Source organism: Trifolium pratense, linkage group LG5 (genome assembly GCF_020283565.1).
Source record: "Trifolium pratense cultivar HEN17-A07 linkage group LG5, ARS_RC_1.1, whole genome shotgun sequence".
NCBI classification, from domain to species: Eukaryota; Viridiplantae; Streptophyta; class Magnoliopsida; order Fabales; family Fabaceae; genus Trifolium; species Trifolium pratense.
The window spans coordinates 48,689,603-48,741,729 of NC_060063.1; the positions used below are offsets into that span (position 1 = coordinate 48,689,603).

Consider the following 52,127-nt stretch of genomic DNA (forward strand, 5'->3'; position numbering starts at 1 on the left):
GCATGTCGACACAATCAAGTCAAGTTGACACATTAGGACTTCGCAATTTCTTTTAAACATATTTTGTATGGCTTTTGATGTAATAGTCATGTAGAACTTTTGCTTTTGATACACTGTGATCTAGTTTGAGAGTTGGTTTTAGTGTAGCTTTGGATTTTGAGAGAGGTTGGTGTATCTTCTCTTTTGGCAATGTTGACATTTTTGCTGTTATTTTATAATGCGGAATTTTGTTTATGCAGATGAATATTTTGATGTAGATTTTTGTTATTGGATTTTTTAATGGAGAGTTTTGTTTATGTGCTATACTTTGATGTGAAAATTCTAATTATATTAATCAACTACACTTATATATCAGTAATGATTAGGAACAATTCATCATATCAAAAAAGTGATATCCTCAATTACAGCATAAAATTCATAGTATAATAACAACGGCGAATCCTCAATTTTAATCAAGTGAGACACCGCGGCAGCAGCGGCGAGTCGGTGAGGAAGAAGACGTCTTGTTGGCGACCGCTAGTGAGAAACAATGAAAATGAAACTAGAAAAACCATTACAGCATAAAATTCATAGTATAATAACAACAATAATACCTTGAAAAGTAATAATAACAACAATAATACTCATTCCCAACTTTGAAAAGTAATAATGACGACGACGAAGGTTGAACGGATAGAGAAGGGTGATAGCAACGTGAGCAACTGTGTTAGTACTAACAATGAGATGGGACGGCGACCAACTGTGTTAGTACTAACAATGAGATGGGACGGCGACGGCGTTTGGACAGAGAGAGATTTGTGTGAGGAGACGACAGCGGTAACAAGGAAGAAGATGCAGAGTATTGCAAGAAAGAGGGAAAAATTTACTTGTTTGTGTTTTTTTTACTTTTCCTTACATTTTTAAATCTAGACCATTGATAAATTTTTATCCACGTGTCACGATCTTAGCAAGGTAATGGAAGCTAATGGAGGATAAGCTAATGAAGCATATCTGAACTATCATTGCACACCACAATCGTTAAATTCATTTATTATAATCATACTTCAAAAACAAGTTTCTCCCTTTTTCTATAACTTATTGTTTTGTAATTATGTTTATTTGTTAAATTCATTCCTTGAATTCATTTTTCTATAATTTATGGTTTCGTACTTTATATTGTTAAAAAACTGATTTCATTCATATAATAATTTTATGTTTCTCTGATATTTGCTTTACCGGGCATATTAATATTGTTATGCTTTTGAATCTTCTCATGCATTATTTGATGTTTGGGTTTATATTAATATATTTAATCGTAAAACTTTTGCTCTAATATATATGGTTTAGAATCCACTTTTGGCCTGATATATGGTTTATTTACAAGAAGCCTAATTATGTATGTGTTTAATAATGTGTGTTCAAACCCACTTGGGTTGGTGCATTGGTATTGGCAAATCTTTATCTAGGTAGACCAAGCCTATTCTTAGTAAGCTTATTTCGAATACAAATAGGAGGCAAAGTCCACCAAGTGAAGTCATTCACAGACAAACCTAAATAAGCAAGCTTGTCCGCGCAGTGATTACCCTCCCTATAAACATGAGATATCATAAAATTCATCCGACTAGCTTTAGCCAAACAGTTCTTCCATCTGATCTTTAACTTCCAAGGCACAACACTAGGTGACTTAACCGCCAAGGAAACTAACATAAAGTCTGTAACAGTCCAGGCCCCACCACCTTAGGTGGTTCCGACACTGCCACCTCACGATTTTCTCCACCCCCTCTCTAGTGGAGTTTTTGCCTTCAGTGGGAATCGAACCACGTACCATGGGGTTCAAGTACGTGTTCAATCCATTCCCACTACCAATTGGGCTGTTATAGAGTCGATCTCAATCAAAAACTGATTCCACTGCTTATCAAAAGCAGACTCAATAGCAAGAATGACTCCCATTAGTTCAGCATAAAGGGTATTTTCAGTACCTAAATTCAAAGCAAATGAACCAAGAGATTCTCCTCTAGCGTTTCTAAAGATTCCTGCACAAGAAGCTTGGCCAGGATTCCCTAGAGAAGCTCCATTAGTATTGCATTTTAACCAACCCTGCTGTGGAGGATTCGAAAAAACTATAGACCAAATAATTAGTTATTCAATGAAAGAAAAGAATTTGCATATTCAACGAGAAGTAATTCAGCCATCTATTGCGAATGTCCCAAGGCACAATACTGTGATCTTTAGAAGCTTGAACGGCGATCTGTGAAGCACTCTCGATCCAAACATGGAACCATCCCCTTTGATGAGCTTGTTCAATTGCTATAATAATAGCTAAAAGCTCGGTATGCAAAACCGAAGAGACGTGGAGTCGTCAAGAGAAACCACCCAAGAAACCTCCTGTGTAGTCCCGAAATATCCCACCACAGGCAGCCACACTGTCTCGTCGTCGGGGCTTTCCAAGATACCGGAACATAGGCAGAAGGCCTAACAGGACGCTGCTCAACTTGCAGCCTGTTCAACGCGCGAGCAGCAACAGTTCCTCTAATGTTCCAAAAAAGGATCATCATAAGGAGTGGGTTGGAAGGGAACCCTTTGAACGGGTATTATAGTTTGCAGTGCTCCGAGCAAGCCGTAGTTGTTGCTTGTTCTGTTGTTGTTGTTGTTGTTGTTGTTGTTTCTTGGTCCTTTTTGAAACCACCGGCGTGAACTCACCATCACCATCCGTCTCTCATTGCTCCCAAGCATGTTTAATTTTTTCCATATCATCCAAGACTACCTGCTGTATAGGAGCTGTAACATCATATGTACCATCATGAACAATAGCAAGAATTGCTTCAGCCGTGTTTTCTTGATATGCAGTGTCAGTAACAGTGGAATTTGTAACAATTGGCTCCACAACGATCTCCGCCGCACCTTCAATATCATCATCAATATTATTATTATTATTATTATTATTATTATTATTATTATTATTATTATTATTATGCAGGTCTTGGGCATCATGAGTTGCTTCTGCCATTTCTTGTTGTGCAGTTTCGGTAACAATGAAATTTATAACAATTGGCTCCACAATGCTCACCGCCGCACCCTCAATATCAGCATCAATATTATTATTATTATGCAGGTCCTGGGCATCATGAATTGCTTCAGCTGTTTCTTGTTGTGCAGTTACAGTAACAATGAAATTTGCAACCATTGGCTCCACAACGATCTCAGCCTCAATATCAGCATCAACATTATTATTATGCAGGTCCTGGGCATCGTGATTTGCTTCAGCTGTTTCTTGTTTTGCAGGTTCCGTAACTTTCTCAGGAGAAGTTGTAACAATTGGCTCAGCTACAATCTCTATCTCTTCATCCCAAGAATCGCTATCAAAGACAACAATCAGGGAAGCATTATCTTTATTATTATCAATCAAGGCTGCATCAGTATGTTGATGCATAACCTACCTCTGCCTCTTTAGTATCAGGTTTGAACTTGGAGGGGTCATGTTGCTTATGCTCCCAAACATTCGTGTCTGACTGTCTGGCCTTTGCAACATATTCTTTTTTTATAGCCTTTGCCACCTGAATCGCTTTCGTAGTGGGCTACGGTTCCATGTTATGCGTTGGTTGTAACCACTTACATGTGCGAATATTGTGACCAATGGTAAAATAGAGGATTTATTAAATTTCCTTTAAAAATTAAAAATGATAAGTTTTTCCTCTTTCATACGGACACTTCACCAAAAAATATTCAATGTTATGTTTATGTTTTACATTCATTCCCTATTCACACCTTTCTCTAATGCCCCTCTTGCACTAAATTCTGTTGGAGATGATTTTGTGAGTTTGGAATTGTGGAATCAAGAGAAGGAAGATAGAAGAAAGAATAGTAATTGCATTGAATGTAAATTCTGTTTGTACAAGCTTGTACAGTGATTGCTTGGATCACAAGTAACTGTAGTAAACTAAACTAACTCCGGTAAACACTTGTAACAAACTCAACTAATCAAAGTAACTAACTCAAAACTAACCACTACTAGAAAACAGGTTTTTAGAGTCTGATTTTAGCGTCGGCCCCCGACACCGACGCTAATAGAGTCGGATTAGAGTCGGATTTGACCTGCGCTAGTAAAAACCATTTTTTAAATTAATTTTGTTAATATATTAGCGTCAGCCTGGCCGACTCTAAGGTATAAAATGGCTCACGCTACACATTAACTGGGGCCATCCGACTCTATTATTTTTTTACTCAATTATTTATTTATGTTTGTTGTGAAATTTTTACCCAATGATTCTTCCCTCACTTTTTTCCCTCTTATATATTTTTTTTTTTGTTGAAATTTTTACCCAATAATTTTTCCCTCTTATTTTTTGGGACATAATCCCAATTGTCAACCCTTCTTCTCTTAGTCAAACAAAACAAGTTAATTTCTATTATCAAAAAAAAAAAAAAGTTAATTTCTATCTTTTATTTCCTTTCACTTGACAAAAAAAAATATCTCAGACCAATGAATGAATAAACTCTTATTCAAAATCCCTAATCCCTAAATGACCAAAGAAAAACTCAGTCACAAACTCACAAAACCCACACTCAATTCACAAACTCTCAAAATTCCTAAATGTAACCCAACTCTCACTCAATGATTACTCACCAAAATCCCTAAACTAACTCACGAATGAGGAACAAATCACTCATGAACTCACCGAAATCCACCGAAACCCATCACTGTTGACTGAATCACTCACCACTCACCTTCTCCTTACCTCACCGGAGATCTCAAACGTCACCAGAGATCTCGAATGTCACCGGTCTCTTCTTCAACGACAGTCTCTCACTTGCGTTGTCATTCACAGGTTTGTGTTATATTGTGTTGATTTATGAAATTTTGTTGATTTGAATTTTTTGAATCTATTTTCAAAGTTGTGTTATGTTGATTTTTTATGGTTTTTATTTATTTATTTCATTTTTCGGATTTTATGCAAAGATTCACTACTAATTGTTTGATTATTGTTGTTTTTTCATTATACATAACAATTAATTAAATAAATGAATCTTTGGTTTAATGGTTAGTGTTGGAAGATGATGAGCTCAACGCTAAAAGCTCCTTAGAAAGGTTGCTGGAAAAAAATTAAGGATTGGTCTTTTGTAGATATGTTTTGTAGTGTTCTAACTTTAAAAGTGTTGTTGTGTGACTTAAGAAGTAAATTTGGAGATTGGACTGATTTTTTGAATATTTCAGCTCAATCTTCTTGAAATTCAATGTTTTTTTTTCTTTGAGACTTGATATATACTTGGAAATTTAGCTACAATATTGTGTATTAGTGTGTGTTGTGGACGGATTTATAATTGGTTTGGTTTTGGGACTGTGTATGGAGAAAAAGGTTCATACTTCATACTGTGGAAACAATTGAATGTGTGGAGTTGTTTTTGTTTTTTGTAGTTTAGTATGTAGAATGATTTTTATCTAAGTATGAGAGAGTAAGTGGAAAGGCTTATGTATCTTATAAGGGCTGGGGAATGATGATTTACAGCAAGATGGAAAGATACAGTTGACGGGTGGTATATAAATTTTGTTAAGAGATTTGATGAGGTAAATATTGTTGGATATTTTCATATATAATTTATTTTAAAGTTAATTATTATATTATTAATTTATCATTGAATTAGTCATCAAATATTGTTGGTCCATTCCTATTGAAAAGGGTTTAACTTTGTAACGTTTTATGTTAATTACAATCATAATCCTAATAACTAGACTTTTATGGTTAATAATTTTTCAAGAGTATCCAAGGACTTTGTGGTTATAAGAAAGGTACCAAGAAGAAGAAAGAAATACATGAGTTTGAGAATGTGAGGAAAAGATAGAGTGTGAAGAAGAGAGATGACAAACTCATATATAGAATATAATATAATACTAAGTTCCCATGAGCATCCAAAAGTAGTTCTATGAGACCTTGCTAATTCACGTGCAGTGCTAGCAATAAGTGACTGTTGTATCCTGGAGGGTATTAGCTATGAGACCAACTGCACCGGGTAATTTACCTGTGGTGGCGAAATACTCTTAAGCCCAGTGCATTGCACGCCTCAGTCATCAAATCGATAAGTTCTTCTTGTTCTATATTTTTATTATATTATGTATCATATATATTTGTGCCAATATTTCTTTGATTTATTGTAATGAAATAATTCTATGTCAGATATTTTTCCAACAAATATATCATGCTTCTTAACTTTTGATTTTATGTGACTAATTGTATTGTGCAAGTTGTGTTTGTTTTGTTTTTATCTACTTTCTTTTTTCACCTTATGGCTAGTTAGATATATATAGAGTGTACAATTCAATTGCTCAATAGCCAAATGACTTATAATTCTTCAGCCACGTTTTCATTTCTGTGCAATTTACATTATAGTATTTGTTGGTTAATTAATGAATTTTTTTATCTTATTTTTTACCGGTTATCAAGTTGAAAAGCAATAGGAAAAGGAAGCCAATTTCATTATAGCATTTGCAAAAAAGTGAGCAGGAGATACTATAGTTGAAGGTAGGTAGTATTATAATTCTACTCTTCTTTCTCCCCCCTTGTTTGTTTTTTTTTTCTCTCCAATTATTGGGTCTGAATTCTGTGCTGTTGATGAATTCATATGACCATGAGATGAATTCTTCCGTTGATTGACACCAATGATTATTGGTTTTAGCTATAAGATTTGTTTTTACTTAATTTTGGCACTGTTTGTTTTGTGATTTGGTCCTCATTAGATTAAGGGGTTATATTTTCGCAAATATGTATTAAATTATTGCAGCATGGTTAAGTTGTATAATATGTATTTTTTTTTGTGGTTGCTTTTTTATTCTTATGTCAAACTATCTAATCACATATAGTGACTAAAAAACCCTACAAAGACATAATAACTTTTGAGTGATTTGTACTTTTTCTTAATTATTTAGTGTGTGTCGTATAGAAAATGGATTGTACTTGGATGTACAATAGGGTAGCTGCTAATAGGAACAGATTGGAAGAAGAGTTCATTCGCGGTGTTAAACGATTTGTGAAGAGGGCTTTGAAACAACCCATTTGTATATCCCAGGGAGGGGTAAGGTGTCCGTGTATAAATTGCAAGTGTATGAAGATATCTACAGCAGTTAATGTTAGACTTCACTTGTACAAGAATGGATTTCAACCAAACTATTGGATTTGGACTGAACACGGAGAAGTGAGGCCTAGTGTTGATACAATGGGTGGTTTGAATAGTATTGGGCACATGCATCATGAAAACCAATTTGTTACAATGAATCAAATGGTGTATGATGCTCTTAGACCTTATGGAGAGGTCCCCACTGTGAATGCTAATACGGGAAATGAGACATTGGTTGAGGATGAGTTGCCTAACGACCTTATGGAGAGGTCCCCCTGTGAATGTCAAATTATCATTGTGTACAAGTTCTGGCGTAAGTTGTTTACAATTTGGTTATAAGTTTTTATACTTTGATTTGTTTCTTAAGTTCTTATATTTTTGTTCTAACCTTTTATATTTTATGACAACAGATGACTAACAAAGGTGGCAGTATCAAAGGAAAGCCTCATTCTACTAGGGGAAAACAAAAGGTATTACCACCGGGAAAACTTAATGATCAGCGGAATCTCATTCGTCATAAGAAGTGTACCACCGAGTCATTTGTTCATATTGCAGCACCGGCTCAGCCGGAAGCACCAGCTCAGCCGGAAGCACCAGCTCAGCCTGCATCACCAGCTAAGTCTGCCGCACCGGCTCCGCCTGTAGCACCGGCTCAGCCTTCAGCATCGGCTCAGCCTGCAGCATCGGCTAAGTCTGCAACACCGGCTCAGCCTGCAGCACCGGCTCATGGCTCTACTCCTGAAGTATTCATGTTTATGCCAACTCCAGGAATGGGCATTCAAACAATGGTTGGCTCTTCACAACATGCCTCACGTGAGGCTCCGATTGAGGAGAATGATGTGCAACAAATATCCGATGAGGAGGAAAATGGGGTTGAGGATGACGAGGTGGTGGGTCAAGGGAATGTTCCTCGTCTTGCGCATAAGAGAGATGAAAATGGGAAGATCATTATACGACCTGTGGGTAAAGGGTAAGTTACATATATGATTAGATATCTAGTGTTACTACATGATGTATTTTTATTTTTAAGTGTGCAATTATTTCATGACTGATTGATAAATCTGATTCTTTCAATACTTTGCAGGCTCGCTCCTACTGATGAAGTGGCAAATGCCATAAATTACGCAATACGAAAGCAGTTTTATACGCCTATCTATAATTGGAGTGTATTCAACAAAAACGAAGACACTAAAAAAATTAAAGCAGAATGGTTTAAATCTTTTGGGGTAAGTATTTGCCAAATAGAAATTATTTGTAGGAAGTACATTGGTCTGCATGTCTATCTATCAAATTCAAGCAAGGTTTGGTTGTTAGTTTTATTAGGCATCTTTGATTGTAGGACGAAGCTTTTGCTTTTATATATATGATAATTGTAGTGGTGTAGTTTCTTTGATTATTTTCTTTGCTTCATTCCCGAATAACTTCACCCTTCTTCTACTTTGTGTACTCATTCTTTTATGGATTTTTCTTTTCAATTATTTTTAGGAGAAGTTATCATGGGATCCTCGTGATCACGATATTGTCTATCATGTATTTGAACAAAAGGGAGCAAAACGACTATCAGACATGCTTACGAAGGCGAGGAAAAAAGAGATCAAACCTGCATGGATAGGTGATCTAGCTTGGACAGGTCTTAAAGACTACTGGAAAAGCGAGGATTTCCTTAAAATCTCCAATCAAAATAAGATCAATCGATCTTCAAAAAGAGGCGGAGCGCTCCACACCTCTGGTCGCAAGTCTCATCTGGATGTGGCACTTGAGCTCGTACGTATTAAATTCACATTTGTACAACTTATTACTAATTTATTCATAGTTGTTTATGTTTTGCTTGATTTAGATCTGTGTAGTGGCAGTGCAGTTTTTTTAAGAAATTAATTATTGATATGCTAATTTTTTCAATCATTTATTATTTGCAGTCCAATAATTTTGAAAAGGATATGTTCCCTGATGAGTTGTTTTTGAAAACACATAAGAGGAAATCTGGAGCTTGGGTTGATGGTCGATCAGAAGCTACCTATGTAAGTTATTGCTGCCACTAGATTTTTTCTGTTGATTTTTGCTCAGTTGTAACTACTGTGATCTGGTTTCTCAGTTGTAAATTAAAGGAATTTATATGTAGTATTAAATTATGAGTTTCTTTTTAAACCGGAAGTTAATTATGAGTATCTTTATAAATAAATTGGACATTTATGAGTTGCCTACATATGATATTGCTTCTTATTTTTTACTTATGCAAATAGTACAATTCTCTTCTATGTTGTCTGGCGTTAATTTCCTTATAATGCATGGTTTTTCCTATTGAATAGGGTGCATATAAAAAGAAATTGGCTACAACAGAAACACATATTGACAAAACAGGTGGAGATAGTGTTCAACAGGTGGATGGAGGGACAAAGCTTAAGTTGTGGAAAGAGTCGGTAGGGGGTCATACCCGTGGCCGGGTTTATGGCACGGCAGACTTTTCTGTCAACCTCCGGCGTGGGTGTACGTCCTTTACTCAACAGTCCTATCATCCTCATGGTTCAATGTCTGGTATGTCTTTGGAAGTGGAGAGGGCAGCTAGACTTAGAGCTGAACAGGTGGCTGAGAATGCATTAACTCAAGCTCAAGAAGCTAAAGAGAATTATCATAAGTTACAAAATGAAGTGAATGCAATAAAGGCACTTCTTATGGAGCGCGACCTTGGCGAGAAAGATCAACCTTCAACTGGTGGATCGTGCAATGCCCCCCATCCTCCTTCACATCCTGATTATGATGACGCTTTGGATGAAGAGTCATTAGATGAACAGTCCTCGGATGGTGATGCTTGACATGTAGTGGTAACTCTTATTTTGTAGTTCGACTAATTAGTATTGGAACAACTTTGTTACTTGAAACATGTTTATGCTTTTTATGACTTTTTGATAATGCCTGATTATGATAACCACTTTTTGCGGCATATGATCTTGTAGTCCTAACTTTGACATTGAAATGCCTAATTAGTTTGTATAGTTTGAGACTAATTTGTACTTTGAGTGTTTATGTTAACTCAATATAATATTTTTGTGGCAGATTTGATGTTATTTTGCTTAGTATTAAAGTATTAACTGCAAAATCAAGAAACCAAATGAATTTCAGGAAAAAAAAACCAGTATAGCGTCGGCCAAGCTGACGCATGATTATTTTGTTGACTTTTCAACGTGACTTTAGCGTCGGCACATCGAACTCTACAAAGTTAGTTGACTTATAAAAGTTGACTTTAGCGTCAGGGGGCCGCTGCTAAATATTTTTGTTGGTTTTCCAAGCGTTGACTAATGTAGCATCGGACGACATTTTAGAGTCCGACTTTAAGTCGGTTGGCCGATGCTAATATTAGAGTCGGATGCTTGTAGCCGACTCTACCTGTTAGCTTCAAGCGTTTTAGCTTCGTGCCCGACACCGACGCTAATCCGACTCTAAACAAGCCTTAGCGTCGGTTTTTTGCTTGTTAGAGTCGGCTTTGGTCCGACTCTAAAAACCTGTTTTCTAGTAGTGAACCAACTAACCAGCATAACTAGCATTTGGATTACAAACATAACAAATTCTTCCATAATCCCTTGCATGATCCAATGCTCTTCAAAAAGGAAAAAAAAAATCTTACATGACAAGCTTTCAAAGACTAAATGCGAGTTTGATTGATTATGACGTGTTGAATTGCATATTATTCAGAAATTAGTAATTGCATATCCACGATACAGGGTTGGAGGGAGCAATAGTAATTTTGTAATTTCAACATAACTTTACCAATGTTTATTGATTTTAAATATAATATACTGAATTTACCTCTGAGTAATAAAGAGATGTATTACATTAGTGTAAATTATATATTACATTGGTGTAAAATATATATTCATTCATGTTAAAAGTTCGTTAATGGCTTATATAATGTGAGTTGAGGTGTAACTTTTAAAATTGGCACGTGACTTGAGCGGCAATGATTCAATGCAAATAAGATGATAAGAAAGCACAACAAACAATAATCGAACACGTGTATGTATATATTTTGTTTTTTTGTTGAGTACTTTTGTTTTTTTGTTTTTAATTAAAATTTAAATCTAAATCTTATCTTTACGTAAAACTCTATTGAATCTAAATCTTATCTTATCTAAAGCTCAATTGAATTATGCAACCACCAAACTATCTTCGTCGCATGAATGAGACCGATAGTTACAAACACGCCAAAATAATAGCTTCTATGTAAAAGGGTATACGTTTTTAGGTATGATTTTCGTGTTAAATCAAAATTAAAATTATTGAGTAAAATCGAAAGTAAAAAAGAGTTTACATGATTTAACTCTATAAAATAATATCACTTAAACTCGAATTTTTTCACCTAACCATTCAAAACTCTTTTTTTAGTCAATTCAAAGTTCAATTTTATCATAGTAATAAATACAATATCATCTATAGAGAGACATTTTTTTTAATAGTAGTATATATATTAATGATTATAGAAATAACAATTATTTACCCTTATTATTATTTTTTATAATAGTATATCCTCTTTGTTCATTTTTTATAAGCAAAATATTCTTGATTGAATAATTGATTATCTGATTCTAAAAAGAGAATTTTGCTTATAAAAGGGGACGGAGAAACTGAGGAGTGGAGATCGATAGATAATAATACTTAGTATTCGAGTATTCCCAACCATGTCTCTTATTTTTACGCATATCTGCGGGAAAAAATACAAAAAGAATAGATGAAAACAAGTGAGAAATAAAACAAATAATTAATTATATTTTGTGATAAAATAATATAATATTGCAAAATTTTATATGATTATTTAAATATAATAAATTATCTTTGGTAGATAGGCAAAATAATGTTCAACCTAGCAATTTCGACATTTTTATTAGTTAAGCTAAAATTTGTAGACATTTAAATATAATAAATTATTTGATAAATAATAGATACATATTGTAAAAAAAGATAAATAATATAATAAAACAGGTTAAACAATCACTTTATATTTCACTCATATATAATATTTAATTCACATGACATGCATGATTCAAAGATTCACATTTAGTACATGAAAAAATGAGAAAAATATTATTTCTTTTTTTTTTTTGAAAACTTGGTATCCGGCCTTAGGACCGACTAATCCAAGGGGACTAATCCCACCGCCCACTTGCGGGGGCCCCATTTAAAGCCAGAGTTTTTTTTTGCTCTGTATGGACTTAGCCCACCGAAATTAACACCAGTAGGAATCGAACCTGAGACCTTGAGAGGAGCATACTCCAAGGGCCCAAGCCAACACCACCGAAAATATTATTTCTTTATAAGATATATTGATAAGCATATAGTTGTTGTGTTATTTGTTATTGAAATACATGATTTTATTTGGCAAATAATCGAATTGACGTAAAAACTAGATTATTATGACAACATTGGTCACAATTCAAGGGAATAAAAAAAATATACCACATCCAAGTAAAAGCTAAAAACCTAGGTGAAACTTCAAATGCGATAATTTAGCTTCTAGTTCTTGGAGGTAACAAACTTTGAACAGTATTAACAATCCTGAACAAGATCTACATGTTTGACTACAGTGTAGGATAACCCCAACAAGATCCAGGGGCCCTTTGGATTAGCTTATTTTTGAACTTATGCAAACAGCTTATGCAATATAAATTAGATTTTATGCTATTTTATAAGTTCACACTAGTGAAAATTGTATTTTTATAAGTTATTTTATCATATATTACATTGACAAATTTATAATAATACATAAAAATTGCATAAAATAAGTTTATCCAAACAGACCACTATACTTTCAATTCAACAGTGCCACATTTAAAATCTCCACCGGTCAAACCTCAGAATGGGGAACTGAGCAAGACATACACCCATTAATTATGTTTGAAGATCAATTTCAAAATATCGATCAAACTCAGGACCAAAGTGGTTCAACCATCAAAAAATAAAATCACTAAGTTGCGTACGTTTGCCTTCATAGCCATTGCTTTTTACAATAGACGCACTTTCTTCCACACCTGCATTCAAACAATTCATCCTGTGCCTGACCCAAGGCAGAAGAAAAGTTATTTGTGTGGATCACAGAAAACTAAAACAATGAGGGGGTCAAAATGTATGATAGATGAAGACAAAGCAAAACTTAGCCCTCTAAAGCCATCAGTGTGGAATTTATGAGCACAAAACTTGAAATAAAATTATGTCATTTCCCCATTTTTCACAGAAATTTGATAACAAAATAAAATCAAGGCGATATTTTTGTAATTATTAATGCAAAAAAATAAAATTTTCTCAAACCAAAGAGTCTAAATAAAAAAAAACAAAAAACACAGGCTTAATTCTATAATCAATAGAAAAAAAAATTAACATTAAAACTTATGATGAAAATTGTCATCACACAAATATTGTAGCATCTTGTGCCCATTCATTCAAAATATCAGGACATTTAAGATACTTAGAAACCAAACACCTCCTGTTTAGGAGTAGAGACAATACTTACCACGTGAAGTGATCTTCACAGCATATAGAACCACATATAATCGAAAACCCAGCTCCTTTCCTTCACATGACAAGTAAATAACATATCTGTAGTAAGCTAATAAGAAAAGAAGGGGGACAAAAGTTGACATCACATAAAACATGAACACTAAAACTAACATATCTGTATTCTGTACATGTATGCATGACAGTAGATAAATAATACAGTTAAATATTGAACAACTGATACTCTGACCCTATTAAACCAAAAGTCTGCCTTTATCGTACAAAAGTAAATTTGAATAAAAAGGGGGAACCCTGTGCTATAGAGCACCCGCATAGCGGAGCTCAATGCAGAAATACATTTTATAGAACTGCATTGTTTCAAAGTAAATTGATGAGGACTATGATATGAGAAATTGAAGATGCCTACCATGTTGCTGTATACATGTCATAGAACTTTTCAAAGGCTTTATCAAAGCAATAGTGACAAACCAAGAGATCCTTGATGTCAGTGACCTTGCAAGTTGACTTGCAGCATTTAACCTATAGCAACATAAATTGACATGAGCTGATTAGCTGTAGGATGAAACAAGCTTGCCAATCAAAGATGTCATGCAAAACATGTATAGAGGTTGACATGAGCTCATAAGCTGTAGGATGCTAAATCAAGTCATTCAAAGATGTGTTACTGATAGAACTCCAAGATCCAGTATGCTAGCTGGCCCAATTATTGGGCCCACTTTACATGAGCATTATTTCTAGAAGTAATTAGAATGGGGGAGAAGAAGAGTTAGTGGCATTTAATGGGAAGAAATCAGTTATAAAAGAGACAAGGAAGGGGTGAGGGAGGGCATTCAGAAAGTTGATAAGAGTTTGTTTAGGAGAGATCTCTCTGGTCTAGGAGCACTAGTAGTGCTCAGGCAGGAGTTCTCTGCATATCTGGTTCAGTCTATACTGCTTTCCTTTTTTCATCATTGTAGAGGTTGGCTCATCACAAATGCAGAGAGAGAGAGAGAGAGATTAAAAATGTGTGGACCAGACTATATCCGCAAAGACTTGCAAAAATCACGAGGAAAAAGCAGACAACAACAACAGTCATTGATCCGTGCCATATAAACCTGACAAGGTTATATAGAGGGATCAAGAAAAATTTATAGGATGAATGGTTGAGAGGTTAGTTAGTAAAGGGTCTATCTTTGGCGCAAATACATGATCTGATTTCATGGTGTCATCTGATCCATGTAACCAACCTCATCTAGTGAGGACAATCTTGATTATTGTTATTTTTTATGTGTATTGGTAGATGAAATATTTCAGGGTCAAGATTAATACAATGTTTAACTTCCAAGTATGTTAGATATTCGTGTTAAAATGCTGCAAGTCAAATTTAGTCTCTATTCAAGCAACGCATTTAAAGGAGAAAACTGACCAGACGTTTTAGCTTGTGTGAGTAATATTTTTCATGGGAAGGGTGTGTTCTTATATGATCATCCAAGTGACCAGCCCTGGAAAATAGGAATATTAGAATTCATTAGAATGCAAAAACACAATGAAAATATCACCTGTGGGAGGTCATACAGATCACAGAGGAATGCATAGTAATTTCTACATCTATGATTGCATCCATGCATTATTTTCATGCTTTAGTTTATGTTCCAAAGTTACAAGTTAGCACCAACATATTCACCGACTATAAGCACATAATAATTTGACAGAAAAAACTGCTTATTATATCAATAAAAAGTGCAGCACTGTTTCAGAATGGGCATTAAAAACATCTATTATTTATTGGTGCATAGCATCAACGACCAGCATTCTTGCAAATATGATAATCTATGCTTGATTATTATTATACATTGATAGTTTCCACACTAATAATCATCTGAATTAATTTACTTGAAAAGAGAGGGTGGATAGAGAAATTCGTAGATGCTGTTTTACATTGTCACTTGTAATTCTGAGACATGGTGCATAGTCAGAGTATAAATTTCAAGCTTACCCATCACAAAGAACAATACTACAATCGATGCATGTAGCCAAATTCGATGAGCTGCGGCATATATTACAGTTTGCAGCCAACAAGTCTTTACCAAGCTGGTGGCATCTGCACAAAAAAGTCAATCAACTCTGCTGAGTTTGCTTCACTTCTATGACAATCTTCACATTAGAGCAGATAAATGTTGACCCGCTAAAGAAGTAAAACCATTCAACAACATATTCTCTTCAAAAAAATTAATAAAGAGCATTCAAAGCATACAAATATACATTAAATAGTAGTATAACTGCAAACAATGAGTTTGTTTCTGCAGTAGAAAATAAAATTCAAATAGCAAATATCCAAGCCATTCTACCTAAAACACCTCTCCCTTTATGCTCAAGGAGAACTCAGGAAAAAATAATTTCTCTACGGTCATACACAAATTCACCATTAAGCACCTAGCATGTAGGCTTCTCCACAATAACATATTTATCATTCACATTCCTTATAACTCAACAATGCAACATGCACAGTTCATGATATCAAATGATCAAGAAGAAAGACTGGACGGAAAAGAAAAGGTAAAAAAATACTGTAGAAAAGTTTATAGTAAACAAAGAGTGATTTAGTATTAGTCTCAGTATCAAGCTAGAGAGTGATAAAATAAAAATAGAGCATGAGGAACATAGAATTGCCAAGACAAGTAAAAAGAAATTTACAAACCTTCTATACAGTCCAAGAAGATCCTTTGGAATGGAGCTAGATCTATTACTTCTTCCCACTGTGATCTATATTATAAAAACAAATTATTACCAAAAAAGAAAAAAGGTGAACTTTTATGCAAAAATAGCATTGATGACAAACCTCGTTGCTACTCTTTACTAGACAATCTTCTGCTAAGTGCCCAGGTCTTTGACATTTCCAACTACAGTAAAACAAAACCCATAACCATAGACCAAATCAGAAAGGGGGAAGTATACATACTTTTCATAAGTGCATGACGCTAGAACATGTGCAGGAATTTGCCATATTAGAAATATCAACGTTACAGTGTATATCACCATATACTTGAACCACGTATGATATCCACCGATGTACCATGTAAAAATTTTGCTCAGATTCCCTCATTCTCATTCTCTTTAATGCCTTTCCCAATTTCATATCACCTCACCCTTCCCCATAGTGATTTTTTTCCATCAACGATACACAATCAGTTGCAATATACTACCCAGTAATAATAAAATTGCTTCTGATTTGTATTATATGTTTTAAATCTGAGTTTTGTTTATGTATAATGTATGTACTTTCTATCTATAATGTCAGTTCTGTTTATGTATAATGTATGTATTTGCTTCACATGTATTTATCCACACAAAAATCAATCTCAGCCACTGTTTTTAAACAATTTCTAAGTGTGGTTAATGTACAACTTTCTGCTCAATTTAAATCTGTTCAATATAGGGGTTAGGAACATAGGCCGTTATCTAAGTTTCTCAAAGGGTCGGGAATTATTGAGACTTATATGTCCCCATACCCATCATCATAATGAAAACATTAAGGGAAACATAGGCAGATTGTTGAAATGGGATAACAATCTTATTTTATCCCATGCATCCTTACCACAAAATACTGGGACCGTGTATTTTGTTGAGAAGTCTGTCTATTTAACACCATGCCGTTCCTTTTGTTAAAATTTATCATAAAACAGATAATTATACAGTCTTATGTATCTTCGTTTGTGCATGCTATCCTCTTTTGAGACCCTATAATCAACACAAACTGCAGTTTAGGTCTCAGTGTGTTTGTTGGTTACCCATCAAATCGTAAAGGCTATACAAGCCTATCACAGTATCACCTAATGGAAAAACCTGTATTTCCAAAGATGTCATCATTAATGAATTTGGGTATCCTTATTGTATATTTCAAAATCTACTAATTCTACATCTCATGCTGCATCATTTCCCACTTTTTCTACCTTGGGTGTTTTTCCTTCGTCCTCCTCCTCTTCCTCCTCCTCAATCTCCCAATTACTCACCTATAAAATTTCCCCCTTCATCATCACCCTTTCATTTATCAATCCTCTTCACCAGTACCTAATCCTTTACCCAACTCTGGTTTTCCCCATTACCCAACTTCTCTCCATCTATTGCTAATTCTTTCGCATCAGTTTCATCCTTCACTCCATCTGGTTCTATCTAATGTTCATCCTCTTCCTTATCATAGAGTTATCATTGCTTTGTGTTCCTTCTCGTCCTATGCAAACCAGATCCAAATTTGGAAATCCAAAAAAAAAAATCCCAACGTTTTCCTAGCAAAAACTGAATCTACTGCTGCTAAACAAGCTTCAGGTGATTCAAAATGGAAGACAGCAATGCAGGCAGAATATGACATACTTCTGGCTCTAATAGCACCCGCTCTGTATTAGATTTGATTTCCAATAAATCAAAATTCTATCTCTCCAACAAGATCTTCTCAGTTTAAAATCAGCTAAGGGTGGTGAACCACTTTACTGTGCTCTATCCTTCCTCGGTTTGAGGTGGATATATAAAGTATGCTGCCATATACTTGCTAATTACTATTACTTTAGACTTGGCCTCAATAGGTTAATGTTCTTTAGACTTGGCCTCAACAAGATCATAGCAGTCTCAATTGCTTTAGTTTATAAATAGATTCAGCAAGTTGTAATCACTCACTTTTTCATATCAATAAAATTTACAGTTTCCGATTCTCTCGACCCTCTTTCTCACTCTCGATTCTCACTCTCACTTTTTCCTCAAGTATCAAAGTCTTTCAAGAAATAAAGATATATTCCAGAAGCATATAACCAAAATTGTCAGTTAGTATACATAAAGTAACATTTAACCATTTTCTTTATTTCGCTGTCATAACTCATACCAATTGAAAAACTAGAGACATGTCAAAATTCTATAAGCACAGAGTGGTGTTTGAGGGAGAAATATACCATTCATAAGTAGAAAGGCTAGATCTCTTTTTTGACCAGCGATGTCGATTATAATCCCAGGTATCATCACTAAAGACAGGAGCCGGTAAGGCATAACTAATTCCAGATGAGGAGAAATCTTTAGCTTGGTCATGGGAGGATCCCTAAAAATATTATGAACGAAGAGAATATTTAGGACATAGAATGGCTCAATGGCCAGAACTTCTAGAGATTTTTTTTACAGATAAGTACCTCATTGAGTTTAAGAATTTCCAAAAGTTCATTTTTGCACTCCATGCTACAGACATCATCATCCGTCTACAAAAGGCAACAAATATAATACACAACAAAACTTGTAAAGTAGAAGTTGAAGTGAATATTTATATCATATAACTTACCTCGTTGCATATATATTCACCGTATCTTCCACATATAAGACAAACAGGTTCCCCTGATACAGGAAAACGCTGCTCATTTCTACTTTTGACTCCATTTAATTCTTCTTTGTGACCTTAAGAAAGCATTCAAACTCAATGAGACAAATAGATATGTTGCTTCATAAATTGTGAAATGGAAACAAAAAAACTTAAAAGGTGCACACACAGAGGTTTAAACTTGCAGGTTAGGAAACAAACCAGACTTTGGAAGAGTATCAGTATGAGTTTCTTCACACTCTGAAGAAGCACTTTCATCACCTAAGTATCCATAATTTTGATTGAAAAATATTAGAAGCATATACAGATTGTCAACTGATAGCATATTTTCATCAAAATTTTCTTAAACAGGAACCATCTACTCATTGTTCCAGGAAAAACTAATATGCATGTTTCATTCCCAAAAACTAAAAATAACTGAGAAGTATCAAAGGAGCAAAAACAAAATGAAATAACAATGAGTCAGCGACAATAAAATTACACGGAGAATCAAGAATATGAGTTTGAAGCCGCATATGCATATATTGAAGACAAGACCCATTTTCTCCATCAAATAACTTCTCTTTGGGTCGATTTTTTTCCGATCAATTATTTTTTTTTGCTGAGAATGTTCTCACTAGTCACAGACCAAACCCACAATCTTCTATCCTATCAAGCACGAATACGATACAGACACTGACAAATTGACACCGACAATATGAGAAAAATACACAATTCAATGTAATCATTTGTGTCGGTTTCGTGAGTCTCGTGACACGTGTCCGACACCGGAACACGCCTAATCTGAGGAGTGCCTGTTATTCATAGCTTCTATCTTTCATAGCTTCTATCTTCTAAATAATAATGTGAATTATTAGTTTATATAACTATGAATTTCAGGTTTATCAACAACAAGAATACAAAAATGTTTAAAAAGTAAAAAACAGCAACTTACTTGCATAATCCACCAAGGAGATAGCAGAATTAGGGTTTCCCTGACACAGAAAGCAAAACGTGAAAACCAATGACAGAAGAGCAACCTTCAAAAAAATAAGATAAGATGAATCCAATTTCAAATTACCAATACATCTTCAGTCAATTCAACACGTTCAGGATTCTTAGACGAATCAACTTCTTTCCTGATCAATAGCAACTCGTTATCATCTTTAAATACACAAAAATTGCATAATGCGCAGAAATTGATTTTACCTTCTCTTTAGAATGTAATCGTGGTGGGACATAGAGGATGGATCATCGTCAACTTCATTGTTATGATTGTGACGAGATTGCGGTGGCCGGAGAGGACGGCGACGTTTGTGGGAGGTGGTTGGAGCGGGAGGCGGTTGGTCGTCGGAAGTAACATTGCCGGTGGCGATGTTGTAAGCTGAAGAATAGAAGATCGGTGAGAGAGTGATAGAGAGAGAGAGAGATGGAATTGGAATAAGGGAAAAAGGGAATGAGAGATTGGAAACAAACCGTGAAGATTCTGAAGAACGGAAGAGAGACTGAAATGTTTGTTGTAGGTTATTGAAGGGTTCTTGTACAAATTTGATCGAGTTCCCATTTTCCTTCAAAATTCGCGAAACCAGTCCTGGAAAAAAACTCGCGGGACTTTCGTCGGAGGAAGGAGAGGGATGGATTGGTAAATTTTGATGCTTAAATATCTTTTGGTTCTTTTTATTTTTTATTTTTTTATCCACTTTTTAAATTTAATAGAGTAAGAGATATTAACAGTTTACCACAATTGTGAATGAAATCATTAAGCAGGTGATTTAAGGTTGGATTCCAGGGGAGAACCTATTTTCTGTGACACATAAATTCTCCGACGAATATTAATTGCTAAACAACGCATTTGAGAAAATCTCTTTTTTAGGTAGAGTACTATTGGGAGATATTTGAGGCAAAATTGACTTCAACTACTTATTATAATGTCAAAATATATAGGATATATATCACTTGGCTTGTATCACTTATGACTAAATGGCTCTTTCTCTATGGTTAAAACAATTTTCTACCTTTTGAAGATATCTTATTGCATAAAGGATTTGCTAGAATTCAACAATGCATATATGTAATCTATCTGAAAGTTTAAGTACATCTTTGTTAGGCAAGGACTTCATAAATGAAAGGAAAATTCACTAACCTTTTCATTTATTTAATGCAGAGAAATTGGCTTCCTCTGAGCAACTAAAATACTTTTGATGCTGATTTGAACAAAAGACTTCAACAAACTCATGGTGCTTAAACTGGTTTATATAAATAAAAGAGTAGTAGTAATAGTATGAAAGTGATCTCCATTATTTTGTAATGTCTTGCCAGATTAGTAGTAATGGTAAACCGGTTTTTTAAGGCATGAATTTGCTAACAGGTTTTGTCATACTAAGCACATGTTTGGAACCTTGTTTGCAAGTCATCCGTAATGTCTTGCTATAGAGGCGCGGTTTTACCGTGGTTCCAATCACAAGCTTAGTCGAAGATGTGTTCAGCAATCGGCATATTATAAAATAGTGTTCCATTCCAGCAACTACTATTGATCGATCTACTATACAATTTTTGTAATCTTTCTATATATTACTCGCAACTCACAAGTTCTTATTGCAGGTTGACATGTTAATGATGTGGAATTGTAGATCTTACCTCATAATATAACTTCATCAATCTACAAACTTTATACATACATGAAACAAAAACTATAAGCTTTTTTAACAATCTGTGTACAAAATTCTAAAACTATCAGTACCTCTAGCTTTTACTCAATATTTATGCAAATATCCCTTAATTTTGAAGGATCTGTGTAGGCATCATTCTCCTCCACTGAAGACAGTACAGAGGGATAACAGAAACGCTTCTGCTTATGCATTAAACGCCAATCTTCAACATTAGTCCCGCGGCAAAAATTCACTCTAGGAAAAGCTCTCTTTTCAAGCATTTCTATAATCTTCTTTGTTTTACCTAGAATATAAACCGCTTGTCTAACACGATCCTCCCTCTCTTCAATACTAGTACTCAAACACTTTGTGGATATCACATGAGGCAAGTTTGTTAAACATGCACCCAATATATCAGAAATCATCACTATCAAAACTTCAAACAGCTTCTCACTAGCATTATGGCCTCTTACAACATCTTGATTCAACAGAAGAATGGTTTTGGTTATTCTGTACATTGCATTAGAAGCCAATACTTTTTTAGGCCATGCTGAAGGACTTTCCTTAATACATATGTCATTATATTTTTCTTTATATTTCTCATACCTTGTTTTTGCACACTCGGCTAGCGTCTCAAGTGTTTCTTTGAGGCTCTTATTTTGAAGAGAGAGTTTATAAAGGTCAACATCGAGCCACTTTCCATAAAGATCAGCTCCAAGCCACACAATTCCTGCTGCTTTCCTAACTCTAATCAATTTTTCATCTTTGTCAATGTTGTCTTCTATGAACTTCACATAGGGTAGCCCTTCATTTAGAGTACTAATGAAACTTTTCACCAAACACTTCTCAAGATTTGGCAAAGCAATTATAATGCTTGCTAGTGTCACAATAGGAAGTGACCAACTATATGGAGGAGGTTCAACACCATGTAAAGGTAGAATTTGATCACAATCAAATTCTGCAACACCTTTAAATCCTTGCAACATTGAACATTTTTTCTCCAATAACTCCATAACAAGTTTTGGCTGCTGTTTTTCACCATGTTGAACCCAATGAATAGTTGCATCGCAATTTTCTTTCATCATCACCTCAACCAACTCTTCCTCGCCTTCGAGATGCAGAATAAACCGTCGTAGATCCTGCTTTGTGCCTGATCCTAAACTCGAAGAGCTAGAACCAAATTTCAAGGTCCAAGTCATGCAATACTCACAGAATCCCAAAACCCAACACATAGGGTAAATTGAAACATATTGTGCAACTTTACACAACCTCACAATCCCAATCTGTAGTTTAATACAGAAACATAACAGAAACAGTTTGACATCATGAGCCAACTTCCTAAACCACCGATTATGAATCCGAAAACTAATTGGACTGTCTCGAATTATTACTAAACGATCAGTCCAATAACTCTCCACTTGTAAAATTGTCTTGCAGCTCCTTTTTCGCACATTTGGACATCTATATTTAACAGCAACAAACCATCGAAAAGCAGGAGCAATGCTACCAAAACCAACAGCACCAACTTGAACTATAAGAATCAAGATTGTAGACCACTTATAATCACATTCACCGGCACAAAATTTAACCGACCAAGGCATGAAATAAGATCGAAGCATCGCTTCCAATAAAGTCAAAGTACTCAAAACACAGAAAGCACCAGAAGCAGTACATGAAACTGACCTTCCAAGTAGAAATTGAGGACTACTAGTATGAGCCATCATCCAAAATTTCATCAATTCATCTCTTAGTTGATCAGTAACATTACTAAATTCTTGTTCTTTTTGCTTTGAAATTTCTCTCAAAGCTTCTTCATTCATCTGATACTTCAACTCCATGTAATGTTTCATCTTTGGTAAACACAAAGCAGAAGAAGTCATAATCATCAACAAAACAATCATAAGAAACATCATAACACCATGTTCAACCCAAAACTCATAAATAACACCAGTTACAAACTGAATACAAATATTAACAATCATTGTAATCACTAAAATAGCCATAGCCATAACATTCATCATGGTTTCTTTGTTCTGTGTTACACCAAGCGAAGGCATAGAATTAGCCATGATTGTGCAGATTATAGCACTGCTAGCAAGTTTTGCTAGCTGATCATGACGATGAGGCATAGGAGTGTTAAGATCAACGGAGAGTTTAACAGTAACGGCGATTATGGTTAAGGAAGTTGCATTAAGACAAAAATATTTGCAAGGGAACCATAGTTTGCGAGCTTTGAAACCTTTGATGAGATCTGCAGACATTGAAATGAGACAGAGAAGTGATGCTATTGCTATGTAGATTCCTATCCATGGCATAGGTTTGCTGAATTCTGTGTCATCTAAGTTTCCTTCACTGTTGCACATGTTTTTTGCCATCTTCATTCTTCACTGATTCTGTTGCTAAGGTCTTTCTTTATAATTCAACCAAATGACTAATGTTGTTTGTGGAAAATGTTTCCACTTTGACAGCCACATGTTCTGTTTTCTTCAAACTCTTCCGTGTCACTTTGTGAGTTGAGTAGTCAATATACAAAACATAACTCTAAATTCAAATTCAATTGGTGAGAAATACTTCCACAAACCCAAATAATTATTTTTTAGATACACTCACGATATGTAAAAAAAATTAAAGAGAATTGATTGATGTGACAAATTTAAGTTCGGATACCAAATTTTCTCTTGTTGATTTTGTATATCTAGATATATTGGAAAATATACTGTGTGGGTATGGGGTGGGACGAGTACTAAGGTACCCGTATCTGCACCTATACACGCTCATTTTTGCACGTAATTACTCATACTTGTGTCCGTTCCCAAAATGCAGGTTTTTATCGTATTCGTTGTGGGTATTTTTTGCGAGTACATAATGGATATGAATCAAATTGTCATTCATATGTCGGATGTGCAACGACGTAAGGCCTAAAAAAATTGCGGCAAATTTCGGGGCTCAAAATTTTGAGGCCCTGTCATTGCCCCGAAGACACTCTTTAACATTTTTCTAATAATAATTGGTATATACTACCAATGTTCACAAAGTATTAAATGTAGCAAAAATAAATTAGTGGTAGATTATTATGCTTATGTATATAACGTTGTACATAATCCCTCGTCCTTAAATGAAACCAATATTTTTCTTATTCTAAAGGTGATAATCCGATTTCTATGAGAGACTATCGTCTGATCTTTTTATGTAATGTACTATACAAAATGGTGTCTAAGTTGCTTGCAAATAGGCTGAAAAGCATTCTTGTCAAATGTATATAAGGTTGTAGTTTCAAATCCCAACATTATCATATTTTTCTGCAAAATTTTAGTTATAGACATTTTAAATTAAATTAAAACCCATAAAAAATTTGGAAAACCAAAGAATTGAAATTATTTACAATAATAATAATTTTTTATGTGTTTATATGATATTTACAATAATAATATCAATTATTTTTGGTCTAATAGCCTAGTGGCTAAAAATTCCACCTTAAAGGTGAATTAGTGGAGTGTCGGGGTTCGAACCCCAACTCATACATAATATATGCGATGTCCCTAACAATTTTACCCTTTATTTTCTTCTTCAAAAAATCTTACCCATTATTTTTATGTTAGAATAATTTTACTCTTTATTATTTGAAATTTAAAAGAAATTTGACTTATAGTTAGAGACAAAACTGTTAAGCCTGTGGTCCAAGTAGTATTGAACCGAATTACTTTGAAAAAGAGTTCCGGTATAGATGAAAACGAGATCTATCTATTGATTTTTTAGTTTTAGTGACAGTTTTGTCTTTCACTATAAGATAAATTTCTTGTATTTAAATAAGTATACCGAAAATTCTAAAAAAGGTGTTCCGGTAAGAAATGATAAACCGGATTACTTTGAAAAAGAATTTCGGTACAGTTGAAAACGAGATCTATCTATTGATTTTTTAGTTTTAGTAACAACTTTGTCTGTCACTATAAATCAAATTTCTTTTAAACTCAAATAATAATGGGTAAACTTATTCTACTAAAAACAATAAAGGGTAAAGTTGAAAAAATAAATTAATTTGTAGGGGTAGAAGTATAATTATAAGGGTGGAGGAAAAAATTTCTGAATTTGGTGACATTGCAAGAGTTATTTTCCTTTTAATATAGAAATTATTATGTATTAATTTGTTACGGGAAAAACCAATAAATTTGCTCACAAACTTATAAATGTGGCCACATTTTTTATTACTCCCTCCGTCTCACAATGACAGACCCAATTGATTGTTTCATACATGTTAATACATAACTTTGACAATTAATATTTTTAATTGTATAATAATAAAAATTTGATATTTGTAAAATACCCATCGAGACGAATCCAACAACATTTTATATACTATCCGTTCCTTTTTACTTCTCGTTTTACGGAAAAAAAAAGTTTCAAATTACTTGTCGTTTTGATAATTTAAAGTTATATTTTGTCTATTATACCCTCATGTAAATTCCAAATATTTATGAGTAATTGTTGAAACCGTAAAATATTTAATATATATTTGGAAAACTAGAGGTTTTTTAGTACATATGTATTAATTTTATTTTGTACATAGTATATTAAATTTACTGGAAAGAAAAAGTGGGTGCAAAAAAAAAATTTTGGTGAATTAAAATAAGATATAATAGGAAGATAACATGCAAAAATGCACTTTCTTAATTTATTGCTTTTTCTTTCTAGACTTTAATATGAAAAAGGTCCCTGCAATTACGGCTTATTTTGATTTTAGCCCTTGTAAAATAAAAAGTTTGATTTTAGTCGCTGTAAAATACCAAAACTTTTAAAAAGGTCATTGAGGTGAATTTTTGGCTCACATATCAAGTAATTGATGATTTGGCAAATGCTGACTAGGATTTTTGACAACGTGGAATTAACATGTCATTTTCATTTAAAAATAGAAAAACAAAAAATAAAATGTCAGATTTTAAAAGAAAATTGAAAAATAGAAATAGAAACTTAATATACTTAAAAAAAAATTAGATTTAAAAATATATTAGATTTAAAAAAATGATCAAATAGAAGAAAGAAATCACGCAAAGAAGAAAAACGCAGAGAAGAAAAATGCAAAGAAGAAAGGGGCAAAAATTAGGGTTCCTGAATCAAAGTTGCGATTGAAGACCAGAGTAAATCACACGAACTCAACAAGCAATCTCAGCCGTCAATTCCTACACGAAACCATACGCGAAGAACAGATTCAATCGCAATAGTTGATTCCTACACGAAACAGTACATGAAATTACAAAAATGAAATTGAGTTGAACAAAAACAAACAGTAGAAGAACTCACAAAGAAGAACTCTGCGATTGAAGAAGATGAACAAGTTTTTCTTCTTTGCGTGTTTTCTTTCTTTCTACTGATAATTTTTTTTATATCTAATATATTTTTAAATCTAATATATTAATTTTTTTGTAAGTATATTAAGTTTCTACTTCTATTTTAATTTTTTTTTAAAATCTGACATGTTATTTTATGTTTTTCTATTTTTAAATGAAAATGACATGTTAATACCACGTCGTCAAAAATCCTAGTCAACATCTGCCAAATCATCAATTACTTGACATGTCAACCAAAAATTCACCTCAAAGACCTTTTTAAAAATTTTGGTATTTTGCAGGGACTAAAATCAAACTTTTTATTTTGCAGGGGCTAAAATCAAAACAAGTCGTAATTGCAGCGACCTTTTTCATATTTAAGCATTTTTTCTAAAACGACAAGTAAAAAGGAAGAGAGAGAGTACTTTTTATTTTTGTTTATTAGTAAAAAATACGGTCAAAACGAATATATGAATGATGCATATAGTCAAAATGAGTCGTAGGACGGAGGAAGTAGGTTCTAAATCTCAATTGATATTTTTTTTTTATACAAAAGGGGCCGAAACCCAAAAGGAAATAAACTACAGAGATATGGCTCTAGGGATAGTTATCCCCATAACATCAGCTAACAACAATGAGCTCATACTCACAGGACATTGCTCATACACACGCATCCCCCGCTCATGATCACACCCCAATTTAGCAAGAGCATCAACACACACTACAAGAAATTTGACACTTAGTGACGGTTCTAAAAGGCATTAGCAACGGTTTTGAACCATCACAAAATCATATTACGACAGTTGATAAGGGGCTGCAAAACCTGGCATCGTCGCTAAATATTGCGACGGTTTTAAGAACCGCCGCACAAGTCATCGCGATAAAGTTAGCGTCAATTCATAACCATCGCAAAGTCAAAGTAAACCGTAGGGAAATGAAGACCTGTAAGGAATCTATTTCTGCATTTGCGACGGTTTAAAATCATCGCTCTATCCTTAAAAATTTTGTTTTATTTTACTGGCGGTTTGAAACCGCCGCAATCTCTATTTTTTTGAAAAAAAAATTCAGTGGTTTTTTTTTTGCTGCAATATAATAGTTCTTTTCTTATTTTTTTTTTCTACTTAATGACTAAAAATTTTTGTGTGTTTTTTTGCTGCAATTAATTGTACTAAACAAGGTCTCTTAAACATAATAAAAATAGTTCACCTATACCTAAACATCTAAAACATAGAAGATGTTAATTGCATCTATATTTTTTTTCCATTGTTCTAAGAAAATGATTCTAAAATGTGTTTTTTTTTAATAAGCAAAAAATGAATTATAAGGAGTACAAGAGATACTCAACCCTTACAATTTAGAATAGATCACTTTAGATGCGTTGAAAACAATATAAAGGATTATTACACCATTCAGAGAAAACTAAATTAACATTGTTCCCTGTTCGGCCTATAAACCAAAACCAAGAAAAATAAACAATTTGTTCCCTGTTCCCTGATTCTGAAATGTGTATCGAAGATTGAAATTTGTGAGTGGAAAATAAGAAGATTGAAAAAAGAAATGGGTAGCGCATTTTTTCTAGATTTGAGCCACGATCGTTTAGATAGAACAGCCGCAATGTCATAGAGTTTAAACAGCGACGACAGTTTAAAAGAAACAGCCGCTATTTCCAAATTATCTTGTAGTGACAATCATTTGATTCACGATAAGATTGACAAATCTTAACTTCTCAATCTATAACAAGTAACCGTCTAATTTCTTGAATAATTCTCCATCCAAAAACACTTCCATCCTTATCGCTTTGAAGAGTGTGTACCACTGCATTAGAGTCGATATGAGCGCAATCTTTTAAAACCTCTATCATTCAATTGATATATTTCATTACTCTTGAACACATTATTATAAATGAAATATTATAAAAATATTTTTTTGAGTAAACCGATCAATAATGTCAAATACTTTGGTGGTCATGGCCACTGGTCTATTGACATTCCAAGGAATCTGAAATTCACTACCACACCACACCACCAATAGGAAGCTCTTGCCGTCAAATATGACGCATTCAAAAGTTTGACTTCTCCTTCTTCTTTGATCCTTTCATTCATAGCTAATAATCCAACTGCATTTTTCTCACAAGACCATTTGTGGTGCAATTGGTGTACAAGAAAAATCATTGTCATGTTATGGGAGTTGAGATTTTCTTCATTTTCCAAAAGAAATGGAAATGTCAATTACTATAGTTTTAATATAAATAAATAATATAAATGCACGTTTTTTTATTAAAAAAAAAATTAGTGATATCATTTGAATATTTATACACTTAAATTTTAGTACTTGTAATCTCTATTTTTTATAGGAAATGGAGAGAATCTCTACTCCTAATCTATTACTGACTTCGTCACCAAATATTGTTCGAGAGTTCAGGAGAAACAACAGGTCAATAATCTAGGATCACAAGAGAGTGAGACACCACACCACCAAAAACCTTAAGATAATAGGTTAATGAATCATCTCTCTCATAAATTCAAATCCAACATTGGTCTCGTATATAGTCGATGTAAGATTTAATTACTCGCACTTGAAACCCAACAAATATAAGACTTCACTGAAAATTAAGGAGATTAAGAAAGTGATGTGTTATTAAATTTGTTGACAATTGGTGTTGTTTTTACAATTTTATCTTTTGAGAGATAGAATGAGGTAATGCTTTTGCTAGAGTATTTATTACATATTGTAAAAAAGATGTACTTTAATTAAGGGTATGTTGCTAAATAAATAATTAATGCATTTGAAAATTTGAAAAAAAACTTATCAATAGGGACAAAAAAAAGAATAATATCTTATAATTAGGGACATAAGTAGTAATAAACATTTAATATTTTACGTACGAATCCATTTTCCTAGAGTTCCGAAGTGGTCATTCAGTTGACTCCGCCAGTCGTGCACAGGGGAAAATTCCAGCCATGTCTAGAGGAGAGTTTTATTAACTATTATTATAGAATCTTAAAGTTTTGAGGCTCACAAAATTTTGAAACTTGATGCCGACATACACCCATACCTACTATGGTAGAATATTCATGTGGTATTTTCTCATATTTTTAGGCGCGTGATACATGTTCCCTCTATTTCTCCGAGCAAAATTCTTCGCAATGCAATGCCTATTGTATTTGCTTGACCTTTCATAAGTGGAGACAGAATAAAGCGTTCATAATAAAGACGATTACTGTCTACCCTTGATTCAACACACTTCCATTGTACTGTCCGAGTTGATACTTTTACTTTTTCTCGAATCATAATAATATGCTTACCTGGATGGGGTCAATGGATGATCATGAAAGGTTCATGACCTAGGATTGTGACCTCCATTGCACTTAGGAGGGTTGCTTTCGTAAGATCTACCCAAGTGATGGAGTCTACATCATAATTTGTTACCGTGGAGGCTGCGTTCGCGCGGCCCCCTCCTTTTAAAAAAAAAAGAATCATAGTAATATATTTTTATTAAACTCTTCACCATTAACAACAAATTCTATTTTGATAAATAGGATTCATGGTCTCCTTCTTTCTAGTAATAGTAATGATCAATAATTGAAACATAAAATAGATCAATTTGATAGAAAATTATTATTAATTGAAATTAGTTTTTTTGTTAACTTAATCACTGAATTTTCGAAAAAGTTAGTATCAAGTTTGAATTTTGACGGACTTTATTTATTTCCAGAACATGAACAAGTAGAAATTTTATCCGAAGAAAAAAGAAAGGAAAAAAAATTCTTATTCGACGCGATTAGAACTGAAGAGAAAGACCAAACCATTTTTAATAAAAAATGTGGGGGAGACGAAATCCATAAAGAAGTTCCTAGATGGTCACACTCACACACCTTAGTCGACAAAGTGGAGCAACTAATGGAAACCGTATGCCGAGATATGGGTGGGGTCGGGACTGATTAAGGAACTTGCCATCAAAATCAAGACGTAAATTAAATGCAAAGACCATTCTACCATGAGAAAGGGGAAAAAACTCATTCGTATGGTTTGATTTTTAAGGGTAAAAATTGATTATAGAAGTGTAAAATTAATTTTTATATATTTGATTTCTCTAGAGTAAGATTTTTTTTGCCTCTAAAATTGAATATACTTGAAGTTAAAAATTGTAATTTATTTTCTAAAATTATTTTTTACACTCAAAAGTTCAACTCACTTTTATATAAATATATTTAAACAATCACTTTATCTTCAGCTCAATTTTAATTTTAATGAGAATTAATTTAATTCAAAATCAATTTTTATCACCATAGAATCAAACATACCTTTGTATATTTCAAATAAATAAATTAGAGGGAACAAGTGAACAACAATGCTAGTATGCTACCTTCTATTTTTTTCATGAAATTATTATTTTTCTCAATTATGACAAAATTGAAAGATGAAAACTAATACAAGCTGGATTTGAATATTTCGCCGTACGTCACATACTTCTTCATCAATGTGTCACCTAATGTTTGACGTTTTATGTACCTAATCTTGTCTGCACTGTCAATAAACATTCTAGTTTCTTCTCCTTAATTCTTACCACATAGTAACACATTCATCGTATTCACAATTTCATCTTAACAATTTTCAACAACATTCCATCATATAAAACAAATCATTCATAGTCTAAAACATCATCAATCAATAATTCACACTATAATAATCATATTTACACCCTCAATAATTCCCCATAGAAATATGATTTTTACTATTATTTTTCAGTATTATAAAATTAGTAGCATAACTCATACACTAGATACTAAAAAAAGTAAGAAATTATAGATATAGATTAAAATTCGCACCTCAACATATCAAATGTTTCTGCAATTTTTACCATATGTGACCATTATTTATTAGTCCTTATTTAATATTTTTCATTTTTTAAAGACTTGATATCCGGACTCAAAGACCGACTAATCCGATGATATCAATTCCACCGTTCATTGACATGTCTCAACAAAAGTCAGAGTTTTATTTTGTATGGACAGAAAGTGGTGACACTGAAGCGTTTGAACCTGAGCCCTTTAAGAGAAGCACGTTCTAAGGTCGCATCGGGGTCAACTCATGTTGGTTATTTATTAGTGTATATAATAGAACTTGGAAAACAGAACATGTGGTTGTCAAAGTGGAAACAAAACATTTTCCTAAATCAACCACAAACAATATTAGTCATTTGGTTGAATTAGAAAACAAGACCTTAACAGCAGAAGCAGTGAAGAATGAAGATGGCAAAAAACATGTGCAACAGTGAAGGAAACTTAGATGACACAGAATTCAGCAAACCTATGCCATGGATAGGAATCTACATAGCAATAGCATCACTTCTATGTCTCATTTCAATGTCTGCAGATCTCATCAAAGGTTTCAAAGCTCGCAAACTATGGTTCCCTAGTAAATATTTTTGTCTTAATGCAACTTCATTAACCATAATCGCCGTTACCGTTAAACTCTCCGTTGATCTCAACACACCTATGCCTCACCGTCATGATCAGCTAGCAAAACTTGCAAGCAGTGCTATAATCTGCACAATCATGGCTAATTCTATGCCTTCTCTTGGTGCAACACAGAATAGTGAAACCATGATGAATGTTTTGGCTATGGCTATTTTAGTGATTACAATGATTGTTAATATTTGTATTCAGTTTGTAACTGGTGTTATTTATGAGTTTTGGGTTGAACATGGTGTTATGATGTTTCTTATGATTGTTTTGTTGATGATTATGACTTCTTCTGCTTTGTGTTTACCAAAGATGAAACATTACATGGAGTTGAAGTATCAGATGAATGAAGAAGTTTTGAGAGAAATCTCAAAGCAAAAAGAACAAGAATTTAGTAATGTTACTGATAAACTAAGAGATGAATTGATGAAATTTTGGATGATGGCTCATACTAGTAGTCCTCAATTTATACTTGGAAGGTCAGTTTCATGTACTGCTTCTGGTGCTTTTTGTGTTTTGAGTACTTTGACTTTACTCGAAGCGATGCTTCGTTCTTATTTAATGCCTTGGTCGGTTAAATTTTGTACCGGTGAATGTGATTATAAGTGGTCTACAATCTTGATTCTTATAGTTCAAGTTGGTGCTGTTGGTGTTGGTACTATTGCTCCGGCTTTAAGATGGTTTTCTGCTGTTAAATATAGGTGTCCAAATGTGAGAAAAAGGAACACCAAGAGAGTTTTTCAAGTGGAAAGTTATTGGACTGATACGTTAGTGTTGGTTCGAGACAGTCCAATTAGTTTTCGGATTCGTAATCGGTGGTTTAGGAAGTTGGCTCATGATGTAAAACTGATTCTGGTGTGTTTCTGTATTAAACTACAGATTGTGATAGTTATGTTGTGTAAAGCTGCACAATATGCTTCAATTTTTCCTATGTATTGGATTTTGGGATTCTGTGAGTATTTTAGGACTTGGACCTTGAAATTCGGTTCTAGCACTTCGAGTCTAGGATCAGGCACAAAGCAGGATTTACGACGGTTTATTCTACATCTCGAAGGCGAGGAAGAGTTGGTTGAAGTGATGATGAAAGAAAATTGGGATGCAACTATTCATTGGGTTCAACAAGGTGAAAAACAGCAGCCAAAACTTGTTATGGAGTTATTGGAGAAAAAATGTTCGATGTTGCAGGGATTTAAAGGAGTTGCAGAATTTGATTGTGATCAAATTCTACCTTTGCATGGAGTTGAACCTCCTCCATATAGTTGGTCACTTCCTATTGTGACACTAGTAAGCATTATTGGTGCTTTGCCAAATATTGAGAAGTATTTGGTGAAAAATTTGATTAGTACTATAAATGAAGGGCTACCCTATGTGAAGTTCATAGAAAACAACATTGACAAAGATGGAAAATTGATTAAAGTTAGGAAAGCAGCTGAAATTGTGTGGCTTGGAGCTGATCTTTATGGAAAGTGGCTCGATGTTGATCTTTATAAACTCTCTCTTCAAAGCAAGTGTCTCAAAGAAACACTTGAGACACTAGCTGAGCTTGCAAAAACAAGGTATGAGAAATATAAAGCAAAATATAATTATGTATGTATTAAGGTAAGTCCTTCAGCATGGCCTACAAAGGTATTGGCTTCTAATGCAATGTACAGATTAACAAAAACCATTCTTCTGTTGAATCAAGATGTTGTAAGAGGCCATAATGCTAGTGAGAAGCTGTTTGAAGTTTTGATAGTGATGATTTCTGATATATTGGGTGCATGTTTAACAAACTTGCCTCATGTGATATCCACAAAGTGTTTGAGTACTAGTATTGAAGAGAGGGAGGATCGTGTTAGACAAGCGGTTTATATTCTAGGTAAAACAAAGAAGATTATAGAAATGCTTGAAAAGAGAGCTTTTCCTAGAGTTAATTTTTGCCGCGGGACTAATGTTGAAGATTGGCATTTAATGCATAAGCAGAAGAGTTTCTGTTATCCCTCTGAACTGTCTTCACAGGAGGAGAATGATGCCTACACAGATCCTGCTAAATTAAGGGATCTTTGCCTAAATATTGAATAAAAGCTAGAGGTACTGATAGTCTTACAATTTTGTACAAAGATTGTTGAAAAAGCTTATAGTTTTTGTTTCATGTATGTATAAAGTTTGTAGATTGATGAAGTTATATTATGAGGTAAGATCTACAATTCCACATCATTAACAAGTCAACCTGCAATAAAAACTTGCGAGTAATATATAGAAAGATTACAAAAATTGTATAGTAGATGATCAATAGTTGTTGCTGGAATAGAACACTATTTTATAATGCGCTGATTGGTGAACACATCTTCGATAATGGTGGTATCGACCAGTTGGTTCTCGGGGTTTGCCTCTCGGCCTGGTTGTGTTTGATTATGCTGTTTTGGTCTGACACTTAAACTGCTGTGTTTTTATGGTTCAGTCAGGCAGTCAAGCACTCAAACCATTGGTATAAACCACTACTATTACTTAATAATCTGAAAAACACTCAAACCATTAATAATCAGATTAAACCAATATCTTTGGTTTAATTTATCTCAGATAACTACTATAATCTGTCAAACACTCGTCCATAAAACATAATCTGCAGATAACTACTATAAGGTCCAGATAACTACTATAATCTGTCAAACACTATAATCTGCAGGAAACCACAGAACATAGACAAATGATACTCTTAAGGAATCTGAAGTTTATCAAGGTCTTGCTTTAAGATGATCCATCTTTTTAGCCTATAATATATTTCACAGTTTCTTAATTTGTCCCTTTGTATGCTCAAACACCATAGACAAATAATGTTCATATAAGTAAAGGCATATCAAACTACATTCTCAAAGCTTTGTAGAATACAGGATACCTCACAAATAGAAAGCTCCTCTATCTTCAAACTTCATCAGGAGGGACACAAGTATTGGGTAGCAAATCCCCTCTGCAATGTTAGCTAGGACTGACAGTCGACTTGAATGCATCTTCCACCAGTCCAAGATATCGAAGACATGTATTGCTAGCTGCTCAACTAGCAATGTTGAAATTGTTACGTTAGACATTTTTACTTAGATTTGAATTCAGACCTTGCAGTTGTGTGTACGAGTTTTATGTGGTGTTTGTCACTTCATCTATAGACACATTAAAAAGAAAGGACAAATCTATTGTTTGAAAGAGTCTCATAGCTTAAGTATCACATTAAATACTTTTTTTAGGGTTACTGTGATATTAACATGAAGTTTCCACCGTCATTTAGCAGTAACTAACCTTGTTGGGAAACCTGCTTACTTAAACCGTCATTTTAAATGTGCAAAGTGTAAAATCATAGATTCGAATATGAACTACCGGTTATCAATTGAATTGAATTGCACTTGCATAAACTAACTTGAAAGTGTCATTTTACTATACCTTTGACCTTATAAATAATTTTCCCTTATTTTTATCATTTTATATTTATCAATTAGTTTGATTAAAAATATTCAGTCTACTAATTTCTATACTATATGGTATAACCTAATTTACCCATCGCAAATTTTTACAAGAGGTTTTGATCACCAATTTCAGAATGTTAGCAAATCCCCCTCAAGCTAATAAAATTTTATCAATTGTCATCTTCATTTGAGTGAAGAATCTACAAAAATTGAAGAACATCTAAATACACTCTAAAAATGCTAATAATATTTTTCTCATTTGAAAAGTAGATTGAGAGGTGAAACTCTAACCATTAATTAATATAACCCGATAACAATTACTAACAAGTAACATTTTGAATTTTAAGAAGAGTCACAAATCTCATCTTTCTTCATTGTGCCTATCATCCTTGCGCAGGGGCATATCATCTTTCTTCATGTGAGCAAATTTACTAGTAATATCTCTTGCGAGTATATATTGAATCATTTTAAACTAAAAAACTCCTTGATCACTTGAATTTAATATCTTAATTAAATTTACTTCATTTTAAATTAAACGGTTCTATATTCTCATGCGAGTGTATATTGAATAGAACTCTTGCACAGATGTGTTAGATCCGGTCTACTCCTCTAATACCAAAATTTGTCTCGCTCGTTTCTATGAGATCTGAAATTTTGTGTTTATAAAATTTAATAAAAGATATTCATCTTGTTTTAGCTCCCACAACCAAATAAGGTGAGTGTTTATAAAACAAATCTCCATAAGTAATAATTTTTTTAAAAAAAAATCCAATTTTCTTTCTATTTCAAAAACAAAATAAAATCTCCAAAAAGAATATACTGATTATTCTATTCCAAAACTCTTCTGTGTCTCCAAAAAGAATATACCCTTATTCCTAAACTCCTATCCGTCTCCATCACTCTATTCGGAAACTCACATGATAAATATTATAACTATAAATAGATATAAATCCATGAAAAGTACTCACCACTTCCAACCATCCTCATTTCCTTATCTACACACTCAAAATAACTGATAAATGCCACAAAATTATAAGATGCTTGATGCAAAAGATAATTTGTTTGTGAATTTCATGAAAATTTAGATTAGATTAGGAGATAGTGTCCGTCCAAGCTCCAATGTAAGAAGACCTTAGAGAAATCATTCCCTTATTTACATATATTTACTTATTTGTTTGAGATATATTATTTAAAATTAATAAATAGAGGTGCACTAGTGTAATGAATTTTTTTTACTAGACATTCACATTCAATAAGTCACTAACAATAAATTGATCTAAATAGTAAAAAGTTTAAATTTTAAACCTCTAAAAAAATAGTAAGAAGTTTGAATTCCTTAATTAAATGGTCAAAAAATCGCCTCTAACTTCATACCTACACATGATATTGTAACAAAATAAAAAATGCCTACACATGATATTAGGTTTTCATTAAATGTTTCATCACTTACACAAACTATTAAATCGGCCTATTTTAGAGGCTCACAGAAGATGGTAATTACAGCTCCCCTACCCTATAGGGCCTCCTCCCTTCACCTCACCACCTCAATTAGGGGGTTTGGGGAAAGGTTATGAACCACTCCCCCAAACCGAGTTGCACCTTATATGCATATGGAGCCTCCATCGATAATTTGGTATTAGAAATTAAGGTCACCACTTCAAATATATACTAGAGGTACGAGTATAAATAATTATGACTCGATGACAACTCGTCGTGTGCCCGTAAAAGATATCATATAGTAGAAGAGTTAAATTCTGTAACCAAAAAAATTAAAAAGAAGAGTTAAATTCTTTAATGAATCTAAATTTTTTCTTTCAACAACCTATCCAAATCCAATTAAGTAAAAATAGAAAATATTTATAAAACAAAATCCAGTTAATTAATAAATAATTAATTAATAGTTGTAAAAAAAAAGGCTATTAAAGTAAGCAAAGCAGCGATGTTTATCTTTTCGTGAAGCAAACACTCCTTTTCTTGGAGTTCCGTTTAACAACTTATCATTACAGCGTTCATTTTCTTCTATTTTTCGATCGACTTACGAGGTTCACTTTGCTTCAATTTTTCAGCTTTTACGTTTAGGGTTTTCAAACTTATTATTAATCTACCACCACCAGATTTTCTTCCACCGCTTTTGTAATTTTCAATTATTAGAGGTTTTTCTCTTTTCCTAAATTCTCTTGACTGTAGATGATGATCGGAAACTATATATACAAATTATCTGAAATTTAGGATTTTGTTTAATTTCATGTCAAAATTTAGGGCTTTTTTAGTCAATTTTGTTTGGGTCAATTTTCGATTATCTTGCTTTTCGTGATTATTGATGATTTGGGAGATTTTTATTTTTTTTTCATTTGAAGATGCCCCTTTTATTTATTTATCTGTAATTTTTTTAATTGAGTGATTGATGAATTATTCATCTCTTTGTTGGGTGATTGAGTGATGCCATGGTTTGATTGACTTTTGTTTGATGCTATTTTCAGGAAGAATGGCAAAGAGTTACTTCAAACAAGAACATGATCTTGGTAAAAAAATGATTTTTTTTTCTTTCTTTTTGGGTTGATGATTTAATTAATTTAATTGTGTGTTTGGAAGGTTGAGTAATAACTGATAAGCAAATAAATGGTTTGTTTTGTGTACAGAGAAGAGAAGAGCTGAGGCTGCTAGGATCAGGGAGAAATACCCTGACAGAATCCCGGTGAGAATTAGTAGTCACTTTGCCTTTGCAATTACCAATTATTGATGCCATTTAAGTGAATCATATATTTGTAGCAGAAGCAATGTTCTTTTATATAATTTGTTTCTTCTTGAAGATACAATGCTTTTCAATTTTTTCCATAAATGTATTTTGCTGTTTAAGTTTTGTTTTTTTATCGGTTTTATCATTCATCTGATCATGCCATGATTTGGCTAGTGTGTGGGGTCTTTGATGATTCATCAACGACCTTTCATGAAGAGAAACTAGGTTAATGTTGATAAATGTATATTGGATGATTACATATTTGGTGTTTGAGATTTATTGTTTTTTTGACGGTAATGTTTGAGATTTATTGTTGTTTGTGTTGACTTGTGCAATTTAATGAGATATATTAGTATTGAGTTTTAGAGATGGGGGTAACTTTTAGTTTATGGGAAGAAACATATACTATTAAATACTGACTAAAGTCAATTCATGCCGATCTAGGGTTTACTTTAAAATGTACATTTCTGATAGATTCTTGTTATTATGCTAAATTGTATCTTGACGTGCCTGAAGGTGATTGTGGAGAAAGCAGAAAGAAGTGATATCCCAAGTATTGACAAAAAGAAGTAAGATTTTGTAATAAAGTTCATATAATCTTGAAATGCAACATCAATTGTTTCTACTTGTATGTTTGTCCTTCAAATAGAAAGAAAAATGGTATAGCAGATTTGATATTATTTGTATTATATTATAACACAATGAGCATATATTTGATAACAGAGGTTGTTAGCCAGAATAAGAGAATGGTGAAAGATCATCGTTTTCTGGAGCAATATCTCTGAATTTTAGGATTCTCCCCCCTTTTGCCTAAATAAATGTTCAATTGTTACAACTTTACAAGTCAAAAGTTTGTGGATTTAGAAGCTTGCTCCATGAATATGTTTTAGCAGATGAACTTTTCACAATATCCACATTGGATTAAAAGTGTGTATCATCATGAAAGCCATGCTCACAAAGCTTCACATAAGTTAAAACTGTTTTCACCCATTGCTATATACGCCATACTTTTTAAAGAAAATATAATGCAAACATTGCACAACATTTTGTTTTTTTGAATTTGCATACAATTTCTATTGTATATACCTTTCCAGTTTACATGAGGTCTTGAACTTTGAATTAGATAAACAGAATTTAAATTGTATGTTTCAATAAGAATTCGATTTTTGTGTGTGTGTGTGTCTGGTTTTTGTTTAGCTTGACAGTCATGGACTTGTATTTGCTTCTGTCAGATAACTGTATATTTTATGATGGACTAGGTTTTGTTCGTCATAAAGTTTGTGAAATTATTTATGCTAGTGTCATTTGGTGTATAGAATTGCCAGGGTGTATATTTGGCATTTATCAACCGTGTGTCTTCTTTCGTAGCTATCAAACTGACTGAATTGATTGTAGGTACCTTGTCCCTGCCGATCTCACAGTTGGACAGTTTGTCTATGTTATCCGTAAAAGAATTAAACTAAGCGCAGAAAAGGCAATCTTTATTTTTGTGGACAATGTCCTTCCACCTACAGGTAAACTTCAGTAAATTAGACATTTTTTGTCAATGATTCTTCAGTCTTGTAATTTAGAGAAGTTGAATGGGATTCCTCTATTTTCACAGGAGCAATAATGTCAGCCATATACGATGAGAAGAAGGATGAAGATGGGTTTCTTTATGTTACTTACAGTGGGGAGAACACCTTTGGGGATCTGATTTTGCAGTAGCAGTTCATAGATTTACAGTATTTGATCTGCTGCTCCCTCATTGGCTTGTTCATAATTTCACAATGCTACTTAATAACAACGAACATTGTTTTCAATGCCATGTACAGTTGTATGTAAATTCTAAGAACCTGTTCAATGTTGAAAAGTTTCCACGTTTAGTGTTTCAACTCTTTCATTGATTGTTCATCATGCTATCCTAATGTATTTTGTAAGGTACAAGTGAATAGGTGAATTTATCTGAATTTTAATCAGCTAAGATTAAGATATGCCTATCCAAAAAAAAAGTTGCTTGGTAGAGAAATGTTGACAATTAAAGATTGTTTATGTACTATCTTGCTTCGGTTTTCTTGTGTAAAATTATTAGGTTATGGTTCCAACTTGGTTTTCAGCTAGAGCTGTGCACGTTTCGTGTCAAAGTCAATAACCACACATATCACCTGTAGTTGTTTGGTTAACAGGCAGGGCACTGCCCAGCAAGCCAGGCACTTGCCAAGGCTCTTCCAAAAATTTTGGTATTTTTAGTGATTAATTTAGGACAAATCTAGGATTTTTAGGGATTAGTTTAGGGCAAAATTCAAAACTGAAATTTTACCCATGCTTTATAAATTTTCTGGCTCCGCCACCGTTAACCGGGGTTCCGTATCTCCAACCAATGTGGTTCAATTGTAAGGTTAAGTTAAATGCACCCAAATATTATTACAAATAACATTTAACTTGAAGTATGGACCAAGTTACAACAGTTTTTAAGAGACCTTGCATCGCTTTTTCCAATAGTACAATCAAGGTAGAATTGCTTAATGCACTTTTAGTCTTTCTATCGTGTCAAGCTAAAATGCATCTACTCCAATAATGCACCCATTTAAGGACTAAGTGAGGACCCATCCTTACACGTTATTGTGACAGTCATAAGTACCACCTTCAATGGTGAAACTAAGTGAGGACCAATCTTTTAAGGATTCAGTAATGCAATCCTAGTAGAGATGATCTTAGATCTGTCTAAAAAACTAAAGCTTTTTACTTCATGTGTCAAACTTGTAAGAAAATCAATTATTAACTTTCACTAAATATAAAATAAGCCATGGTGCTGGTTGCATTTAATACTTACTTTCATAGAAAAAATTATCTTCACAGCACAAAATTTGCTACAAAATATAAATACCTTCCTCAGTGGACAACAATTCAAATTCCAATCGTATAAAGATCAATAATGGAAAGTTGAAAATGACACTCATCCAACCTTAACTTATCCTGACCCCTATGCTAACCAACAAAATCAATTACTGCTACAGCTGACAATGAATGGGTTGATAAATTTGATTAATTCGGATGTCCGTATCCCTAGCTTCAGATCAACCTCACCACCACCCAACCAAAAGAAATCTGGAGTTAGCTTTACAATGGCTTCATCCAAAATCACCTGAAATAAACCCATATATCTGGAGTTAGCTTTACAATGGCTTCATCCAAAGAAGCTGAAAGCTAATATTCTATAGACAAGGCATCACGATATCTAACTGAAAGAGATTGAATTATCATTTGAATGTAATACAATAACAGAACAAATGGTTATTTAATTAGCAGACCATGTGTAAGGTAGTCTAGAGACTAACAAAATCAATTGCGTATAATTCAACGCAAACGGTCAATTGTTAACATGCACAAAAGATTGCATGCCTTCTTCTGTCATTAGACCTGGATTTAAGAGGGACAGACAGACAAAACATAGATTTATTTAACTGGCCTAAAAGTTGGAAGAAAGATTGGAACAGTAGATCTTATACAGATGCTCCGTGAGAACATGGATCCTAAATAGGGGGCCTTCTCAAAGAACCCTCCGTAAACATGCTAGAGCGGAGATAATGTGGCCGTGTACAAAGAACATGCCAAAGAAATGTCAGTAAAACAGGGAGGTCATAACTTTTAATCTGTAAACACTAAGTAAGCCGGTAAGAGAGCCATTTATCTTTTATCTTCTGTTGATCATTGGTTGCATCAATTACCAAAGCAAGTTTTTTTGAACAAGCCAAAATAATTACCAATACAAGTGAATGACAATATGTTCAATATGATAACACGGTGAGTGAGGGATTATTTCATTGTAATTGTCAATATGGAAGATGTTATTATATACAAAAAATTATAAGAATTAATATTCCAATCTTAATCCACAAGTTCGTTTTTACCGGAATGCCGGTTTTCATGCCAATACAAGTTACGCCATTGTGCCCATATCCAGTTAACTCCGCTGATATTTCCTCAGGAGCCAGCCTCACTGTAATTATTAACAATTAACAATATTATTACCTTCCAAGCAATAATAGGATGCAAATATAATTAATAGAAATTTCAAATATTTAAAAATAAAGGGAAAATGGATAACATGAGAATTGTCCAAAAGGTCTGATAAGGAAAACCGCAATGATCATATGGACATGGGTTACAGCATATAAAGACCATTTTCACACGATGAATACTCTTCAAACATAACTGGTAGCAAAGTGATGGTATAATGGTATGGACGAAGCCCAACCTGAAGATCAATCAGACTATGATATTGATAACATCAGTCCAATATGTATAAATCAAAAGCCAGACCCAATTAGCTGGTCCAATCAAGTAAGACCAATCAACAAGGCAAGATGAGAGTCAAGGACATGGCATGCGGAACGGTTACCAATATTACAGCTGAGAGGAAGTGGCCTTATCTATGGATAAGAGCACTAGCCAGGCGCGTACCCATAATCGTGGATATCGGGGAACAGAATGATAACTCCTACCCCAACTACGCCTTAACAACTCCCAGAACGTGGAACATGATCAACCAATCAGAACAGAGGAGTGTATCCAAGCTCGGAAGCTACAAACTACTATAAATTGGGGGTTTTCCCCCCTAGGTAGAACACATTCAATTCATATCTCACCAAATCCCTACTTTTCACCTCGCCTTACTTTGGCATTAGAGTGTCTTTACAGGTAAACACACATCCCCTCACTTTGGAGAAGGAGCGCACGAGAAGAAGCGAGGAGATCACGTCACCAGTCCAGGTGATCAACCCCGTGTTCATTGCAGGAACATATGGGTTTCAGCAAGCATGGACCTCCCAAAGTTTCATGCGATCATAGATTTCCTTCATATATCTGCCACGTATAATTTTCATGGAAAAACTATAACATTGCCAAAGGTTTATGGTCACAGTTTCACCACAATCTCATATGTTGCTGCAGTTTGCAGAAGTAAAAGGTAGATAATTTAGACAAGATAGTGCATTAAAAATCAATTAAGACATACAAAAAATATGTTCCAATGGTGAATATACTTCCAAGAAGCGAACTACAAACAAAGTGAACTCCTAATTTTCATTTTATCTAGCAAATTTCCTTCATTATATGCCATTCAAAATGTTCAGTTCACGCCAAACCATTACACAGTCAAGGGTTTATATGGTCCCATCCCCTACAATCGAATTGCAAAAGTTCAAGGTAGAGAGATCAGAAATGAAGCGGTGCAGCACATTCAAAACTAATTCAATGAATGTGAATATTCACTTTTTCATATGTTGCTAATGTATATTTACAGTTGATTATCCAAAATTTACACTTTTATGCATGAGGTTATGGCATTGTGCACCATCAGGGATTCATGGACAACCAATGCCATAACCTCATGCTTTCAAATATCCTCAACCCAAGATGAGAGACTTAAACTGTTTCTCATAAACTTATCCAACTTCTATGCACACCAAATGTCCATCACACATCTAAGAGTTGCTGCAACACAGTCCTTACAAATTACAACTCATTAAGACCCATCTTCACCTAAAAAAACTACTAAATTTCATTTGCTGGGAAGCTTTAGTCTTTTTGTTCGTTTCACATCCCTACTTTTCAAGGCTTTCCTTGATTTTGACCGAGTTTGAACTCAGGGACAAATCCTACATAAAGTCTAATTTAAGAATCATATGGACAATTGGGTTGCAGCGCCGGTGTCAGCGGAATTTGTGATATCAAGAGGATGAGATTGTTGCTATGGAGAGTCAGTAAGCAACAAGAATAGCCCATTAGGTTTTATTTTAATAACCAAGCAAAATCCATGTTTAAGCTGTTGCAACTAGCAACCAAGACATTAGGGAAGGCATAGCATAATCAGTGTTTGTTTGCCTATCTCACCATACCCATGTATAATGCATTAATATTTCCTTATTATGTGTTCAATACAAAAAAATCACGTCTTCATGGTACTAGAGAAGACTCATATTTAGAAGGGAAACCAACCTCCTTTACCAACTCTGCCCAAATTATCTTCACAATTCTAATATATCCTAATAGCTACTCTATCTGTTTGGAAATGTCAAGTTTTGAGCTTATAGCCTATCAGCTCGTATGACAAAAAAGACTAGTTTGGTAACTTTGTTTTTTTTTTAAAAAAAAGCTTATAGCTTATTTTTACTGACTTATAGCTTATCTTGATAAGCTAATTTTGATAAGCTAAGCTAATTCTATTAGCTTATAGGTTATCTTTTTTTCTCTCAATTTTACCCATCATCTTAACATGAAAAAACTTAAATATGAATTTAACATATCTTTTTTATGTCGTTTCATATCTATAAGCTACTTCAACCCTTAACATACCAAACACTACAAATTCAATCAGCTAGCTTATTCGCTAAAAGCTAGTTTTTTAAGCTATTCGATATAAGTTCATCCGCTATAAACTAGCTTATATAGAACACGGTACCACAATGTTCAACACTTCAACAAGATTTCACTCAACATGATTACACTATTCTCAAAAAACTCAGCATTTCAAACATGTTTAACTATGATTAATTTATATCGCGTGCAAAACAAAGTAGCTTACAGTTGAATTTCTTTTTAGCTATAGTTCCATTGTTGAGGTTATATAGAAAGTTTTTCACAGCATCAGCATTGAACCGAGCAGTATACTGCAAAGTACAAGCAAAAACAAATTACATTGAAAACCTAATTAAGCCACAAAAGAATAAAAAAACATTAAAAAACAAAAAACACAGAACCTGAACAACGACAACATAGTACTTAGAATTATTTCGATCAGAACAATCAACAACATTGGAAGGGGCTTGTGTGTTAACTAAAACAATGCTTTTACAGAGATGGTGAATCGACGCGGCGTTAAGAGCATCGCGACGCGCTTCGAGGGGCCAATCGTAGTAATCGGAAGCGACTCTCTTGAAGGAGAAGTCGGTGACGCCGTTGGTTTGTAAAATGGAAGAGAGACGAGAGACTGTGTCAGTGTCAGTGTGAGATTGAGGGGGATTGGGATTAGAATCAGATTGAAGATTGGAATGTTGTTCTAGTTTTGATATGCGTTCAAGGAGATTGGTTTGGACTCGTTCTAATTGTGCGAGGGATTCTTCCATTCTGGTTAGCGTCGGCGCTTCCAGTCAAGGTTAAGGACACTGAGTTTTACAAACTCCACACACCCCTCAAGTTTCTAATGTTTTAGTTTTCATCACCGGTTTAATATGGTCCGAGGTCAGTTCAACATCAAATGTTCTATTGTTTGTTTACAAATTAATCTATATTACCATAAAAAAAATCTATATTATATGAATTAGTCAATGAGAAATTTAGTATCCATAAATTAATCTTTACTTCATTTATTTATAAATTTGCGACTAATTTTTATTGGTTTTTAGTGAATTATCCATAATTTTTAGATGACTAATTAATAATAGTTAGATTGAAATGTTGTTTAGTAAGTTAATCAACAATTGTCTGTTAGCTCAACTGACGATCAATATTGTTAAGTTAAGCGTCTTCATCCAAGTTCAAACTCGAGATCTCCTAACATGTGAGTTTTCGTCTTCACCTAAATTCAACCTAGGACCTAAGGACCTGAATTGGGTATAGTCAGCACCCATGACGACATGCAGTCAGTTAGATCATGATTGTCTGATCAAAATCAGACAGTTAATATTTTAGTATCAAAATTATTATATTTAAAAAAAATTAGGGTTGTAGTAAATTCTGACCTGTCTGATTTTGATCAGACGGATGGCAGATCATGACTGCAGCTTGATTGCACCAAAACCAAATTCAATTAATCCATTTCCATAATAAGTATAAGTTTAAGTGGTATTTGTCGCTTTGTGTGCAAAAAACCAAAATTTGAGGAACAATGTATTTGATCTCTTAATCAACACCAAATCAACAATTCAAAAAGTAAAATTAAATAGGCTTAATTAATAAAATGGTCCCTTAAAGATATTTTTGGTTTCAGATTGGTCCCTTAAAGAAAAAAAGGTCCAAATAGGTCCCTTAAAGAAAAAAAAGTCCGAATAGGTCCCTTAAAGACATCTCCGTTAATCAGTTTGGTCCCTAAAAAGAGGTCTAAATAGGACCAAACTGAATAACGGATATGTCTTTAAGGGACCTATTCGGACTTTTTTTTCTTTAAGGGACCTATTTGGACATTTTTTTCTTTAAGGGACCAATCTGAAACCAAAAATATTTTTAAGGGACCATTTTATTAATTAAGCCAATTAAATATGTACAAGAATGACACTATGATACTTAAGCTAAACCAGTTTGACTGTGGCATATTTTATGCTACCTGATCATAGGTGTTGAAATATGGATTTGTTTGATTGGTTTCTGATCATGAGATAACTATTAAAATCCTTAAAATACCACTTATTACCAATGCTTTGTTTGATAGGCGGGTTTGGAAGGGATAAGGGATGAAGGTTAATCTTTTAAAAATATTGTGTTTGTGTTGAGGAATTAATCGATACTAATGAAATTCAGGTCCTGGGATAATAGGATTTTGTCTAAAAGCTTTGTGTTCCACCTAAAATCAAAAACTTAATTTGGCGAGTATGTTGCAATTGTTTGCCAACTCGAACGCCCAAAGCTGGGCAGGAACAACAAAAAATAGATCTAAATAACGAAATTTAGAAGAATTACCTTGAATATGAAGAAAATCTGAAGAACGATTTGACTAGTAAGTTGAAACTTCAGAGAGATTCACAATTGAAGAGAGAGAGTGAAAAGTAAAAATGAAATTCACTCTCCTCTATTATATAGATCAACCCAGGAAAGTGAAGAGACGCTTTGATCCAATGGTCCTTACACTCCCTCGTAAAAATCAAAGCAGTAAATACGCCCTTTCGCATTCCCAGCAATAAAACCTCCTCGTTACTAACCTCCTCGTCACAGTAACGAGCAATAAAACCCCCTCGTTGCTAACTTCCTCGTCATAGCAACGAGCAACATACCAACAAGTAAAGATTCTTTCTTGAAAATCATCTCCTCGTCATCGATGCGAGCAACAATACATCTCGTTGTTATAACAACGAGCAACTATTCCATCTTGTGCAACATCTCCTCGGAGGAGATACGAGCAACACATACTTCCTCGTAACCATACTTACGAGCAAGATATTAAACATCCTCGAAAAATCGATTCGAGCAAAACATTGCAGATACTTGCTACGAGCAAGGCCTTGACGAGCAAGTTCCTCGTCCACATTTGTTCAAGAGAGGTTGCAAGGAAATTTCCTTTTGCACTTGGGCACACATCTAAAGTCATCACTCCTATGCCTAGGAGCAACGACTTGGGGGGCTCCTGTTCTGGACTAGACTAATGCTAGTCCACCTAGACCCTCACAAAGTCCACATGACTTGCCCAATCACCTCCATGTCAGCATGACACAACCTCTCAACCAAGATAGGGTAAAATTACTACTCTACCCACTATCTAAGGGTAATATCTTGGCAGTCCCTCTTAATGGGCCTTGGCTAATCCAGCCCACTAAGAGGACCTTTGGCCCAGAGCTGGGGGCTATAAATACTCTCCCTCATGGGAGAGCAAGGTAGAACACTATTCATTATCACAATTACTCTCTCTCTCTAACTACTCTCTAGTATCTCTTTTGCTCTCTACCCTTACTGACTTAGGCATCGGAGCACCTGCAGGTACAACCCCCCTCTCCGTGGATCATCTGCTCGGATTGCTGCCTACCACCTGCTCAACGGACTCCCAGCTGGCCTTCTACCTGTTCTGATCAACAGTTAAGATCAGTGGCGCCGACTGTGGGGAACTGAGTTCTCCCCTTCTTTATTTCGAACAAGAAAACTAAAGAACAAAACCAATCAATCACTTTTTCATCATGGCCAGTTCATCTCATTTCAACAATGACGTTGAGGACGCTGCTCCTCCATCTTCTCCCCGTCTGTCTCCTGCTCTCATCACTGACCTCCAGGCCCTCCCCGAGTCAGACCCTAGAGACGGGCAGGAAACTTCCTGGACTTCTGAGGATGGCGACTTGGTCGTCTTGACTGAGAAGCAGGCAGGGAAGCGCCCTCAGTCCGAGCAGGGCAAATCAGCAGAGACCGACTTGTCCGCTGCTTCAGTTACCAATGCTGAACTAGCAACACTCATTGCTGCCCTGAAACAAACCACCGAAGCTCTCCAAGGCCAGAATCGCCGAATGGACGAGCAGAATCTGAGACTCGATCGCTTGGAAAGGAATCAACGATTCTCAAGGAACAACTCTCCCCCGAGGAGAACTCCTACTTCTCAATCCCTTCCTCGTCAAGAAACTGTCAGACAACGACGACCTGCCCTCGAGAGGATTGAGCAGCCTGGCAAGAAAAGAGACCATGTCTCCCCTCCCCGCGAGGGTATATCTTCTCCAAATGTGAAAAAAGGAAAAATTGTGGACCGAACACCTCCTCGTCGTCATTCTCCCCAGGGACTCAGCTTGATGACCAAACAAGGGCAGCCAGTAAGCCGCAGCCATCACACTGACCAATTCTCCAGGAGCCCAACTCCTGATCGTGAGGGCTCACCTCCCCTAAACTCACAAGAGAGTGACGAGGAGGATCCCCGCTGCCCTTTATCTCACGACATCCTTCAAGCACCCGTTCCAAAGGGATGTGAGCGACCACCTCCTCTCCCAGCTTATGATGGACTTACTGACCCAGATGAACACATCGCATCAGTCAATGCTACCCTGAACTTCTTAAGGGTCAACGGAGCAATTAGATGCAGAATCTTCCCAACTACACTAAGAAAGGGAGCTATGGCCTGGTACCACAGCCTAGCTCCTCGCTCCGTTATCTCATGGATGGATCTGACCGACCAATTCTGCAGGCACTTCACTGCTTCCCACAAGCAACCAAAGACTGAGGCAGTCCTGGACGCCATCTTCCAAGCTGATAATGAATCTCTCCGTAGTTTCATAGAGAGGTTCAACAAAGAAGTCGTCCAGGTAGAAACAACTGATGACATGAAGAAGTACCTGCTACAAAGGGGCCTTAGGCCAAACAGTGACTTTGCAAGAGCCGTGGGAATTGAAAAGCCGCGCACCTTTAGCGACCTCCTCCTTAAATCTCAAGCCTACATCCAATATGAGGAACAACAAGCTGCAGATGCTGCCCGTTATGGGCGAGCAGGAAACAACCAGCCTGCTCCTCGTTCAAATGCTGAACAGTCCAGCCGAGGAGGAGGAAGACGAAGAGGCGAAAGGCCTAGAGAACCCCGTGGACCTCCCAGCACATTCAACAACTATACTCCCCTTAGTAAAACTCGGGAAGAAATTTGGAAAGAGTGCAACTCAGCTGAGTTCACTAAAGCAGGAATTAAATTTCCAAGACAACAACCCACAAAGCCTGGCCAAGACAAGAGCAAATACTGCAAGTACCACAAAGGCTACGGCCATCTGACTGACGATTGCATCCAATTGAAGGACGCCATTGAAATATTGATTAGAAATGGGCAAATCAAACAATACGTGAAGAGGGGCAACACTCCCCGGGCAGAAGCTGCTGAGACCAGCAACACTGAAGAAGCTGCACCAGAAAGATCCGGGCACAAGCCAGTTGCCCTTGCCATCTCCAGACCTGAAGACTTCTTTGTCCCTGACTACTTGGACAACACCTATGTTGCTCCCACACTGAACAAATGGGACGCACTTGCCCAAGCTATGGTTATCTCTGGTGGAGGTTTTGACAAACAGACTGTGGGATCCATCAAGAGAAAATTTGAAGAATTGATAGATGGCTCCTCCAACCTGAATGCAACTTTGGATAAACCGAAAGGGCAATCAAAGCCCTTAGCCTTCTATATGGAAGAGCTGCCCGGTGGAACTGCAAACTCCCAGATACCCCTGCTCATCAGAGTGGACATGGCAAATATGGACGTCCGCAGGGTACTGGTCGACCAAGGAAGCTCCTGTGATATCATGTATTCCCAACTTTTCAAGACTCTGCAACTAGATGAAACCTACCTCACTCCTTACTTTGGATCTGATCTCTCCGGATTTAATGGAGCAACAACTAAGCCATGGGGCTATGTAGACCTGCTAGTCACCGTTGGCTCTGAAGAAACTTCAAAAACTATCAAAGTGAAATTCCTGGTAGTAGACTGCCCTTCTCTCTACCAGTGCATCCTGGGCCGGACAGCTATTGCTGACTTAATGGCTGTCCCTTCAACTGCCCACCTCAAGATGAAGTATTATACTCATAAAGGCCAAGTCGCGACACTACATGGAGACATTGAAGCTGCAAGGAGAGTCTTCAATGCGTCCTCCAAAGGAAATGAATATATCGGGCAGCTCCCCGAGTCCAAGAAGTCCAAGGCAACAACTTCCCTGCCCTTGCCAGAAATCAGCTCCATCGACCTCGACAGCCGCTTTTCCAAACAGGAAAACAAGGATGAGAAGAAGCTCCGCAAAGAGAAGAAGGAAGACGACGAGGCAAGCCAAGAGCACCGTCGTCCAGTCCCAGACGGGGAGTTCGAGCTGATGCCCTTCGGAGAAGACCCGAGCAGAGCAGTGAAGATTGGGACTGGGCTCCCCGAACTTGCTAGGAAGCAACTTGAAGCCTGCTTGAAGGAAAATGCCGATCTGTTCGCCTGGCACGCTTCCGAGATGCCCGGCTTGGACCCCAACGTAGCATGTCACCAGCTGACTATTGATCCCACTTCACTTCCCATTGCACAACGTAGGCGTAGGCAGTCTCCTGAGAAATCGGAGGCTGCAGAAAAATGTGTAAAAGACCTCTTAGAGGCAAATTTCATTTCGGAGGCCAGGTATACAACCTGGCTGTCCAACGTTGTACTAGTCAAAAAATCTAATGGAAAGTGGAGGATGTGTTGTGACTATACCGATCTTAACAGGGCTTGCCCTAAAGACTCTTATCCCTTACCTTGCATTGATAGACTTGTTGATAATTCTTCTGGCTTTAAATTATTGTCTTTTATGGATGCTTATTCAGGTTATAACCAAATTCCAATGGCAGTAGCAGATAGAGAAAAAACAGCTTTCATGACCGAGTCGGGCAACTATTACTACAACGTAATGCCCTTCGGTCTCAAAAATGCAGGAGCTACATACCAGCGAATGATGAACAAAGTCTTCCGAGGACAAATAGGAGACATGCTCGAGGTATACATGGACGACATGATCGTAAAATCCCCCGAGGAACTCGACCATGTCGTGCACCTTCGAAAGGTGTTCGAGCAGGCCAGGAAATACAACATGAGATTCAATCCAGAGAAGTGCACCTTCGGGGTCCGAGCAGGAAAATTCCTGGGGTTTTACCTAACCGAGCGAGGAATTGAAGCCAACCCTGACAAGTGCAGAGCTTTTGCCGAGCTCCCCACTCCGAGCGATAAGAAGTCCATACAAACTCTTAATGGAATGCTAACATCGCTTTCCAGATTTGTATCCAAATCAGCACAACATGCACTTCCCTTTTTCAAACTACTAAAGAAAGAAGCAGTCTTCGAATGGACAGATGAATGCGAGCAAGCTCTCCAATATCTGAAAAAGGCATTATCAGAGCCACCCGTCCTCTCACGACCAAATGACGAGGAGGTATTATACCTGTACCTTTCCGTCGCCTCAGAGGCTGTAAGTGCAGCTCTTATTCG

General features: G+C 35.1%; 6 protein-coding genes and 1 non-coding gene across 10 annotated transcripts; 4 read left to right on the forward strand and 3 right to left on the reverse strand.

Annotated features, from left to right (window-relative positions):
- Positions 1–5,259: 5,259 nt before the first annotated feature.
- LOC123884904 lies at positions 5,260–10,136 on the forward strand. Of its 2 annotated transcripts, XM_045934132.1 has the most exons (8): positions 5,260–5,542; positions 6,417–6,494; positions 6,913–7,399; positions 7,497–8,056; positions 8,171–8,312; positions 8,572–8,850; positions 9,003–9,104; positions 9,393–10,136. In XM_045934132.1, exons 3-8 carry the CDS (start codon positions 7,295–7,297, stop codon positions 9,894–9,896), a joined length of 1,692 nt encoding a protein of 563 aa, XP_045790088.1. In that variant the 5' UTR covers positions 5,260–5,542; positions 6,417–6,494; positions 6,913–7,294; the 3' UTR covers positions 9,897–10,136. The 2 variants fall into 2 exon arrangements, with proteins under 2 accessions (XP_045790088.1, XP_045790089.1); XM_045934133.1 differs by lacking the exon at positions 5,260–5,542 and having other exon boundaries at positions 6,303–6,494; positions 9,393–10,116.
- Positions 10,137–12,372: 2,236 nt separating this feature from the next.
- On the reverse strand, positions 12,373–20,531 carry LOC123884624. Its single transcript, XM_045933764.1, has 15 exons — positions 20,372–20,531; positions 20,105–20,279; positions 19,977–20,034; positions 19,851–19,890; positions 19,118–19,177; positions 18,881–18,993; positions 18,735–18,800; positions 18,504–18,646; positions 16,406–16,466; positions 16,265–16,329; positions 15,563–15,667; positions 14,993–15,068; positions 13,994–14,106; positions 13,583–13,642; positions 12,373–13,129 (listed from the first exon to the last, which is right to left on the reverse strand). Exons 1-15 carry the CDS (start codon positions 20,457–20,459, stop codon positions 13,024–13,026), a joined length of 1,329 nt encoding a protein of 442 aa, XP_045789720.1. The 5' UTR covers positions 20,460–20,531; the 3' UTR covers positions 12,373–13,023.
- Positions 20,532–21,519: 988 nt separating this feature from the next.
- LOC123884623 lies at positions 21,520–24,058 on the reverse strand. Of its 2 annotated transcripts, XM_045933762.1 has the most exons (2): positions 22,150–24,058; positions 21,520–22,053 (listed from the first exon to the last, which is right to left on the reverse strand). In XM_045933762.1, the coding sequence occupies exons 1-2, from the start codon at positions 23,922–23,924 to the stop codon at positions 21,645–21,647; spliced, it is 2,184 nt and encodes a 727-aa protein (XP_045789718.1). In that variant the 5' UTR covers positions 23,925–24,058; the 3' UTR covers positions 21,520–21,644. The 2 variants fall into 2 exon arrangements, with proteins under 2 accessions (XP_045789718.1, XP_045789717.1); XM_045933761.1 differs by having other exon boundaries at positions 21,520–24,047.
- Positions 24,059–30,161: 6,103 nt separating this feature from the next.
- Positions 30,162–30,322, forward strand: LOC123887736. Its single transcript, XR_006801739.1, has one exon. It is a non-coding gene; the product is annotated as a U1 spliceosomal RNA (small nuclear RNA).
- Positions 30,323–31,810: 1,488 nt separating this feature from the next.
- Positions 31,811–35,524, forward strand: LOC123886642. Its single transcript, XM_045935942.1, has one exon. The coding sequence runs from the start codon at positions 32,111–32,113 to the stop codon at positions 34,388–34,390; it is 2,280 nt and encodes a 759-aa protein (XP_045791898.1). The 5' UTR covers positions 31,811–32,110; the 3' UTR covers positions 34,391–35,524.
- A 2,136-nt stretch (positions 35,525–37,660) lies between these two features.
- Positions 37,661–40,508, forward strand: LOC123884665 (autophagy-related protein 8f). 2 transcript variants are annotated; one of them, XM_045933810.1, is made up of 6 exons: positions 37,661–37,805; positions 38,244–38,285; positions 38,403–38,458; positions 39,017–39,069; positions 39,896–40,014; positions 40,104–40,508. In XM_045933810.1, the coding sequence occupies exons 2-6, from the start codon at positions 38,249–38,251 to the stop codon at positions 40,205–40,207; spliced, it is 369 nt and encodes a 122-aa protein (XP_045789766.1). In that variant the 5' UTR covers positions 37,661–37,805; positions 38,244–38,248; the 3' UTR covers positions 40,208–40,508. The 2 variants fall into 2 exon arrangements, with proteins under 2 accessions (XP_045789766.1, XP_045789767.1); XM_045933811.1 differs by having other exon boundaries at positions 37,690–37,916.
- Positions 40,509–41,345: 837 nt separating this feature from the next.
- Positions 41,346–45,699, reverse strand: LOC123884666. The gene is made up of 4 exons (XM_045933812.1): positions 45,241–45,699; positions 45,066–45,150; positions 42,391–42,479; positions 41,346–41,624 (listed from the first exon to the last, which is right to left on the reverse strand). The coding sequence occupies exons 1-4, from the start codon at positions 45,604–45,606 to the stop codon at positions 41,481–41,483; spliced, it is 684 nt and encodes a 227-aa protein (XP_045789768.1). The 5' UTR covers positions 45,607–45,699; the 3' UTR covers positions 41,346–41,480.
- Positions 45,700–52,127: the final 6,428 nt, after the last annotated feature.

Excerpts from the sequence above, each read along its gene's own strand:
- LOC123884904 (XM_045934132.1), top strand. The coding sequence starts at position 7,295 with ATGCTAATACGGGAAATGAGACATTGGTTGAGGATGAGTTGCCTAACG. Across the intron at positions 7,400-7,496 it reads CATTGTGTACAAGTTCTGGC|ATGACTAACAAAGGTGGCAG; the intron begins GTAAGTTGTTTA and ends TTATGACAACAG. Across the intron at positions 8,313-8,571 it reads AATGGTTTAAATCTTTTGGG|GAGAAGTTATCATGGGATCC; the intron begins GTAAGTATTTGC and ends AATTATTTTTAG.
- LOC123884624 (XM_045933764.1), bottom strand. The coding sequence starts at position 20,459 with ATGGGAACTCGATCAAATTTGTACAAGAACCCTTCAATAACCTACAAC. Across the intron at positions 19,891-19,976 it reads AATTGACTGAAGATGTATTG|GGAAACCCTAATTCTGCTAT; the intron begins GTAATTTGAAAT and ends TTTCTGTGTCAG. Across the intron at positions 19,178-19,850 it reads CTCCTTGGTGGATTATGCAA|GTGATGAAAGTGCTTCTTCA; the intron begins GTAAGTTGCTGT and ends ATGGATACTTAG.
- LOC123884623 (XM_045933761.1), bottom strand. The coding sequence starts at position 23,924 with ATGAAGATGGCAAAAAACATGTGCAACAGTGAAGGAAACTTAGATGAC.
- LOC123886642 (XM_045935942.1), top strand. The coding sequence starts at position 32,111 with ATGAAGATGGCAAAAAACATGTGCAACAGTGAAGGAAACTTAGATGAC.
- LOC123884665 (XM_045933810.1), top strand. The coding sequence starts at position 38,249 with ATGGCAAAGAGTTACTTCAAACAAGAACATGATCTTG. Across the intron at positions 38,286-38,402 it reads CAAACAAGAACATGATCTTG|AGAAGAGAAGAGCTGAGGCT; the intron begins GTAAAAAAATGA and ends TTTTGTGTACAG. Across the intron at positions 38,459-39,016 it reads AATACCCTGACAGAATCCCG|GTGATTGTGGAGAAAGCAGA; the intron begins GTGAGAATTAGT and ends ACGTGCCTGAAG.
- LOC123884666 (XM_045933812.1), bottom strand. The coding sequence starts at position 45,606 with ATGGAAGAATCCCTCGCACAATTAGAACGAGTCCAAACCAATCTCCTT. Across the intron at positions 45,151-45,240 it reads ACTATGTTGTCGTTGTTCAG|TATACTGCTCGGTTCAATGC; the intron begins GTTCTGTGTTTT and ends TGTACTTTGCAG. Across the intron at positions 41,625-42,390 it reads GCATGAAAACCGGCATTCCG|GTGATTTTGGATGAAGCCAT; the intron begins GTAAAAACGAAC and ends GGTTTATTTCAG.